Source organism: Opisthocomus hoazin, unplaced genomic scaffold, assembly GCF_030867145.1.
Source record: "Opisthocomus hoazin isolate bOpiHoa1 unplaced genomic scaffold, bOpiHoa1.hap1 HAP1_SCAFFOLD_95, whole genome shotgun sequence".
NCBI classification, from domain to species: domain Eukaryota; kingdom Metazoa; phylum Chordata; class Aves; order Opisthocomiformes; family Opisthocomidae; genus Opisthocomus; species Opisthocomus hoazin.
Window position 1 is genome coordinate 1 of NW_027448720.1, and position 65661 is coordinate 65661.

Sequence of the window (65661 nt, forward strand, 5' to 3'; positions counted from 1 at the left end):
TCCATTCCCTCTCCCATCCTTTCTTTCTCGATCCCCCTGTGCAGCTCGCTGTCCCTTGTTTCCTTTCTCTCTTCCTCGGTATTTTTTTTCTTTCTCCATACCTCTCTCCCGCTGCCGTCACGGTCGCATTTCTCCCCCCAACGCTGTCCTGCTCTGTCCCTTTTCTCTCTCTCTGTCGTTTTGTCCCGCTCCCTGTGTTTGTTTTTTAATTCCTCCCTCAGGGTCCCTCAGCCCGGTGCTGTTTTTTCCCTTCTCCGCCTCTGTCTCCTGCTGCCCAGCTGAGGCTTTTCCCCCTCCGTCTCTGTCCTGCTCCCCGTCTCTTACTTGTGCCTGTCTTTCACTTTGTCCTGCCTCCTTGTCCCTTTTTCTCTCTCAGTATCACCTTGTCCCGCTCCCTGTCCCTGTCTTTCTCTGACAATGTGTCCCGCTCCTTGTCCTTCTCTTTCCTTTGCTGTTATTTCCCCGTCCTTGTTCTGGCCTTTCTTCCTTCTCTTTCTGTCCTGCTGCCCCAGTGCCTCTTTTTCCACCGCTGTCCTGCTCCCTGGCCCTTGTTTCCTCTCGCCGTCCCTCTGTCCTGCTTCCTGTCCCCAGTTTTTCTGTCTCTCTTTCTCGATCCTGCTGCCTGTCCGGTCGTTTCTTGCTGTACCTGCCTGTGCAGCCGGCTCTCCCTTTTTGCCTTTCTCTCCTTCTCTTCCTGCTTCCCGGCCCGTTCTTGTCTTCCTCTCTGTCTGTCCTCTATCCCCTTGCTGGTTTGTGTTGGGGTTCCAACCCTGACCACCCACCCCCTTCTTCGTCTGACCCGTTCTTTGTTTCTTAGTACGTTTCTTCCTGTTGCCTGTCCTTTTTCTCTCTCTGTCAGTGTGTCCTGCACTGCGTGGGACGGTGGTGGGAGGCTGAAAAAGGGTGGGAAGCTGGGGGGGCGGAGTGGAGGCTGGAAAGAGGTAGGAGGTTGCAGAGGGGTGGGAAGCTGAATTAAGTAGAGGCCAGCAAAAAGGGAGTTAGGAGGCTATCGAGGGGTGGGAGGCGGGGGGGGGGGGGGGCGAGGAGGGGGGAGTAGAGGCCAGGAAAAAAAAGGAGGCCGGAAAGGGGTGGGAGGCTGCAGAGGGGTGGGAGGCCGGGGGCGAGAGTAGAGGCCAGAAAAAAAGGGAGGCCGGAAAGGGGTGGGAGGCTGCAGAGGGGTGGGAGGCTGGGGGCGAGAGTAGAGGCCAGAAAAAAAAGGAGGCCGGGGGGTGCGAGTAGAGGCCAGAAAGGCCCGTTTTTGTGGCTTCTTCCCTGTCTTTATCTCTCTTTCCTGCCTTGTTTACTCCTCTGATTCAAGTTCTCTCTCGATCCGTGTGTTCTGCTTCCCACTCATCATATTCTCTCTTTTTCTCTGTCCTGTTCCTGAGGCTTGTTGTCTAGGAAGCCACGTCTCGTATGAGCTCTAAGACAGCCACATGCATTTTCTCTCAGGTGGAGGAGAGCCAAACGATTGGAGTTGCGGAAGAAGAGGGGAAGAGAGAAGGGGAGAGAAACATCTGAAGTGTCAAAGTCTCCCGGCAGCACCGAGAGTGAGAGCTGCGGTGAGTCGTGGGCCCTCGGGGCCCTGTCACCCCTCTTGTGCATCCTGGGCCCTCCCCGGCTCCCTCTCTTTCCCCCACTGCTACGATTATTTTTTTTTTCTGCTCTTGTGTACCTTCTTTCTCCATCTGTCTCTGACTTGTCCCCATCTTTTAGGTCCTCCCTCTTTCTGCCCTGCAGCCCGTGGCATTTTTTTCCTTCTTCCCCTCTTGCTGTTCAGCTCCCGGTTACTAGTTTTGCTTTCCTCCTACTCTGTAGCCTGTCAGTACTTTTGCTGTCTTTGGTGCTCTCTGTCTGCCTCCTCGTCCCTTGATTCGAGGCCTTCCTTCTCGGCTCCGTAGCACGTCACAGATCTACTGCTTTCTCCATGTCTATTCTATTCTATTTCCTCATCTCTCTTTGTCCAGGTCCCTGCCGCTATTCTTTTTTCCTCTGTCATGCTGCAGGGTTTTTTTTTGCATCTCCTTCCTGCTCCCCGTTCTTCACTTTCGGTCTGTGTCCTGCTCCCTCTTCTTCTTTCTGCTGCCGCTCTTGCTCTCTTGCTGCTGCTTCTTTCTCCGTCTCTGTGGGACTGCCTGTCCCCGTCCTTCTCTCGCCGTCCCTTTCCCTGCTTGGTGCTTTCTCGTTCCACCGCCGCTGTCCAGCCACCTGTCACTTTTCTCCTCTCTTGTAGTGGCCTGCACCCTGCTCCTCATTTTTGGCAGCCTCTGCCGAGCAGCGCGTCTCTCCGGGAGGCGACGGACGGACTGTTCGCCGCTGGATCAACGGGCGCAGCTGCGGGAAGGAGTGCCGAGGTGTCGGAGGGGCAGAGGGAGCGTCGGGGGCCCCGAGCCCGGAGCAGAGCGGCTCCCGGGACTGGCTGGGTGCGTGACTGAGTAAAGACCTGCGGTCCCTTTTGCCCTGGCGGCTGCGTTTGTGCTTGGTTTGCACGGGACGAGGGGCTGTGCCAGAGGCCAGGGGAGGAGGGGACGGGCTGTGGGGCTGGGGCGACGGCCCCCTGTTCCTGCCGGGGTCCAGCCGTGGGCCGGGGCCGGGGGAGCCCCAGGTGCGGGCAGCGGGGCTGATGGCGACGGCCGCTCCCTGTGCCGGTGGAGGGCCCGGTGCTGCCGTGGCGCGGGTGGCCGTGGAGGGGCCGGTACGATCGCTGCTGCCACCCGGTGAGCAAAGTTCGGTACTGCGGCTCGGGCGGCGCCAATGCGCGGTGGCGCCGTGTCCAAGAGCTCGCTGCTGCCACCCGGTGAGCAAAGTTCGGTACTGCGGCTCGGGTGGCGCCGTGTCCAAGGGCTCGCTGCTGCCACCCGGTGAGCAAAGTTCGGTACTGCCGCTCGAGTGGCGCAGGTGCTTTGCGCGCTGGGAGGAGCCGTGCCCTGTGTGTCCGGCGCTGCAATAAGGAACGCCTGCCTGCTTGCTGAAGTGCCCAAAGGGCTTCAGAGAGTCTTTGTGTTTGCCCAATGACGGCATGGTGGGCTCCAGCCGTGGGCCGGGGCTGGAAGAGCCCCAGGTGCGGGCAGCGGGGCTGATGGCGACGGCCCCTCCCTCTGCCGGTAGAGGGCCCGGTGCTGCCGTGCCGGGCCCGATGCGAGCCGAAGGAGGAGCGGAGCCATAGCCGGGTTGCGGCTGCAGCGAGGGAGAAGGTGAGCGCGGGGTATGGGGGGGGGGGTTGGATGGAGCGGCGGGTCCCGGGGAAAAGCCCCCGGGAGGGCGGGGTCCGTGTCGGGGGCAAGGAGAGGCGGGGGTGCGGCGCCGTGTCGGAGCCGCGAGTCGGGGTCTGCTCGGAGCCGGAGCCGGCGCTGGGCGCCGCCCCCGCCCCCGCTGGCGCCGCCCCCGCCCCCGCTGGCGCCGCCCCCGCCCCCGCTGGCGCCGCCCCCGCCCCCGCTGGCGCCGCCCCCGCCCCCGCTGGCGCCGCCCCCGCCCCCGCTGGCGCCGCCCCCGCCCCCGCTGGCGCCGCCCCCGCCCCCGCTGGCGCCGCCCCCGCCCCCGCTGGCGCCGCCCCCGCCCCCGCTGGCGCCGCCCCCGCCCCCGCTGGCGCCGCCCCCGCCCCCGCTGGCGCCGCCCCCGCCCCCGCTGGCGCCGCCCCCGCCCCCGCTGGCGCCGCCCCCGCCCCCGCTGGCGCCGCCCCCGCCCCCGCTGGCGCCGCCCCCGCCCCCGCTGGCGCCGCCCCCGCCCCCGCTGGCGCCGCCCCCGCCCCCGCTGGCGCCGCCCCCGCCCCCGCTGGCGCCGCCCCCGCCCCCGCTGGCGCCGCCGGCACCGCCCCCGCCCCCGCTGGCGCCGCCCCCGCCCCCGCTGGCGCCGCCCCCGCTGGCACCGCCCCCGCCCACGCTGGCTCCGCCCCCGGCCCCGCTGGTGCCGCCCCCGGCCCCGCTGGTGCCGCCCCCGGCCCCGCTGGCGCCGCCCCCTGGCCGCAACGCGGTACTGCAGCCCGGCGTTCGGCTCAGAGTGTGGCCCCTCCGGCGCGCCGTCGGCTCGTGGCGCATGCGCGGTGCGGCGGAGCAGCATGGCGGCGGCCTGGTGTCCGGTGCCGGGGCGGCGGGGGAGCAGAGAGGCCAGCGGTGAGGCGCGGGCTCCCCTCTGGCGGGTGCGGGGGTGCGTGGTGGCTGCTCGAGGGTGGTGGGACGGGAAGCTTGGAGCCGGCCGCTGCGGCAGGCTGCAGGAGGCGAGCCGGGTGCGGGCAGCCCCGGGGCCAGAGGCGGGAGGTGACGGAAGGGAATGGGAGAAGGAGGCGGGCACCCCCCCCCCCCCCAAGTCGGCAGTGCTCCCCCGGCCCCGCTCGCCCCGCGCAGCCGCCCCCAGCTGCAGCACGTCCCCTGAAGCCTGTGTCCCGGAGCGCCCGGCCTCCCCCAAGGCCCGTGGTGCGGGCTGCCTCGGCCTCCCTGAACGCGGTCGCCGCTGCTTGTTTATGTGTGGCAGTGGCCGCGCTGAGTTCGCGTTTGTCCGTTCGTGCCCTGGGGATGCCGTTGGCTGCGCCCGCTCCAGGCTTGTGTGGGCTGCGTGTGCCGGGCCTCGCTGTGCTGGCGGCGTGGGGGCGAAAAGGGAGAGGCGGAGCGCTGAGTGGCTGCGGACAGGAGGTGGCGCGGCTGAAGCTGGAGAGTCCCGAGAAGGCTGAAGAAGAAGAAGAAATGGAAGGCCACCTGGCTGGCAGCTGCCTGGCGCTGCGGGTGAGGAAGGCTCCGTCTTGGTAGCCCGCAGCAGGCCAGGCCGCCAGCGTGCCCCGCAGGGTCTGTATGTGTCACCAGCAGCAGCATGGTCCGGTTGTGGAGCGCGCGAGTGCGGCTGCGTGCGTAGGGAGCCTTGTCTCGTAAGAGCTGCGAGACATGGACGTTTTCTCTTAGGTGGGGGACAGCCAAGCGACCGGAGTTACGGAAGAGGAATGGAGGAGAGCAGGACAGAGAAGCGTCTGAAGCGGCAGAGTCTCCCGGGAGCGCGGAGAGCGAGAGCTGCGGTGAGTGGCGGGCCCTCGGGGCCCTGTCGCCCCTCTTCTGCGTCCCGGGCCCTCCCCTGGATCCTTCTCTCTCCCACGCTGCTGTGATTTTTTTTTTTTTTTTTCTTTTTCCTTTTGTTTTCCTTTCCCTGTACCTCCCGTCTTCTGTCTGTGTTTGTGTTCTGCTCCCTCTCCCTCTTTTTCTCCCTTCAGAATTTCTCTAGTCGGCTCCCTGTCTCTATTTGTCTGTCCTGCTGGCTGTCCGGTCGTTTCTTGCTGTACCTCCCTGTCCAGCCGGCTCTCTTTTTGCTCTCCCTTTTTGCCTTTCTCTCCTTCTCTGTCCTGCTTCGTGGCCCTTTCTTCTCTTTCTCTCCCTCTCTGTTCTCTAGCCCCTTGCTGGTTTGTTTTGGGGTTTCCCTGCACACACGCCCCCCGCCCCTTTCTTGGTCTCTTTGTCTAGATCTGACCCTTTCTTTGTTTCTCGGTCCCTTTTTTCCTGTTCACTGTCCTTTTTCTCTCTCTGTCTGTGTCCCCTGCGCTCCGTTGCCATCTTTATCTCTCCTTTCTTCTTCATCTCCTCCCCCTGCCCCCGTCTCTCTCTCCCTCTTTCGCGCTCACCGGCCCTACATTTTCGTGCTCCGTCTCTGCAAGGCTCCTCGTCCCTGTATTTCTTGATTTCTCTACCTCTCTGGCGTTTCCTTTCGACCCTTCTTTCTCTCTGAGCTTCTCGGTCTTCTCCCTTGTCTTATTTTCCTCTTCCTAGTGCTCTGCCCTGCTCCCCATCGCTTATTTTCTCTCTCCGTTTCTCTGCCCTGCTCCCCGTCCCTCTCTCTCTTTCTCCGTCCCCCTCTGCTGCTCCACAGCAGTGTTTTTCCTTTCTCCAGCGCTCTGACCTGCTCCCCACCCCCCTCCCCCCTTTTTCTCTCTGTCATTCTTCCTGCTTCCCTGGACCTCTCTCTCTGCAATCTCGAGTCCTACTCCCTGTTTGTATCCCACTGTCCTGGTCCCCATCCCTCTCTTTGCCTCTCTATCCCTTTGTCCCTGTTTTTTCTTTCTCCGTCTCTCTGCCCTGCTGCCTAGTTCTGTCCGGTTCCCTTTCTGTTTGCTGGGTTGTTTTTTTTTTTCTCTCTTCATTCTTCTGCTTTGCTCTGTGTTCCCTCCCTCTCACTCCTGCAGCGTCCTGCTGTGTGTTACCTGTCCTTCTCCCTCTTGATATTTTTGCTCTTGCTCTGTCCCTCTGTCCTGCTGCCTGGAAGTAATTTTTTCTTCTCTGCATTTCTGTTCTTCTGACCATGGCTGTTTTTTCATTCTCCACCTCTCTCTCTCCTGCTCGCCAGCCTCGCCTTTCTCTCCCTGACGTTCTTTCCTCTTCCCAGTCCCTCTGCTTTTGTGTATCCTTGCACTCCACTCCCTCTGTCACGCTGTCTTGCTCCCCATCCCTCCCTTTCCTTTCTACCCTGCCGATGTCTGTGTCCCCCAAGCCCGCTTTGTACGTGTCCCTGTCAACACCCTTCTGTCACTCTTCTTCCCTTGCTGCTCTTGCTCTTTTTCTCTCTCTTCCTCTGTGCTGCGGCCCATCGCTGTTTTTAACTCCTCCATCCCTTTGTCCCGCTCCCTGTCCTTGTCAGTTTTGCCCTGTGCTCCAGGCTTTCCTTGTTTTCTGCATCTCTGTCCTTTTCCCTGTACCCTTTTTCTCTCTGCTCCTCAGTCCTTCTGCCTCGTCTTGTTTTTCTCTTTCTGCCGTCCCTCTCTTTTGTCTGTGACCCTCTGTGCTCTTCTCCTTCTCCCTCTCAGTTTGCGGTTGTCCTATGTGTCCCCCTCTCTGTCTCTCTCTTCTGCTGTCCTGCTCCCCAGCCCCGTTATTCATTGCTTCACCCCTCGGTCTTGCTCTCAGTCCCTGTTTTCTCTCGTGCTCCGCCTCGCTGCCGTTCTCTCTGTTGCTCTCGTTTGCTGTCTGTCCCAGCGTCCTGCTCCCTGTCGCGCTCTCTGTTTCACAGTCTGGCGTCGTGTCCCTCACCTGTTTTCTCTCTCACTCTGTCCTTCCTCCTGGCTTTTCCTTGTCCCTCTGGCCTCTTACTCGTCGCTACTTTTTGCTTCCTTTCTCTACCTCTCTGCCTCTGCCCTGTCGCTTTCTTCCTCTCTCTCTCTGCAATGTTTCTTTCTCCATCTGTGCCCCCCTCCCTGTCCCTTTTCTCTTGTTCTCTCTGTCCTCCATCCTCCCCGTAACTCTTTGTCTGTGTATCTCCATACTGCTGCCTGTCCCTTTGTTTCTCGCTATATGCCCCTGTCCAGCTTGCTGTCCCGTTGTTCTCCTCTGTGCTGAACCGTGGCCTTTTCTATCATCCTGCAGCCCGTCACCGATTTTACTTTCTCCACCTCTTTGGCCTGATCTGTGTGTCTCCTGCCCCGTCCATCTGGCTTGTTCGCTCTACTTGTGTCTCCCTCCAGTGTTCTTTATTCCTCCGATTCAGTTTCTCTCTTGATCCATCAGTTCTGCTGCCCGCTCGTCGTTCTCTGTCTCTCTCTCTTTCCCTCTGTGCTGTTCCTGCGCGTAGCGCGCGAGCAAGCGAGGCTACGTGCCTGGGGATCCTTGTCTCGTAAGAGCTGCGAGACATGGACGTTTTCTCTTAGGTGGGGGACAGCCAAGCGACCGGAGTTACGGAAGAGGAATGGAGGAGAGCAGGACAGAGAAGCGTCTGAAGCGGCAGAGTCTCCCGGGAGCGCGGAGAGCGAGAGCCGCGGTGAGTGGCGGGCCCTCGGGGCCCTGTCGCCCCTCTTCTGCGTCCCGGGCCCTCCCCTGGATCCTTCTCTCTCCCACGCTGCTGTGATTTTTTTTTTTTTTTTCTTTTTCCTTTTGTTTTCCTTTCCCTGTACCTCCCGTCTTCTGTCTGTGTTTGTGTTCTGCTCCCTCTCCCTCTTTTTCTCCCTTCAGAATTTCTCTAGCCGGCTCCCTGTCTCTATTTGTCTGTCCTGCTGGCTGTCCGGTCGTTTCTTGCTGTACCTCCCTGTCCAGCCGGCTCTCTTTTTGCTCTCCCTTTTTGCCTTTCTCTCCTTCTCTGTCCTGTTTCGTGGCCCTTTCTTCTCTTTCTCTCCCTCTCTGTTCTCTAGCCCCTTGCTGGTTTGTTTTGGGGTTTCCCTGCACACACGCCCCCCGCCCCTTTCTTGGTCTCTTTGTCTAGATCTGACCCTTTCTTTGTTTCTCGGTCCCTTTTTTCCTGTTCACTGTCCTTTTTCTCTCTCTGTCTGTGTCCCCTGCGCTCCGTTGCCATCTTTATCTCTCCTTTCTTCTTCATCTCCTCCCCCTGCCCCCGTCTCTCTCTCCCTCTTTCGCGCTCACCGGCCCTACATTTTCGTGCTCCGTCTCTGCAAGGCTCCTCGTCCCTGTATTTCTTGATTTCTCTACCTCTCTGGCGTTTCCTTTCGACCCTTCTTTCTCTCTGAGCTCCTCGGTCTTGTCCCTTGTCTTATTTTCCTCTTCCTAGTGCTCTGCCCTGCTCCCCATCGCTTATTTTCTCTCTCCGTTTCTCTGCCCTGCTCCCCGTCCCTGTCTGTCTTTCTCCGTCCCCCTCGGCTGCTCCACAGCAGAGTTTTTCCTTTCTCCGCTCTCTGACCCGCTCCCCGCCCACCCAGGTTGACCGTCCCAGGTTTTGTTCTGCGTCTCCATCCTGCCGCTGTCCTCATCTATCCTTTTGTGCCCTTCTCTTTCTGTCTCTTTTCGTGTGTCGCCGCTGCTTTTTTTCCCATCTCTGTCCAGCTCCCTGTCCCTTTCCTTTTTCCTCTTGCTGTCCTTTTGCCCTGCTTCCTCTTGCTGTTTTTTCTGCCTTTCTCTCTCTGCGCCATCCCCTCTCCCATCCTTTCTTTCTCGATCCCCCTGTGCAGCTCGCTGTCCCTTGTTTCCTTTCTCTCTTCCTCGGTATTTTTTTTCTTTCTCCATACCTCTCTCCCGCTGCCCGTCACGGTCGCATTTCTCCCCCCAACGCTGTCCTGCTCTGTCCCTTTTCTCTCTCTCTGTCGTTTTGTCCTGCTCCCTGTGTTTGTTTTTTAATTCCTCCCTCAGGGTCCCTCAGCCCGGTGCTGTTTTTTCCCTTCTCCGCCTCTGTCTCCTGCTGCCCAGCTGAGGCTTTTCCCCCTCCGTCTCTGTCCTGCTCCCCCGTCTCTTACTTGTGCCTGTCTTTCACTTTGTCCTGCCTCCTTGTCCCCTTTTTCTCTCTCAGTATCACCTTGTCCCGCTCCCTGTCCCTGTCTTTCTCTGACAATGTGTCCCGCTCCTTGTCCTTCTCTTTCCCTTTGCTGTTATTCCCCGTCCTTGTTCTGGCCTTTCTTCCTTCTCTTTCTGTCCTGCTGCCCCAGTGCCTCTTTTTCCACCGCTGTCCTGCTCCCTGGCCCTTGTTTCCTCTCGCCGTCCCTCTGTGCTGCTTCCTGTCCCCAGTTTTTCTGTCTCTCTTTCTCGATCCTGCTGCCTGTCCGGTCGTTTCTTGCTGTACCTGCCTGTGCAGCCGGCTCTCCCTTTTTGCCTTTCTCTCCTTCTCTTCCTGCTTCCCAGCCCGTTCTTGTCTTCCTCTCTGTCTGTCCTCTATCCCCTTGCTGGTTTGTGTTGGGGTTCCAACCCTGACCACCCACCCCCTTCTTCGTCTGACCCTTTCTTTGTTTCTTAGTACGTTTCTTCCTGTTGCCTGTCCTTTTTCTCTCTCTGTCAGTGTGTCCTGCACTGCGTGGGACGGTGGTGGGAGGCTGAAAAAGGGTGGGAAGCTGGGGGGGCGGAGTGGAGGCTGGAAAGAGGTAGGAGGTTGCAGAGGGGTGGGAAGCTGAATTAAGTAGAGGCCAGCAAAAAGGGAGTTAGGAGGCTATCGAGGGGTGGGAGGCGGGGGGGGGGGGGGGGGGCGAGGAGGGGGGAGTAGAGGCCAGGAAAAAAAAGGAGGCCGGAACGGGGTGGGAGGCTGCAGAGGGGTGGGAGGCTGGGGGCGAGAGTAGAGGCCAGAAAAAAAAGGAGGCCGGGGGGTGCGAGTAGAGGCCAGAAAGGCCCTTTTTTGTGGCTTCTTCCCTGTCTTTATCTCTCTTTCCTGCCTTGTTTACTCCTCTGATTCAAGTTCTCTCTCGATCCGTGTGTTCTGCTTCCCACTCATCATATTCTCTCTTTTTCTCTGTCCTGTTCCTGAGGCTTCTTGTCTAGGAAGCCACGTCTCGTATGAGCTCTAAGACAGCCACATGCATTTTCTCTCAGGTGCAGGAGAGCCAAACGATTGGAGTTGCGGAAGAAGAGGGGAAGAGAGAAGGGGAGAGAAACATCGGAAGTGTCAAAGTCTCCCGGCAGCACCGAGAGTGAGAGCTGCGGTGAGTCGTGGGCCCTCGGGGCCCTGTCACCCCTCTTGTGCATCCTGGGCCCTCCCCGGCTCCCTCTCTTTCCCCCACTGCTACGATTATTTTTTTTTCCTGCTCTTGTGTACCTTCTTTCTCCATCTGTCTCTGACTTGTCCCCATCTTTTAGGTCCTCCCTCTTTCTGCCCTGCAGCCCGTGGCATTTTTTTCCTTCTTCCCCTCTTGCTGTTCAGCTCCCGGTTACTAGTTTTGCTTTCCTCCTACTCTGTAGCCTGTCAGTACTTTTGCTGTCTTTGGTGCTCTCTGTCTGGCTCCTCGTCCCTTGATTCGAGGCCTTCCTTCTCGGCTCCGTAGCACGTCACAGATCTACTGCTTTCTCCATGTCTATTCTATTCTATTTCCTCATCTCTCTTTGTCCAGGTCCCTGCCGCTATTCTTTTTTCCTCTGTCATGCTGCAGGGTTTTTTTTTGCATCTCCTTCCTGCTCCCCGTTCTTCACTTTCGGTCTGTGTCCTGCTCCCTCTTCTTCTTTCTGCTGCCGCTCTTGCTCTCTTGCTGCTGCTTCTTTCTCCGTCTCTGTGGGACTGCCTGTCCCCGTCCTTCTCTCGCCGTCCCTTTCCCTGCTTGGTGCTTTCTCGTTCCACCGCCGCTGTCCAGCCACCTGTCACTTTTCTCCTCTCTTGTAGTGGCCTGCACCCTGCTCCTCATTTTTGGCAGCCTCTGCCGAGCAGCGCGTCGCTCCGGGAGGCGACGGACGGACTGTTCGCCGCTGGATCAACGGGCGCAGCTGCGGGAAGGAGTGCCGAGGTGTCGGAGGGGCAGAGGGAGCGTCGGGGGCCCCGAGCCCGGAGCAGAGCGGCTCCCGGGACTGGCTGGGTGCGTGACTGAGTAAAGACCTGCGGTCCCTTTTGCCCTGGCGGCTGCGTTTGTGCTTGGTTTGCACGGGACGAGGGGCTGTGCCAGAGGCCAGGGGAGGAGGGGACGGGCTGTGGGGCTGGGGCGACGGCCCCCTGTTCCTGCCGGGGTCCAGCCGTGGGCCGGGGCCGGGGGAGCCCCAGGTGCGGGCAGCGGGGCTGATGGCGACGGCCGCTCCCTGTGCCGGTGGAGGGCCCGGTGCTGCCGTGGCGCGGGTGGCCGTGGAGGGGCCGGTACGATCGCTGCTGCCACCCGGTGAGCAAAGTTCGGTACTGCGGCTCGGGCGGCGCCAATGCGCGGTGGCGCCGTGTCCAAGGGCTCGCTGCTGCCACCCGGTGAGCAAAGTTCGGTACTGAGGCTCGGGTGGCGCCGTGTCCAAGGGCTCGCTGCTGCCACCCGGTGAGCAAAGTTCGGTACTGCCGCTCGAGTGGCGCAGGTGCTTTGCGCGCTGGGAGGAGCCGTGCCCTGTGTGTCCGGCGCTGCAATAAGGAACGCCTGCCTGCTTGCTGAAGTGCCCAAAGGGCTTCAGAGAGTCTTTGTGTTTGCCCAATGACGGCATGGTGGGCTCCAGCCGTGGGCCGGGGCTGGAAGAGCCCCAGGTGCGGGCAGCGGGGCTGATGGCGACGGCCCCTCCCTCTGCCGGTAGAGGGCCCGGTGCTGCCGTGCCGGGCCCGATGCGAGCCGAAGGAGGAGCGGAGCCATAGCCGGGTTGCGGCTGCAGCGAGGGAGAAGGTGAGCGCGGGGTATGGGGGGGGGGTTGGATGGAGCGGCGGGTCCCGGGGAAAAGCCCCCGGGAGGGCGGGGTCCGTGTCGGGGGCAAGGAGAGGCGGGGGTGCGGCGCCGTGTCGGAGCCGCGAGTCGGGGTCTGCTCGGAGCCGGAGCCGGCGCTGGGCGCCGCCCTTGCCCCCGCTGGCGCCGCCCCCGCCCCCGCTGGCGCCGCCCTTGCCCCCGCTGGCGCCGCCCTTGCCCCCGCTGGCGCCGCCCTTGCCCCCGCTGGCGCCGCCCTTGCCCCCGCTGGCGCCGCCCTTGCCCCCGCTGGCGCCGCCCTTGCCCCCGCTGGCGCCGCCCTTGCCCCCGCTGGCGCCGCCCTTGCCCCCGCTGGCGCCGCCCTTGCCCCCGCTGGCGCCGCCCTTGCCCCCGCTGGCGCCGCCCTTGCCCCCGCTGGCGCCGCCCTTGCCCCCGCTGGCGCCGCCCTTGCCCCCGCTGGCGCCGCCCCCGGCCCCGCTGGCGCCGCCCCCGGCCCCGCTGGCGCCGCCCCCTGGCCGCAACGCGGTACTGCAGCCCGGCGTTCGGCTCAGAGTGTGGCCCCTCCGGCGCGCCGTCGGCTCGTGGCGCATGCGCGGTGCGGCGGAGCAGCATGGCGGCGGCCTGGTGTCCGGTGCCGGGGCGGCGGGGGAGCAGAGAGGCCAGCGGTGAGGCGCGGGCTCCCCTCTGGCGGGTGCGGGGGTGCGTGGTGGCTGCTCGAGGGTGGTGGGACGGGAAGCTTGGAGCCGGCCGCTGCGGCAGGCTGCAGGAGGCGAGCCGGGTGCGGGCAGCCCCGGGGCCAGAGGCGGGAGGTGACGGAAGGGAATGGGAGAAGGAGGCGGGCACCCCCCCCCCCCCCAAGTCGGCAGTGCTCCCCCGGCCCCGCTCGCCCCGCGCAGCCGCCCCCAGCTGCAGCACGTCCCCTGAAGCCTGTGTCCCGGAGCGCCCGGCCTCCCCCAAGGCCCGTGGTGCGGGCTGCCTCGGCCTCCCTGAACGCGGTCGCCGCTGCTTGTTTATGTGTGGCAGGGGCCGCGCTGAGTTCGCGTTTGTCCGTTCGTGCCCTGGGGATGCCGTTGGCTGCGCCCGCTCCAGGCTTGTGTGGGCTGCGTGTGCCGGGCCTCGCTGTGCTGGCGGCGTGGGGGCGAAAAGGGAGAGGCGGAGCGCTGAGTGGCTGCGGACAGGAGGTGGCGCGGCTGAAGCTGGAGAGTCCCGAGAAGGCTGAAGAAGAAGAAGAAATGGAAGGCCACCTGGCTGGCAGCTGCCTGGCGCTGCGGGTGAGGAAGGCTCCGTCTTGGTAGCCCGCAGCAGGCCAGGCCGCCAGCGTGCCCCGCAGGGTCTGTATGTGTCACCAGCAGCAGCATGGTCCGGTTGTGGAGCGCGCGAGCGCGGCTGCGTGCGTAGGGAGCCTTGTCTCGTAAGAGCTGCGAGACATGGACGTTTTCTCTTAGGTGGGGGACAGCCAAGCGACCGGAGTTACGGAAGAGGAATGGAGGAGAGCAGGACAGAGAAGCGTCTGAAGCGGCAGAGTCTCCCGGGAGCGCGGAGAGCGAGAGCTGCGGTGAGTGGCGGGCCCTCGGGGCCCTGTCGCCCCTCTTCTGCGTCCCGGGCCCTCCCCTGGATCCTTCTCTCTCCCACGCTGCTGTGATTTTTTTTTTTTTTTTTCTTTTTCCTTTTGTTTTCCTTTCCCTGTACCTCCCGTCTTCTGTCTGTGTTTGTGTTCTGCTCCCTCTCCCTCTTTTTCTCCCTTCAGAATTTCTCTAGTCGGCTCCCTGTCTCTATTTGTCTGTCCTGCTGGCTGTCCGGTCGTTTCTTGCTGTACCTCCCTGTCCAGCCGGCTCTCTTTTTGCTCTCCCTTTTTGCCTTTCTCTCCTTCTCTGTCCTGCTTCGTGGCCCTTTCTTCTCTTTCTCTCCCTCTCTGTTCTCTAGCCCCTTGCTGGTTTGTTTTGGGGTTTCCCTGCACACACGCCCCCCGCCCCTTTCTTGGTCTCTTTGTCTAGATCTGACCCTTTCTTTGTTTCTCGGTCCCTTTTTTCCTGTTCACTGTCCTTTTTCTCTCTCTGTCTGTGTCCCCTGCGCTCCGTTGCCATCTTTATCTCTCCTTTCTTCTTCATCTCCTCCCCCTGCCCCCGTCTCTCTCTCCCTCTTTCGCGCTCACCGGCCCTACATTTTCGTGCTCCGTCTCTGCAAGGCTCCTCGTCCCTGTATTTCTTGATTTCTCTACCTCTCTGGCGTTTCCTTTCGACCCTTCTTTCTCTCTGAGCTCCTCGGTCTTCTCCCTTGTCTTATTTTCCTCTTCCTAGTGCTCTGCCCTGCTCCCCATCGCTTATTTTCTCTCTCCGTTTCTCTGCCCTGCTCCCCGTCCCTGTCTGTCTTTCTCCGTCCCCCTCTGCTGCTCCACAGCAGTGTTTTTCCTTTCTCCAGCGCTCTGACCTGCTCCCCACCCCCCTCCCCCCTTTTTCTCTCTGTCATTCTTCCTGCTTCCCTGGACCTCTCTCTCTGCAATCTCGAGTCCTACTCCCTGTTTGTATCCCACTGTCCTGGTCCCCATCCCTCTCTTTGCCTCTCTATCCCTTTGTCCCTGTTTTTTCTTTCTCCGTCTCTCTGCCCTGCTGCCTAGTTCTGTCCGGTTCCCTTTCTGTTTGCTGGGTTGTTTTTTTTTTTCTCTCTTCATTCTTCTGCTTTGCTCTGTGTTCCCTCCCTCTCACTCCTGCAGCGTCCTGCTGTGTGTTACCTGTCCTTCTCCCTCTTGATATTTTTGCTCTTGCTCTGTCCCTCTGTCCTGCTGCCTGGAAGTAATTTTTTCTTCTCTGCATTTCTGTTCTTCTGACCATGGCTGTTTTTTCATTCTCCACCTCTCTCTCTCCTGCTCGCCAGCCTCGCCTTTCTCTCCCTGACGTTCTTTCCTCTTCCCAGTCCCTCTGCTTTTGTGTATCCTTGCACTCCACTCCCTCTGTCACGCTGTCTTGCTCCCCATCCCTCCCTTTCCTTTCTACCCTTCCGATGTCTGTGTCCCCCAAGCCCGCTTTGTACGTGTCCCTGTCAACACCCTTCTGTCACTCTTCTTCCCTTGCTGCTCTTGCTCTTTTTCTCTCTCTTCCTCTGTGCTGCGGCCCATCGCTGTTTTTAACTCCTCCATCCCTTTGTCCCGCTCCCTGTCCTTGTCAGTTTTGCCCTGTGCTCCAGGCTTTCCTTGTTTTCTGCATCTCTGTCCTTTTCCCTGTACCCTTTTTCTCTCTGCTCCTCAGTCCTTCTGCCTCGTCTTGTTTTTCTCTTTCTGCCGTCCCTCTCTTTTTGTCTGTGACCCTCTGTGCTCTTCTCCTTCTCCCTCTCAGTTTGCGGTTGTCCTATGTGTCCCCCTCTCTGTCTCTCTCTTCTGCTGTCCTGCTCCCCAGCCCCGTTATTTATTGCTTCACCCCTCGGTCTTGCTCTCAGTCCCTGTTTTCTCTCGTGCTCCGCCTCGCTGCCGTTCTCTCTGTTGCTCTCGTTTGCTGTCTGTCCCAGCGTCCTGCTCCCTGTCGCGCTCTCTGTTTCACAGTCTGGCGTCGTGTCCCTCACCTGTTTTCTCTCTCACTCTGTCCTTCCTCCTGGCTTTTCCTTGTCCCTCTGGCCTCTTACTCGTCGCTACTTTTTTCTTCCTTTCTCTACCTCTCTGCCTCTGCCCTGTCGCTTTCTTCCTCTCTCTCTCTGCAATGTTTCTTTCTCCATCTGTGCCCCCCTCCCTGTCCCTTTTCTCTTGTTCTCTCTGTCTTCCATCCTCCCCGTAACTCTTTGTCTGTGTATCTCCATACTGCTGCCTGTCCCTTTGTTTCTCGCTATATGCCCCTGTCCAGCTTGCTGTCCCGTTGTTCTCCTCTGTGCTGAACCGTGGCCTTTTCTATCATCCTGCAGCCCGTCACCGATTTTACTTTCTCCACCTCTTTGGCCTGATCTGTGTGTCTCCTGCCCCCGTCCATCTGGCTTGTTCGCTCTACTCGTGTCTCCCTCCAGTGTTCTTTATTCCTCCGATTCAGTTTCTCTCTTGATCCATCAGTTCTGCTGCCCGCTCGTCGTTCTCTGTCTCTCTCTCTTTCCCTCTGTGCTGTTCCTGCGCGTAGCGCGCGAGCAAGCGAGGCTACGTGCCTGGGGATCCTTGTCTCGTAAGAGCTGCGAGACATGGACGTTTTCTCTTAGGTGGGGGACAGCCAAGCGACCGGAGTTACGGAAGAGGAATGGAGGAGAGCAGGAGAGAGAAGCGTCTGAAGCGGCAGAGTCTCCCGGGAGCGCGGAGAGCGAGAGCTGCGGTGAGTGGCGGGCCCTCGGGGCCCTGTCGCCCCTCTTCTGCGTCCCGGGCCCTCCCCTGGATCCTTCTCTCTCCCACGCTGCTGTGATTTTTTTTTTTTTCTCTTTTTCCTTTTGTTTTCCTTTCCCTTTACCTCCCGTCTTCTGTCTGTGTTTGTGTCCTGCTCCCTCTCCCTCTTTTTCTCCCTTCAGAATTTCTCTAGCCGGCTCCCTGTCTCTATTTGTCTGTCCTGCTGGCTGTCCGGTCGTTTCTTGCTGTACCTCCCTGTCCAGCCGGCTCTCTTTTTGCTCTCCCTTTTTGCCTTTCTCTCCTTCTCTGTCCTGCTTCGTGGCCCTTTCTTCTCTTTCTCTCCCTCTCTGTTCTCTAGCCCCTTGCTGGTTTGTTTTGGGGTTTCCCTGCACACACGCCCCCCGCCCCTTTCTTGGTCTCTTTGTCTAGATCTGACCCTTTCTTTGTTTCTCGGTCCCTTTTTTCCTGTTCACTGTCCTTTTTCTCTCTCTGTCTGTGTCCCCTGCGCTCCGTTGCCATCTTTATCTCTCCTTTCTTCTTCATCTCCTCCCCCTGCCCCCGTCTCTCTCTCCCTCTTTCGCGCTCACCGGCCCTACATTTTCGTGCTCCGTCTCTGCAAGGCTCCTCGTCCCTGTATTTCTTGATTTCTCTACCTCTCTGGCGTTTCCTTTCGACCCTTCTTTCTCTCTGAGCTCCTCGGTCTTGTCCCTTGTCTTATTTTCCTCTTCCTAGTGCTCTGCCCTGCTCCCCATCGCTTATTTTCTCTCTCCGTTTCTCTGCCCTGCTCCCCGTCCCTGTCTGTCTTTCTCCGTCCCCCTCGGCTGCTCCACAGCAGAGTTTTTCCTTTCTCCGGCTCTCTGACCCGCTCCCCGCCCACCCAGGTTGACCGTCCCAGGTTTTGTTCTGCGTCTCCATCCTGCCGCTGTCCTCATCTATCCTTTTGTGCCCTTCTCTTTCTGTCTCTTTTCGTGTGTCCCCGCTGCTTTTTTCCCCATCTCTGTCCAGCTCCCTGTCCCTTTCCTTTTTCCTCTTGCTGTCCTTTTGCCCTGCTTCCTCTTGCTGTTTTTTCTGCCTTTCTCTCTCTGCGCCATCCCCTCTCCCATCCTTTCTTTCTCGATCCCCCTGTGCAGCTCGCTGTCCCTTGTTTCCTTTCTCTCTTCCTCGGTATTTTTTTTCTTTCTCCATACCTCTCTCCCGCTGCCCGTCACGGTCGCATTTCTCCCCCCAACGCTGTCCTGCTCTGTCCCTTTTCTCTCTCTCTGTCGTTTTGTCCTGCTCCCTGTGTTTGTTTTTTAATTCCTCCCTCAGGGTCCCTCAGCCCGGTGCTGTTTTTTCCCTTCTCCGCCTCTGTCTCCTGCTGCCCAGCTGAGGCTTTTCCCCCTCCGTCTCTGTCCTGCTCCCCCGTCTCTTACTTGTGCCTGTCTTTCACTTTGTCCTGCCTCCTTGTCCCCTTTTTCTCTCTCAGTATCACCTTGTCCCGCTCCCTGTCCCTGTCTTTCTCTGACAATGTGTCCCGCTCCTTGTCCTTCTCTTTCCCTTTGCTGTTATTCCCCGTCCTTGTTCTGGCCTTTCTTCCTTCTCTTTCTGTCCTGCTGCCCCAGTGCCTCTTTTTCCACCGCTGTCCTGCTCCCTGGCCCTTGTTTCCTCTCGCCGTCCCTCTGTCCTGCTTCCTGTCCCCAGTTTTTCTGTCTCTCTTTCTCGATCCTGCTGCCTGTCCGGTCGTTTCTTGCTGTACCTGCCTGTGCAGCCGGCTCTCCCTTTTTGCCTTTCTCTCCTTCTCTTCCTGCTTCCCAGCCCGTTCTTGTCTTCCTCTCTGTCCTCTATCCCCTTGCTGGTTTGTGTTGGGGTTCCAACCCTGACCACCCACCCCCTTCTTCGTCTGACCCGTTCTTTGTTTCTTAGTACGTTTCTTCCTGTTGCCTGTCCTTTTTCTCTCTCTGTCAGTGTGTCCTGCACTGCGTGGGACGGTGGTGGGAGGCTGAAAAAGGGTGGGAAGCTGGGGGGGCGGAGTGGAGGCTGGAAAGACGTAGGAGGTTGCAGAGGGGTGGGAAGCTGAATTAAGTAGAGGCCAGCAAAAAGGGAGTTCGGAGGCTATCGAGGGGTGGGAGGCGGGGGGGGGGGGGGCGAGGAGGGGGGAGTAGAGGCCAGGAAAAAAAAGGAGGCCGGAAAGGGGTGGGAGGCTGCAGAGGGGTGGGAGGCCGGGGGCGAGAGTAGAGGCCAGAAAAAAAGGGAGGCCGGAAAGGGGTGGGAGGCTGCAGAGGGGTGGGAGGCTGGGGGCGAGAGTAGAGGCCAGAAAAAAAAGGAGGCCGGGGGGTGCGAGTAGAGGCCAGAAAGGCCCGTTTTTGTGGCTTCTTCCCTGTCTTTATCTCTCTTTCCTGCCTTGTTTACTCCTCTGATTCAAGTTCTCTCTCGATCCGTGTGTTCTGCTTCCCACTCATCATATTCTCTCTTTTTCTCTGTCCTGTTCCTGAGGCTTGTTGTCTAGGAAGCCACGTCTCGTATGAGCTCTAAGACAGCCACATGCATTTTCTCTCAGGTGGAGGAGAGCCAAACGATTGGAGTTGCGGAAGAAGAGGGGAAGAGAGAAGGGGAGAGAAACATCTGAAGTGTCAAAGTCTCCCGGCAGCACCGAGAGTGAGAGCTGCGGTGAGTCGTGGGCCCTCGGGGCCCTGTCACCCCTCTTGTGCATCCTGGGCCCTCCCCGGCTCCCTCTCTTTCCCCCACTGCTACGATTTTTTTTTTTCCTGCTCTTGTGTACCTTCTTTCTCCATCTGTCTCTGACTTGTCCCCATCTTTTAGGTCCTCCCTCTTTCTGCCCTGCAGCCCGTGGCATTTTTTTCCTTCTTCCCCTCTTTCTGTTCAGCTCCCGGTTACTAGTTTTGCTTTCCTCCTACTCTGTAGCCTGTCAGTACTTTTGCTGTCTTTGGTGCTCTCTGTCTGCCTCCTCGTCCCTTGATTCGAGGCCTTCCTTCTCGGCTCCGTAGCACGTCACAGATCTACTGCTTTCTCCATGTCTATTCTATTCTATTTCCTCATCTCTCTTTGTCCAGGTCCCTGCCGCTATTCTTTTTTCCTCTGTCATGCTGCAGAGTTTTTTTTTGCATCTCCTTCCTGCTCCCCGTTCTTCATTTTCGGTCTGTGTCCTGCTCCCTCTTCTTCTTTCTGCTGCCGCTCTTGCTCTCTTGCTGCTGCTTCTTTCTCCATGTCTGTGGGACTGCCTGTCCCCGTCCTTCTCTCGCCGTCCCTTTCCCTGCTTGGTGCTTTCTCGTTCCACCGCCGCTGTCCAGCCACCTGTCACTTTTCTCCTCTCTTGTAGTGGCCTGCACCCTGCTCCTCATTTTTGGCAGCCTCTGCCGAGCAGCGCGTCACTCCGGGAGGCGACGGACGGACTGTTCGCCGCTGGATCAACGGGCGCAGCTGCGGGAAGGAGTGCCGAGGTGTCGGAGGGGCAGAGGGAGCGTCGGGGGCCCCGACCCCGGAGCAGAGCGGCTCCCGGGACTGGCTGGGTGCGTGACTGAGTAAAGACCTGCGGTCCCTTTTGCCCTGGCGGCTGCGTTTGTGCTTGGTTTGCACGGGACGAGGGGCTGCGCCAGAGGCCAGGGGAGGAGGGGACGGGCTGTGGGGCTGGGGCGACGGCCCCCTGTTCCTGCCGGGGTCCAGCCGTGGGCCGGGGCCGGGGGAGCCCCAGGTGCGGGCAGCGGGGCTGATGGCGACGGCCCCTCCCTGTGCCGGTGGAGGGCCCGGTGCTGCCGTGGCGCGGGTGGCCGTGGAGGGGCCGGTGCTGCCGTGGCGCGGGTGGCCGTGGAGGGGCCGGTACGATCGCTGCTGCCACCCGGTGAGCAAAGTTCGGTACTGCCGCTCGAGTGGCGCAGGTGCTTTGCGCGCTGGGAGGAGCCGTGCCCTGTGTGTCCGGCGCTGCAATAAGGAACGCCTGCCTGCTTGCTGAAGTGCCCAAAGGGCTTCAGAGAGTCTTTGTGTTTGCCCAATGACGGCATGGTGGGCTCCAGCCGTGGGCCGGGGCCGGAAGAGCCCCAGGTGCGGGCAGCGGGGCTGATGGCGACGGCCCCTCCCTCTGCCGGTAGAGGGCCCGGTGCTGCCGTGCCGGGCCCGATGCGAGCCGAAGGAGGAGCGGAGCCATAGCCGGGTTGCGGCTGCAGCGAGGGAGAAGGTGAGCGCGGGGTATGGGGGGGGGGATTGGATGGAGCGGCGGGTCCCGGGGAAAAGCCCCCGGGAGGGCGGGGTCCGTGTCGGGGGCAAGGAGCGATAGGGGTGCGGCGCCGTGTCGGAGCCGCGAGTCGGGGTCTGCTCGGAGCCGGAGCCGGCGCTGGGCGCCGCCCCCGCCCCCGCTGGCGCCGCCCCCGCCCCCGCTGGCGCCGCCCTTGCCCCCGCTGGCGCCGCCCCCGCTGGCGCCGCCCCCGCCCCCGCTGGCGCCGCCCCCGCCCCCGCTGGCGCCGCCCTTGCCCCCGCTGGCGCCGCCCTTGCCCCCGCTGGCGCCGCCCTTGCCCCCGCTGGCGCCGCCCTTGCCCCCGCTGGCGCCGCCCTTGCCCCCGCTGGCGCCGCCCTTGCCCCCGCTGGCGCCGCCCTTGCCCCCGCTGGCGCCGCCCTTGCCCCCGCTGGCGCCGCCCTTGCCCCCGCTGGCGCCGCCCTTGCCCCCGCTGGCGCCGCCCTTGCCCCCGCTGGCGCCGCCCCCGCCCCCGCTGGCGCCGCCCCCGCCCCCGCTGGCGACGCCCCCGCCCCCGCTGGCGACGCCCCCGCCCCCGCTGGCGCCGCCCCCGCCCCCGCTGGCGCCGCCCCCGCCCCCGCTGGCGCCGCCCCCGCCCCCGCTGGCGCCGCCCCCGCCCCCGCTGGCGCCGCCCCCGCTGGCACCGCCCCCGCCCACGCTGGCTCCGCCCCCGGCCCCGCTGGCGCCGCCCCCGGCCCCGCTGGCGCCGCCCCCGGCCCCGCTGGCGCCGCCCCCTGGCCGCAACGCGGTACTGCAGCCCGGCGTTCGGCTCAGAGTGTGGCCCCTCCGGCGCGCCGTCGGCTCGTGGCGCATGCGCGGTGCGGCGGAGCTGCATGGCGGCGGGCTGGTGTTCGGTGCCGGGGCGGCGGGGGAGCAGAGAGGCCAGCGGTGAGGCGCGGGCTCTCCTCCAGCGGGTGTGGGGGTGCGTGGTGGCTGCTCGAGGGTGGTGGGACGGGAAGCTTGGAGCCGGCCGCTGCGGCAGGCTGCAGGAGGCGAGCCGGGTGCGGGCAGCCCCGGGGCCAGAGGCGGGAGGTGACGGAAGGGAATGGGAGAAGGAGGCGGGCACCCCCCCCCCCCCCCAAGTCGGCAGTGCTCCCCCGGCCCCGCTCGCCCCGCGCAGCCGCCCCCAGCTGCAGCACGTCCCCTGAAGCCTGTGTCCCGGAGCGCCCGGCCTCCCCCAAGGCCCGTGGTGCGGGCTGCCTCGGCCTCCCTGAACGCGGTCGCCGCTGCTTGTTTATGTGTGGCAGGGGCTGCGCTGAGTTCGCGTTTGTCCGTTCGTGCCCTGGGGATGCCGTTGGCTGCGGCCGCTCCGGGCTTTTGTGGGCTGCGTGTGCCGGGCCTCGCTGTGCTGGCGGCGTGGGGGCGAAAAGGGAGAGGCGGAGCGCTGAGTGGCTGCGGACAGGAGGTGGCGCGGCTGAAGCTGGAGAGTCCCGAGAAGGCTGAAGAAGAAGAAGAAATGGAAGGCCAGCTGGCTGGCAGCTGCCTGGCGCTGCGGGTGAGGAAGGCTCCGTCTTGGTAGCCCGCAGCAGGCCAGGCCGCCAGCGTGCCCCGCAGGGTCTGTATGTGTCGCCAGCAGCAGCATGGTCCGGTTGTGGAGCGCGCGAGCGCGGCTGCGTGTGTAGGGAGCCTTGTCTCGTAAGAGCTGCGAGACATGGACGTTTTCTCTTAGGTGGGGGACAGCCAAGCGACCGGAGTTACGGAAGAGGAATGGAGGAGAGCAGGACGGAGAAGCGTCTGAAGCGGCAGAGTCTCCCGGGAGCGCGGAGAGCGAGAGCTGCGGTGAGTGGCGGGCCCTCGGGGCCCTGTCGCCCCTCTTCTGCGTCCCGGGCCCTCCCCTGGATCCTTCTCTCTCCCACGCTGCTGTGATTTTTTTTTTTTTCTCTTTTTCCTTTTGTTTTCCTTTCCCTTTACCTCCCGTCTTCTGTCTGTGTTTGTGTCCTGCTCCCTCTCCCTCTTTTTCTCCCTTCAGAATTTCTCTAGCCGGCTCCCTGTCTCTATTTCTCTGTCCTGCTGGCTGTCCGGTCGTTTCTTGCTGTACCTCCCTGTCCAGCCGGCTCTCTTTTTGCTCTCCCTTTTTGCCTTTCTCTCCTTCTCTGTCCTGCTTCGTGGCCCTTTCTTCTCTTTCTCTCCCTCTCTGTTCTCTAGCCCCTTGCTGGTTTGTTTTGGGGTTTCCCTGCACACACGCCCCCCGCCCCTTTCTTGGTCTCTTTGTCTAGATCTGACCCTTTCTTTGTTTCTCGGTCCCTTTTTTCCTGTTCACTGTCCTTTTTCTCTCTCTGTCTGTGTCCCCTGCGCTCCGTTGCCATCTTTATCTCTCCTTTCTTCTTCATCTCCTCCCCCTGCCCCCGTCTCTCTCTCCCTCTTTCGCGCTCACCGGCCCTACATTTTCGTGCTCCGTCTCTGCAAGGCTCCTCGTCCCTGTATTTCTTGATTTCTCTACCTCTCTGGCGTTTCCTTTCGACCCTTCTTTCTCTCTGAGCTCCTCGGTCTTCTCCCTTGTCTTATTTTCCTCTTCCTAGTGCTCTGCCCTGCTCCCCATCGCTTATTTTCTCTCTCCGTTTCTCTGCCCTGCTCCCCGTCCCTGTCTGTCTTTCTCCGTCCCCCTCTGCTGCTCCACAGCAGAGTTTTTCCTTTCTCCGGCTCTCTGACCCGCTCCCCGCCCACCCAGGTTGACCGTCCCAGGTTTTGTTCTGCGTCTCCATCCTGCCGCTGTCCTCATCTATCCTTTTGTGCCCTTCTCTTTCTGTCTCTTTTCGTGTGTCCCCGCTGCTTTTTTTCCCATCTCTGTCCAGCTCCCTGTCCCTTTCCTTTTTCCTCTTGCTGTCCTTTTGCCCTGCTTCCTCTTGCTGTTTTTTCTGCCTTTCTCTCTCTGCGCCATTCCCTCTCCCATCCTTTCTTTCTCGATCCCCCTGTGCAGCTCGCTGTCCCTTGTTTCCTTTCTCTCTTCCTCGGTATTTTTTTTCTTTCTCCATACCTCTCTCCCGCTGCCCGTCACGGTCGCATTTCTCCCCCCAACGCTGTCCTGCTCTGTCCCTTTTCTCTCTCTCTGTCGTTTTGTCCTGCTCCCTGTGTTTGTTTTTTAATTCCTCCCTCAGGGTCCCTCAGCCCGGTGCTGTTTTTTCCCTTCTCCGCCTCTGTCTCCTGCTGCCCAGCTGAGGCTTTTCCCCCTCCGTCTCTGTCCTGCTCCCCCGTCTCTTACTTGTGCCTGTCTTTCACTTTGTCCTGCCTCCTTGTCCCCTTTTTCTCTCTCAGTATCACCTTGTCCCGCTCCCTGTCCCTGTCTTTCTCTGACAATCTGTCCCGCTCCTTGTCCTTCTCTTTCCCTTTGCTGTTATTCCCCGTCCTTGTTCTGGCCTTTCTTCCTTCTCTTTCTGTCCTGCTGCCCCAGTGCCTCTTTTTCCACCGCTGTCCTGCTCCCTGGCCCTTGTTTCCTCTCGCCGTCCCTCTGTCCTGCTTCCTGTCCCCAGTTTTTCTGTCTCTCTTTCTCGATCCTGCTGCCTGTCCGGTCGTTTCTTGCTGTACCTGCCTGTGCAGCCGGCTCTCCCTTTTTGCCTTTCTCTCCTTCTCTTCCTGCTTCCCGGCCCGTTCTTGTCTTCCTCTCTGTCTGTCCTCTATCCCCTTGCTGGTTTGTGTTGGGGTTCCAACCCTGACCACCCACCCCCTTCTTCGTCTGACCCGTTCTTTGTTTCTTAGTACGTTTCTTCCTGTTGCCTGTCCTTTTTCTCTCTCTGTCAGTGTGTCCTGCACTGCGTGGGACGGTGGTGGGAGGCTGAAAAAGGGTGGGAAGCTGGGGGGGCGGAGTGGAGGCTGGAAAGAGGTAGGAGGTTGCAGAGGGGTGGGAAGCTGAATTAAGTAGAGGCCAGCAAAAGGGGAGTTCGGAGGCTATCGAGGGGTGGGAGGCGGGGGGGGGGGGGGGCGAGGAGGGGGGAGTAGAGGCCAGGAAAAAAAAGGAGGCCGGAAAGGGGTGGGAGGCTGCAGAGGGGTGGGAGGCCGGGGGCGAGAGTAGAGGCCAGAAAAAAAGGGAGGCCGGAAAGGGGTGGGAGGCTGCAGAGGGGTGGGAGGCTGGGGGCGAGAGTAGAGGCCAGAAAAAAAAGGAGGCCGGGGGGTGCGAGTAGAGGCCAGAAAGGCCCGTTTTTGTGGCTTCTTCCCTGTCTTTATCTCTCTTTCCTGCCTTGTTTACTCCTCTGATTCAAGTTCTCTCTCGATCCGTGTGTTCTGCTTCCCACTCATCATATTCTCTCTTTTTCTCTGTCCTGTTCCTGAGGCTTCTTGTCTAGGAAGCCACGTCTCGTATGAGCTCTAAGACAGCCACATGCATTTTCTCTCAGGTGGAGGAGAGCCAAACGATTGGAGTTGCGGAAGAAGAGGGGAAGAGAGAAGGGGAGAGAAACATCTGAAGTGTCAAAGTCTCCCGGCAGCACCGAGAGTGAGAGCTGCGGTGAGTCGTGGGCCCTCGGGGCCCTGTCACCCCTCTTGTGCATCCTGGGCCCTCCCCGGCTCCCTCTCTTTCCCCCACTGCTACGATTATTTTTTTTTTCTGCTCTTGTGTACCTTCTTTCTCCATCTGTCTCTGACTTGTCCCCATCTTTTAGGTCCTCCCTCTTTCTGCCCTGCAGCCCGTGGCATTTTTTTCCTTCTTCCCCTCTTTCTGTTCAGCTCCCGGTTACTAGTTTTGCTTTCCTCCTACTCTGTAGCCTGTCAGTACTTTTGCTGTCTTTGGTGCTCTCTGTCTGCCTCCTCGTCCCTTGATTCGAGGCCTTCCTTCTCGGCTCCGTAGCACGTCACAGATCTACTGCTTTCTCCATGTCTATTCTATTCTATTTCCTCATCTCTCTTTGTCCAGGTCCCTGCCGCTATTCTTTTTTCCTCTGTCATGCTGCAGGGTTTTTTTTTGCATCTCCTTCCTGCTCCCCGTTCTTCACTTTCGGTCTGTGTCCTGCTCCCTCTTCTTCTTTCTGCTGCCGCTCTTGCTCTCTTGCTGCTGCTTCTTTCTCCGTCTCTGTGGGACTGCCTGTCCCCGTCCTTCTCTCGCCGTCCCTTTCCCTGCTTGGTGCTTTCTCGTTCCACCGCCGCTGTCCAGCCACCTGTCACTTTTCTCCTCTCTTGTAGTGGCCTGCACCCTGCTCCTCATTTTTGGCAGCCTCTGCCGAGCAGCGCGTCTCTCCGGGAGGCGACGGACGGACTGTTCGCCGCTGGATCAACGGGCGCAGCTGCGGGAAGGAGTGCCGAGGTGTCGGAGGGGCAGAGGGAGCGTCGGGGGCCCCGAGCCCGGAGCAGAGCGGCTCCCGGGACTGGCTGGGTGCGTGACTGAGTAAAGACCTGCGGTCCCTTTTGCCCTGGCGGCTGCGTTTGTGCTTGGTTTGCACGGGACGAGGGGCTGTGCCAGAGGCCAGGGGAGGAGGGGACGGGCTGTGGGGCTGGGGCGACGGCCCCCTGTTCCTGCCGGGGTCCAGCCGTGGGCCGGGGCCGGGGGAGCCCCAGGTGCGGGCAGCGGGGCTGATGGCGACGGCCGCTCCCTGTGCCGGTGGAGGGCCCGGTGCTGCCGTGGCGCGGGTGGCCGTGGAGGGGCCGGTACGATCGCTGCTGCCACCCGGTGAGCAAAGTTCGGTACTGCGGCTCGGGCGGCGCCAATGCGCGGTGGCGCCGTGTCCAAGAGCTCGCTGCTGCCACCCGGTGAGCAAAGTTCGGTACTGCGGCTCGGGTGGCGCCGTGTCCAAGGGCTCGCTGCTGCCACCCGGTGAGCAAAGTTCGGTACTGCCGCTCGAGTGGCGCAGGTGCTTTGCGCGCTGGGAGGAGCCGTGCCCTGTGTGTCCGGCGCTGCAATAAGGAACGCCTGCCTGCTTGCTGAAGTGCCCAAAGGGCTTCAGAGAGTCTTTGTGTTTGCCCAATGACGGCATGGTGGGCTCCAGCCGTGGGCCGGGGCTGGAAGAGCCCCAGGTGCGGGCAGCGGGGCTGATGGCGACGGCCCCTCCCTCTGCCGGTAGAGGGCCCGGTGCTGCCGTGCCGGGCCCGATGCGAGCCGAAGGAGGAGCGGAGCCATAGCCGGGTTGCGGCTGCAGCGAGGGAGAAGGTGAGCGCGGGGTATGGGGGGGGGGGTTGGATGGAGCGGCGGGTCCCGGGGAAAAGCCCCCGGGAGGGCGGGGTCCGTGTCGGGGGCAAGGAGAGGCGGGGGTGCGGCGCCGTGTCGGAGCCGCGAGTCGGGGTCTGCTCGGAGCCGGAGCCGGCGCTGGGCGCCGCCCTTGCCCCCGCTGGCGCCGCCCTTGCCCCCGCTGGCGCCGCCCTTGCCCCCGCTGGCGCCGCCCTTGCCCCCGCTGGCGCCGCCCTTGCCCCCGCTGGCGCCGCCCTTGCCCCCGCTGGCGCCGCCCTTGCCCCCGCTGGCGCCGCCCTTGCCCCCGCTGGCGCCGCCCTTGCCCCCGCTGGCGCCGCCCTTGCCCTCGCTGGCGCCGCCCTTGCCCCCGCTGGCGCCGCCCTTGCCCCCGCTGGCGCCGCCCCCGCCCCCGCTGGCGCCGCCCCCGCCCCCGCTGGCGCCGCCCCCGCCCCCGCTGGCGCCGCCCCCGCCCCCGCTGGCGCCGCCCCCGCCCCCGCTGGCGCCGCCCCCGCCCCCGCTGGCGCCGCCCCCGCCCCCGCTGGCGCCGCCCCCGCCCCCGCTGGCGCCGCCCCCGCCCCCGCTGGCGCCGCCCCCGACCCCGCTGGCGCCGCCCCCGCCCCCGCTGGCGCCGCCCCCGCCCCCGCTGGCGCCGCCCCCGCCCCCGCTGGCGCCGCCCCCGCCCCCGCTGGCGCCGCCCCCGCTGGCACCGCCCCCGCCCACGCTGGCTCCGCCCCCGGCCCCGCTGGCGCCGCCCCCGGCCCCGCTGGCGCCGCCCCCGGCCCCGCTGGCGCCGCCCCCTGGCCGCAACGCGGTACTGCAGCCCGGCGTTCGGCTCAGAGTGTGGCCCCTCCGGCGCGCCGTCGGCTCGTGGCGCATGCGCGGTGCGGCGGAGCAGCATGGCGGCGGGCTGGTGTCCGGTGCCGGGGCGGCGGGGGAGCAGAGAGGCCAGCGGTGAGGCGCGGGCTCCCCTCTGGCGGGTGCGGGGGTGCGTGGTGGCTGCTCGAGGGTGGTGGGACGGGAAGCTTGGAGCCGGCCGCTGCGGCAGGCTGCAGGAGGCGAGCCGGGTGCGGGCAGCCCCGGGGCCAGAGGCGGGAGGTGACGGAAGGGAATGGGAGAAGGAGGCGGGCACCCCCCCCCCCCCCAAGTCGGCAGTGCTCCCCCGGCCCCGCTCGCCCCGCGCAGCCGCCCCCAGCTGCAGCACGTCCCCTGAAGCCTGTGTCCCGGAGCGCCCGGCCTCCCCCAAGGCCCGTGGTGCGGGCTGCCTCGGCCTCCCTGAACGCGGTCGCCGCTGCTTGTTTATGTGTGGCAGTGGCCGCGCTGAGTTCGCGTTTGTCCGTTCGTGCCCTGGGGATGCCGTTGGCTGCGCCCGCTCCAGGCTTGTGTGGGCTGCGTGTGCCGGGCCTCGCTGTGCTGGCGGCGTGGGGGCGAAAAGGGAGAGGCGGAGCGCTGAGTGGCTGCGGACAGGAGGTGGCGCGGCTGAAGCTGGAGAGTCCCGAGAAGGCTGAAGAAGAAGAAGAAATGGAAGGCCACCTGGCTGGCAGCTGCCTGGCGCTGCGGGTGAGGAAGGCTCCGTCTTGGTAGCCCGCAGCAGGCCAGGCCGCCAGCGTGCCCCGCAGGGTCTGTATGTGTCACCAGCAGCAGCATGGTCCGGTTGTGGAGCGCGCGAGTGCGGCTGCGTGCGTAGGGAGCCTTGTCTCGTAAGAGCTGCGAGACATGGACGTTTTCTCTTAGGTGGGGGACAGCCAAGCGACCGGAGTTACGGAAGAGGAATGGAGGAGAGCAGGACAGAGAAGCGTCTGAAGCGGCAGAGTCTCCCGGGAGCGCGGAGAGCGAGAGCTGCGGTGAGTGGCGGGCCCTCGGGGCCCTGTCGCCCCTCTTCTGCGTCCCGGGCCCTCCCCTGGATCCTTCTCTCTCCCACGCTGCTGTGATTTTTTTTTTTTTTTTTCTTTTTCCTTTTGTTTTCCTTTCCCTGTACCTCCCGTCTTCTGTCTGTGTTTGTGTTCTGCTCCCTCTCCCTCTTTTTCTCCCTTCAGAATTTCTCTAGTCGGCTCCCTGTCTCTATTTGTCTGTCCTGCTGGCTGTCCGGTCGTTTCTTGCTGTACCTCCCTGTCCAGCCGGCTCTCTTTTTGCTCTCCCTTTTTGCCTTTCTCTCCTTCTCTGTCCTGCTTCGTGGCCCTTTCTTCTCTTTCTCTCCCTCTCTGTTCTCTAGCCCCTTGCTGGTTTGTTTTGGGGTTTCCCTGCACACACGCCCCCCGCCCCTTTCTTGGTCTCTTTGTCTAGATCTGACCCTTTCTTTGTTTCTCGGTCCCTTTTTTCCTGTTCACTGTCCTTTTTCTCTCTCTGTCTGTGTCCCCTGCGCTCCGTTGCCATCTTTATCTCTCCTTTCTTCTTCATCTCCTCCCCCTGCCCCCGTCTCTCTCTCCCTCTTTCGCGCTCACCGGCCCTACATTTTCGTGCTCCGTCTCTGCAAGGCTCCTCGTCCCTGTATTTCTTGATTTCTCTACCTCTCTGGCGTTTCCTTTCGACCCTTCTTTCTCTCTGAGCTTCTCGGTCTTCTCCCTTGTCTTATTTTCCTCTTCCTAGTGCTCTGCCCTGCTCCCCATCGCTTATTTTCTCTCTCCGTTTCTCTGCCCTGCTCCCCGTCCCTGTCTGTCTTTCTCCGTCCCCCTCTGCTGCTCCACAGCAGTGTTTTTCCTTTCTCCAGCGCTCTGACCTGCTCCCCACCCCCCTCCCCCCTTTTTCTCTCTGTCATTCTTCCTGCTTCCCTGGACCTCTCTCTCTGCAATCTCGAGTCCTACTCCCTGTTTGTATCCCACTGTCCTGGTCCCCATCCCTCTCTTTGCCTCTCTATCCCTTTGTCCCTGTTTTTTCTTTCTCCGTCTCTCTGCCCTGCTGCCTAGTTCTGTCCGGTTCCCTTTCTGTTTGCTGGGTTGTTTTTTTTTTTCTCTCTTCATTCTTCTGCTTTGCTCTGTGTTCCCTCCCTCTCACTCCTGCAGCGTCCTGCTGTGTGTTACCTGTCCTTCTCCCTCTTGATATTTTTGCTCTTGCTCTGTCCCTCTGTCCTGCTGCCTGGAAGTAATTTTTTCTTCTCTGCATTTCTGTTCTTCTGACCATGGCTGTTTTTTCATTCTCCACCTCTCTCTCTCCTGCTCGCCAGCCTCGCCTTTCTCTCCCTGACGTTCTTTCCTCTTCCCAGTCCCTCTGCTTTTGTGTATCCTTGCACTCCACTCCCTCTGTCACGCTGTCTTGCTCCCCATCCCTCCCTTTCCTTTCTACCCTTCCGATGTCTGTGTCCCCCAAGCCCGCTTTGTACGTGTCCCTGTCAACACCCTTCTGTCACTCTTCTTCCCTTGCTGCTCTTGCTCTTTTTCTCTCTCTTCCTCTGTGCTGCGGCCCATCGCTGTTTTTAACTCCTCCATCCCTTTGTCCCGCTCCCTGTCCTTGTCAGTTTTGCCCTGTGCTCCAGGCTTTCCTTGTTTTCTGCATCTCTGTCCTTTTCCCTGTACCCTTTTTCTCTCTGCTCCTCAGTCCTTCTGCCTCGTCTTGTTTTTCTCTTGCTGCCGTCCCTCTCTTTTTGTCTGTGACCCTCTGTGCTCTTCTCCTTCTCCCTCTCAGTTTGCGGTTGTCCTATGTGTCCCCCTCTCTGTCTCTCTCTTCTGCTGTCCTGCTCCCCAGCCCCGTTATTCATTGCTTCACCCCTCGGTCTTGCTCTCAGTCCCTGTTTTCTCTCGTGCTCCGCCTCGCTGCCGTTCTCTCTGTTGCTCTCGTTTGCTGTCTGTCCCAGCGTCCTGCTCCCTGTCGCGCTCTCTGTTTCACAGTCTGGCGTCGTGTCCCTCACCTGTTTTCTCTCTCACTCTGTCCTTCCTCCTGGCTTTTCCTTGTCCCTCTGGCCTCTTACTCGTCGCTACTTTTTGCTTCCTTTCTCTACCTCTCTGCCTCTGCCCTGTCGCTTTCTTCCTCTCTCTCTCTGCAATGTTTCTTTCTCCATCTGTGCCCCCCTCCCTGTCCCTTTTCTCTTGTTCTCTCTGTCCTCCATCCTCCCCGTAACTCTTTGTCTGTGTATCTCCATACTGCTGCCTGTCCCTTTGTTTCTCGCTATATGCCCCTGTCCAGCTTGCTGTCCCGTTGTTCTCCTCTGTGCTGAACCGTGGCCTTTTCTATCATCCTGCAGCCCGTCACCGATTTTACTTTCTCCACCTCTTTGGCCTGATCTGTGTGTCTCCTGCCCCCGTCCATCTGGCTTGTTCGCTCTACTTGTGTCTCCCTCCAGTGTTCTTTATTCCTCCGATTCAGTTTCTCTCTTGATCCATCAGTTCTGCTGCCCGCTCGTCGTTCTCTGTCTCTCTCTCTTTCCCTCTGTGCTGTTCCTGCGCGTAGCGCGCGAGCAAGCGAGGCTACGTGCCTGGGGATCCTTGTCTCGTAAGAGCTGCGAGACATGGACGTTTTCTCTTAGGTGGGGGACAGCCAAGCGACCGGAGTTAGGGAAGAGGAATGGAGGAGAGCAGGACAGAGAAGCGTCTGAAGCGGCAGAGTCTCCCGGGAGCGCGGAGAGCGAGAGCTGCGGTGAGTGGCGGGCCCTCGGGGCCCTGTCGCCCCTCTTCTGCGTCCCGGGCCCTCCCCTGGATCCTTCTCTCTCCCACGCTGCTGTGATTTTTTTTTTTTTTTTCTTTTTCCTTTTGTTTTCCTTTCCCTGTACCTCCCGTCTTCTGTCTGTGTTTGTGTTCTGCTCCCTCTCCCTCTTTTTCTCCCTTCAGAATTTCTCTAGCCGGCTCCCTGTCTCTATTTGTCTGTCCTGCTGGCTGTCCGGTCGTTTCTTGCTGTACCTCCCTGTCCAGCCGGCTCTCTTTTTGCTCTCCCTTTTTGCCTTTCTCTCCTTCTCTGTCCTGCTTCGTGGCCCTTTCTTCTCTTTCTCTCCCTCTCTGTTCTCTAGCCCCTTGCTGGTTTGTTTTGGGGTTTCCCTGCACACACGCCCCCCGCCCCTTTCTTGGTCTCTTTGTCTAGATCTGACCCTTTCTTTGTTTCTCGGTCCCTTTTTTCCTGTTCACTGTCCTTTTTCTCTCTCTGTCTGTGTCCCCTGCGCTCCGTTGCCATCTTTATCTCTCCTTTCTTCTTCATCTCCTCCCCCTGCCCCCGTCTCTCTCTCCCTCTTTCGCGCTCACCGGCCCTACATTTTCGTGCTCCGTCTCTGCAAGGCTCCTCGTCCCTGTATTTCTTGATTTCTCTACCTCTCTGGCGTTTCCTTTCGACCCTTCTTTCTCTCTGAGCTCCTCGGTCTTGTCCCTTGTCTTATTTTCCTCTTCCTAGTGCTCTGCCCTGCTCCCCATCGCTTATTTTCTCTCTCCGTTTCTCTGCCCTGCTCCCCGTCCCTCTCTCTCTTTCTCCGTCCCCCTCTGCTGCTCCACAGCAGTGTTTTTCCTTTCTCCAGCGCTCTGACCTGCTCCCCACCCCCCTCCCCCCTTTTTCTCTCTGTCATTCTTCCTGCTTCCCTGGACCTCTCTCTCTGCAATCTCGAGTCCTACTCCCTGTTTGTATCCCACTGTCCTGGTCCCTATCCCTCTCTTTGCCTCTCTATCCCTTTGTCCCTGTTTTTTCTTTCTCCGTCTCTCTGCCCTGCTGCCTAGTTCTGTCCGGTTCCCTTTCTGTTTGCTGGGTTGTTTTTTTTTTTCTCTCTTCATTCTTCTGCTTTGCTCTGTGTTCCCTCCCTCTCACTCCTGCAGCGTCCTGCTGTGTGTTACCTGTCCTTCTCCCTCTTGATATTTTTGCTGTTGCTCTGTCCCTCTGTCCTGCTGCCTGGAAGTAATTTTTTCTTCTCTGCATTTCTGTTCTTCTGACCATGGCTGTTTTTTCATTCTCCACCTCTCTCTCTCCTGCTCGCCAGCCTCGCCTTTCTCTCCCTGACGTTCTTTCCTCTTCCCAGTCCCTCTGCTTTTGTGTATCCTTGCACTCCACTCCCTCTGTCACGCTGTCTTGCTCCCCATCCCTCCCTTTCCTTTCTACCCTTCCGATGTCTGTGTCCCCCAAGCCCGCTTTGTACGTGTCCCTGTCAACACCCTTCTGTCACTCTTCTTCCCTTGCTGCTCTTGCTCTTTTTCTCTCTCTTCCTCTGTGCTGCGGCCCATCGCTGTTTTTAACTCCTCCATCCCTTTGTCCCGCTCCCTGTCCTTGTCAGTTTTGCCCTGTGCTCCAGGCTTTCCTTGTTTTCTGCATCTCTGTCCTTTTCCCTGTACCCTTTTTCTCTCTGCTCCTCAGTCCTTCTGCCTCGTCTTGTTTTTCTCTTTCTGCCGTCCCTCTCTTTTTGTCTGTGACCCTCTGTGCTCTTCTCCTTCTCCCTCTCAGTTTGCGGTTGTCCTATGTGTCCCCCTCTCTGTCTCTCTCTTCTGCTGTCCTGCTCCCCAGCCCCGTTATTTATTGCTTCACCCCTCGGTCTTGCTCTCAGTCCCTGTTTTCTCTCGTGCTCCGCCTCGCTGCCGTTCTCTCTGTTGCTCTCGTTTGCTGTCTGTCCCAGCGTCCTGCTCCCTGTCGCGCTCTCTGTTTCACAGTCTGGCGTCGTGTCCCTCACCTGTTTTCTCTCTCACTCTGTCCTTCCTCCTGGCTTTTCCTTGTCCCTCTGGCCTCTTACTCGTCGCTACTTTTTTCTTCCTTTCTCTACCTCTCTGCCTCTGCCCTGTCGCTTTCTTCCTCTCTCTCTCTGCAATGTTTCTTTCTCCATCTGTGCCCCCCTCCCTGTCCCTTTTCTCTTGTTCTCTCTGTCCTCCATCCTCCCCGTAACTCTTTGTCTGTGTATCTCCATACTGCTGCCTGTCCCTTTGTTTCTCGCTATATGCCCCTGTCCAGCTTGCTGTCCCGTTGTTCTCCTCTGTGCTGAACCGTGGCCTTTTCTATCATCCTGCAGCCCGTCACCGATTTTACTTTCTCCACCTCTTTGGCCTGATCTGTGTGTCTCCTGCCCCCGTCCATCTGGCTTGTTCGCTCTACTTGTGTCTCCCTCCAGTGTTCTTTATTCCTCCGATTCAGTTTCTCTCTTGATCCGTCAGTTCTGCTGCCCGCTCGTCGTTCTCTGTCTCTCTCTCTTTCCCTCTGTGCTGTTCCTGCGCGTAGCGCGCGAGCAAGCGAGGCTACGTGCCTGGGGATCCTTGTCTCGTAAGAGCTGCGAGACATGGACGTTTTCTCTTAGGTGGGGGACAGCCAAGCGACCGGAGTTACGGAAGAGGAATGGAGGAGAGCAGGAGAGAGAAGCATCTGAAGCGGCAGAGTCTCCCGGGAGCGCGGAGAGCGAGAGCTGCGGTGAGTGGCGGGCCCTCGGGGCCCTGTCGCCCCTCTTCTGCGTCCCGGGCCCTCCCCTGGATCCTTCTCTCTCCCACGCTGCTGTGATTTTTTTTTTTTTTTTTTTTTTCTTTTTCCTTTTGTTTTCCTTTCCCTGTACCTCCCGTCTTCTGTCTGTGTTTGTGTTCTGCTCCCTCTCCCTCTTTTTCTCCCTTCAGAATTTCTCTAGCCGGCTCCCTGTCTCTATTTCTCTGTCCTGCTGGCTGTCCGGTCATTTCTTGCTGTACCTCCCTGTCCAGCCGGCTCTCTTTTTGCTCTCCCTTTTTGCCTTTCTCTCCTTCTCTGTCCTGCTTCGTGGCCCTTTCTTCTCTTTCTCTCCCTCTCTGTTCTCTAGCCCCTTGCTGGTTTGTTTTGGGGTTTCCCTGCACACACGCCCCCCGCCCCTTTCTTGGTCTCTTTGTCTAGATCTGACCCTTTCTTTGTTTCTCGGTCCCTTTTTTCCTGTTCACTGTCCTTTTTCTCTCTCTGTCTGTGTCCCCTGCGCTCCGTTGCCATCTTTATCTCTCCTTTCTTCTTCATCTCCTCCCCCTGCCCCCGTCTCTCTCTCCCTCTTTCGCGCTCACCGGCCCTACATTTTCGTGCTCCGTCTCTGCAAGGCTCCTCGTCCCTGTATTTCTTGATTTCTCTACCTCTCTGGCGTTTCCTTTCGACCCTTCTTTCTCTCTGAGCTCCTCGGTCTTGTCCCTTGTCTTATTTTCCTCTTCCTAGTGCTCTGCCCTGCTCCCCATCGCTTATTTTCTCTCTCCGTTTCTCTGCCCTGCTCCCCGTCCCTGTCTGTCTTTCTCCGTCCCCCTCTGCTGCTCCACAGCAGAGTTTTTCCTTTCTCCGGCTCTCTGACCCGCTCCCCGCCCACCCAGGTTGACCGTCCCAGGTTTTGTTCTGCGTCTCCATCCTGCCGCTGTCCTCATCTATCCTTTTGTGCCCTTCTCTTTCTGTCTCTTTTCGTGTGTCCCCGCTGCTTTTTTTCCCATCTCTGTCCAGCTCCCTGTCCCTTTCCTTTTTCCTCTTGCTGTCCTTTTGCCCTGCTTCCTCTTGCTGTTTTTTCTGCCTTTCTCTCTCTGCGCCATTCCCTCTCCCATCCTTTCTTTCTCGATCCCCCTGTGCAGCTCGCTGTCCCTTGTTTCCTTTCTCTCTTCCTCGGTATTTTTTTTCTTTCTCCATACCTCTCTCCCGCTGCCCGTCACGGTCGCATTTCTCCCCCCAACGCTGTCCTGCTCTGTCCCTTTTCTCTCTCTCTGTCGTTTTGTCCTGCTCCCTGTGTTTGTTTTTTAATTCCTCCCTCAGGGTCCCTCAGCCCGGTGCTGTTTTTTCCCTTCTCCGCCTCTGTCTCCTGCTGCCCAGCTGAGGCTTTTCCCCCTCCGTCTCTGTCCTGCTCCCCCGTCTCTTACTTGTGCCTGTCTTTCACTTTGTCCTGCCTCCTTGTCCCCTTTTTCTCTCTCAGTATCACCTTGTCCCGCTCCCTGTCCCTGTCTTTCTCTGACAATGTGTCCCGCTCCTTGTCCTTCTCTTTCCCTTTGCTGTTATTCCCCGTCCTTGTTCTGGCCTTTCTTCCTTCTCTTTCTGTCCTACTGCCCCAGTGCCTCTTTTTCCACCGCTGTCCTGCTCCCTGGCCCTTGTTTCCTCTCGCCGTCCCTCTGTCCTGCTTCCTGTCCCCAGTTTTTCTGTCTCTCTTTCTCGATCCTGCTGCCTGTCCGGTCGTTTCTTGCTGTACCTGCCTGTGCAGCCGGCTCTCCCTTTTTGCCTTTCTCTCCTTCTCTTCCTGCTTCCCAGCCCGTTCTTGTCTTCCTCTCTGTCTGTCCTCTATCCCCTTGCTGGTTTGTGTTGGGGTTCCAACCCTGACCACCCACCCCCTTCTTCGTCTGACCCTTTCTTTGTTTCTTAGTACGTTTCTTCCTGTTGCCTGTCCTTTTTCTCTCTCTGTCAGTGTGTCCTGCACTGCGTGGGACGGTGGTGGGAGGCTGAAAAAGGGTGGGAAGCTGGGGGGGCGGAGTGGAGGCTGGAAAGAGGTAGGAGGTTGCAGAGGGGTGGGAAGCTGAATTAAGTAGAGGCCAGCAAAAAGGGAGTTAGGAGGCTATCGAGGGGTGGGAGGCGGGGGGGGGGGGGGGGGGGGGGCGAGGAGGGGGGAGTAGAGGCCAGGAAAAAAAAGGAGGCCGGAAAGGGGTGGGAGGCTGCAGAGGGGTGGGAGGCTGGGGGCGAGAGTAGAGGCCAGAAAAAAAAGGAGGCCGGGGGGTGCGAGTAGAGGCCAGAAAGGCCCTTTTTTGTGGCTTCTTCCCTGTCTTTATCTCTCTTTCCTGCCTTGTTTACTCCTCTGATTCAAGTTCTCTCTCGATCCGTGTGTTCTGCTTCCCACTCATCATATTCTCTCTTTTTCTCTGTCCTGTTCCTGAGGCTTCTTGTCTAGGAAGCCACGTCTCGTATGAGCTCTAAGACAGCCACATGCATTTTCTCTCAGGTGCAGGAGAGCCAAACGATTGGAGTTGCGGAAGAAGAGGGGAAGAGAGAAGGGGAGAGAAACATCTGAAGTGTCAAAGTCTCCCGGCAGCACCGAGAGTGAGAGCTGCGGTGAGTCGTGGGCCCTCGGGGCCCTGTCACCCCTCTTGTGCATCCTGGGCCCTCCCCGGCTCCCTCTCTTTCCCCCACTGCTACGATTATTTTTTTTTTCTGCTCTTGTGTACCTTCTTTCTCCATCTGTCTCTGACTTGTCCCCATCTTTTAGGTCCTCCCTCTTTCTGCCCTGCAGCCCGTGGCATTTTTTTCCTTCTTCCCCTCTTTCTGTTCAGCTCCCGGTTACTAGTTTTGCTTTCCTCCTACTCTGTAGCCTGTCAGTACTTTTGCTGTCTTTGGTGCTCTCTGTCTGCCTCCTCGTCCCTTGATTCGAGGCCTTCCTTCTCGGCTCCGTAGCACGTCACAGATCTACTGCTTTCTCCATGTCTATTCTATTCTATTTCCTCATCTCTCTTTGTCCAGGTCCCTGCCGCTATTCTTTTTTCCTCTGTCATGCTGCAGGGTTTTTTTTTGCATCTCCTTCCTGCTCCCCGTTCTTCACTTTCGGTCTGTGTCCTGCTCCCTCTTCTTCTTTCTGCTGCCGCTCTTGCTCTCTTGCTGCTGCTTCTTTCTCCGTCTCTGTGGGACTGCCTGTCCCCGTCCTTCTCTCGCCGTCCCTTTCCCTGCTTGGTGCTTTCTCGTTCCACCGCCGCTGTCCAGCCACCTGTCACTTTTCTCCTCTCTTGTAGTGGCCTGCACCCTGCTCCTCATTTTTGGCAGCCTCTGCCGAGCAGCGCGTCGCTCCGGGAGGCGACGGACGGACTGTTCGCCGCTGGATCAACGGGCGCAGCTGCGGGAAGGAGTGCCGAGGTGTCGGAGGGGCAGAGGGAGCGTCGGGGGCCCCGACCCCGGAGCAGAGCGGCTCCCGGGACTGGCTGGGTGCGTGACTGAGTAAAGACCTGCGGTCCCTTTTGCCCTGGCGGCTGCGTTTGTGCTTGGTTTGCACGGGACGAGGGGCTGCGCCAGAGGCCAGGGGAGGAGGGGACGGGCTGTGGGGCTGGGGCGACGGCCCCCTGTTCCTGCCGGGGTCCAGCCGTGGGCCGGGGCCGGGGGAGCCCCAGGTGCGGGCAGCGGGGCTGATGGCGACGGCCGCTCCCTGTGCCGGTGGAGGGCCCGGTGCTGCCGTGGCGCGGGTGGCCGTGGAGGGGCCGGTACGATCGCTGCTGCCACCCGGTGAGCAAAGTTCGGTACTGCGGCTCGGGCGGCGCCAATGCCCGGTGGCGCCGTGTCCAAGGGCTCGCTGCTGCCACCCGGTGAGCAAAGTTCGGTACTGCGGCTCGGGTGGCGCCGTGTCCAAGAGCTCGCTGCTGCCACCCGGTGAGCAAAGTTCGGTACTGCCGCTCGAGTGGCGCAGGTGCTTTGCGCGCTGGGAGGAGCCGTGCCCTGTGTGTCCGGCGCTGCAATAAGGAACGCCTGCCTGCTTGCTGAAGTGCCCAAAGGGCTTCAGAGAGTCTTTGTGTTTGCCCAATGACGGCATCGTGGGCTCCAGCCGTGGGCCGGGGCCGGAAGAGCCCCAGGTGCGGGCAGCGGGGCTGATGGCGACGGCCCCTCCCTCTGCCGGTAGAGGGCCCGGTGCTGCCGTGCCGGGCCCGATGCGAGCCGAAGGAGGAGCGGAGCCATAGCCGGGTTGCGGCTGCAGCGAGGGAGAAGGTGAGCGCGGGGTATGGGGGGGGGGGTTGGATGGAGCGGCGGGTCCCGGGGAAAAGCCCCCGGGAGGGCGGGGTCCGTGTCGGGGGCAAGGAGCGATGGGGGTGCGGCGCCGTGTCGGAGCCGCGAGTCGGGGTCTGCTCGGAGCCGGAGCCGGCGCTGGGCGCCGCCCCCGCCCCCGCAGGCGCCGCCCCCGCCCCCGCTGGCGCCGCCCCCGCCCCCGCTGGCGCCGCCCACGCCCCTGCAGGCGCCGCCCCCGCCCCCGCTGGCGCCGCCCCCGCCCCCGCTGGCGCCGCCCCCGCCCCCGCTGGCGCCGCCCCCGCCCCCGCTGGTGCCGGCTCCGCCCCCGCTGGCGCCGGCTCCGCCCCCGCTGGCGCCGGCTCCGCCCCCGCTGGCGCCGGCTCCGCCCCCGCTGGCGCCGGCTCCGCCCCCGCTGGCGCCGGCACCGCCCCCGCTGGCGCCGCCCCCGGCCCCGCTGGCGCCGCCCCCGGCCCCGCTGGCGCCGCCCCCGGCCCCGCTGGCGCCGCCCCCGCCCCCGCTGGCGCCGCCCCCGCTGGCGCCGCCCCCGCCCCCGCCGCCCCCCTGGCCGCAACGCGGTACTGCAGCCCGGCGTTCGGCTCAGAGTGTGGCCCCTCCGGCGCGCCTTCGGCGCGTGGCGCATGCGCGGTGCGGCGGAGCAGCATGGCGGCGGCCTGGTGTCCGGTGCCGGGGCGGCGGGGGAGCAGAGAGGCCAGCGGTGAGGCGCGGGCTCCCCTCTGGCGGGTGCGGGAGTGCGTGGTGGCTGCTCGAGGGTGGTGGGACGGGAAGCTTGGAGCCGGCCGCTGCGGCAGGCTGCAGGAGGCGAGCCGGGTGCGGGCAGCCCCGGGGCCAGAGGCGGGAGGTGACGGAAGGGAATGGGAGAAGGAGGCGGGCACCCCCCCCCCCCCCCAAGTCGGCAGCGCTCCCCCGGCCCCGCTCGCCCCGCGCAGCCGCCCCCAGCTGCAGCACGTCCCCTGAAGCCTGTGTCCCGGAGCGCCCGGCCTCCCCCAAGGCCCGTGGTGCGGGCTGCCTCGGCCTCCCTGAACGCGGTCGCCGCTGCTTGTTTATGTGTGGCAGGGGCCGCGCTGAGTTCGCGTTTGTCCGTTCGTGCCCTGGGGATGCCGTTGGCTGCGCCCGCTCCGGGCTTTTGTGGGCTGCGTGTGCCGGGCCTCGCTGTGCTGGCGGCGTGGGGGCGAAAAGGGAGAGGCGGAGCGCTGAGTGGCTGCGGACAGGAGGTGGCGCGGCTGAAGCTGGAGAGTCCCGAGAAGGCTGAAGAAGAAGAAGAAATGGAAGGCCACCTGGCTGGCAGCTGCCTGGCGCTGCGGGTGAGGAAGGCTCCGTCTTGGTAGCCCGCAGCAGGCCAGGCCGCCAGCGTGCCCCGCAGGGTCTGTATGTGTCACCAGCAGCAGCATGGTCCGGTTGTGGAGCGCGCGAGTGCGGCTGCGTGCGTAGGGAGCCTTGTCTCGTAAGAGCTGCGAGACATGGACGTTTTCTCTTAGGTGGGGGACAGCCAAGCGACTGGAGTTACGGAAGAGGAATGGAGGAGAGCAGGACAGAGAAGCGTCTGAAGCGGCAGAGTCTCCCGGGAGCGCGGAGAGCGAGAGCCACGGTGAGTGGCGGGCCCTCGGGGCCCTGTCGCCCCTCTTCTGCGTCCCGAGCTGTCCCCTGGATCCTTCTCTCTCCCACGCTGCTGTGATTTTTTTTTTTTTTTTTCTTTTTCCTTTTGTTTTCCTTTCCCTGTACCTCCCGTCTTCTGTCTGTGTTTGTGTTCTGCTCCCTCTCCCTCTTTTTCTCCCTTCAGAATTTCTCTAGCCGGCTCCCTGTCTCTATTTGTCTGTCCTGCTGGCTGTCCGGTCGTTTCTTGCTGTACCTCCCTGTCCAGCCGGCTCTCTTTTTGCTCTCCCTTTTTGCCTTTCTCTCCTTCTCTGTCCTGCTTCGTGGCCCTTTCTTCTCTTTCTCTCCCTCTCTGTTCTCTAGCCCCTTGCTGGTTTGTTTTGGGGTTTCCCTGCACACACGCCCCCCGCCCCTTTCTTGGTCTCTTTGTCTAGATCTGACCCTTTCTTTGTTTCTCGGTCCCTTTTTTCCTGTTCACTGTCCTTTTTCTCTCTCTGTCTGTGTCCCCTGCGCTCCGTTGCTATCTTTATCTCTCCTTTCTTCTTCATCTCCTCCCCCTGCCCCCGTCTCTCTCTCCCTCTTTCGCGCTCACCGGCCCTACATTTTCGTGCTCCGTCTCTGCAAGGCTCCTATTCCCTGTATTTCTTGATTTCTCTACCTCTCTGGCGTTTCCTTTCGACCCTTCTTTCTCTCTGAGCTTCTCGGTCTTGTCCCTTGTCTTATTTTCCTCTTCCTAGTGCTCTGCCCTGCTCCCCATCGCTTATTTTCTCTCTCCGTTTCTCTGCCCTGCTCCCCGTCCCTCTCTCTCTTTCTCCGTCCCCCTCTGCTGCTCCACAGCAGTGTTTTTCCTTTCTCCAGCGCTCTGACCTGCTCCCCACCCCCCTCCCCCCTTTTTCTCTCTGTCATTCTTCCTGCTTCCCTGGACCTCTCTCTCTGCAATCTCGAGTCCTACTCCCTGTTTGTATCCCACTGTCCTGGTCCCCATCCCTCTCTTTGCCTCTCTATCCCTTTGTCCCTGTTTTTTCTTTCTCCGTCTCTCTGCCCTGCTGCCTAGTTCTGTCCGGTTCCCTTTCTGTTTGCTGGGTTGTTTTTTTTTTTCTCTCTTCATTCTTCTGCTTTGCTCTGTGTTCCCTCCCTCTCACTCCTGCAGCGTCCTGCTGTGTGTTACCTGTCCTTCTCCCTCTTGATATTTTTGCTCTTGCTCTGTCCCTCTGTCCTGCTGCCTGGAAGTAATTTTTTCTTCTCTGCATTTCTGTTCTTCTGACCATGGCTGTTTTTTCATTCTCCACCTCTCTCTCTCCTGCTCGCCAGCCTCGCCTTTCTCTCCCTGACGTTCTTTCCTCTTCCCAGTCCCTCTGCTTTTGTGTATCCTTGCACTCCACTCCCTCTGTCACGCTGTCTTGCTCCCCATCCCTCCCTTTCCTTTCTACCCTTCCGATGTCTGTGTCCCCCAAGCCCGCTTTGTACGTGTCCCTGTCAACACCCTTCTGTCACTCTTCTTCCCTTGCTGCTCTTGCTCTTTTTCTCTCTCTTCCTCTGTGCTGCGGCCCATCGCTGTTTTTAACTCCTCCATCCCTTTGTCCCGCTCCCTGTCCTTGTCAGTTTTGCCCTGTGCTCCAGGCTTTCCTTGTTTTCTGCATCTCTGTCCTTTTCCCTGTACCCTTTTTCTCTCTGCTCCTCAGTCCTTCTGCCTCGTCTTGTTTTTCTCTTTCTGCCGTCCCTCTCTTTTTGTCTGTGACCCTCTGTGCTCTTCTCCTTCTCCCTCTCAGTTTGCGGTTGTCCTATGTGTCCCCCTCTCTGTCTCTCTCTTCTGCTGTCCTGCTCCCCAGCCCCGTTATTTATTGCTTCACCCCTCGGTCTTGCTCTCAGTCCCTGTTTTCTCTCGTGCTCCGCCTCGCTGCCGTTCTCTCTGTTGCTCTCGTTTGCTGTCTGTCCCAGCGTCCTGCTCCCTGTCGCGCTCTCTGTTTCACAGTCTGGCGTCGTGTCCCTCACCTGTTTTCTCTCTCACTCTGTCCTTCCTCCTGGCTTTTCCTTGTCCCTCTGGCCTCTTACTCGTCGCTACTTTTTTCTTCCTTTCTCTACCTCTCTGCCTCTGCCCTGTCGCTTTCTTCCTCTCTCTCTCTGCAATGTTTCTTTCTCCATCTGTGCCCCCCTCCCTGTCCCTTTTCTCTTGTTCTCTCTGTCCTCCATCCTCCCCGTAACTCTTTGTCTGTGTATCTCCATACTGCTGCCTGTCCCTTTGTTTCTCGCTATATGCCCCTGTCCAGCTTGCTGTCCCGTTGTTCTCCTCTGTGCTGAACCGTGGCCTTTTCTATCATCCTGCAGCCCGTCACCGATTTTACTTTCTCCACCTCTTTGGCCTGATCTGTGTGTCTCCTGCCCCCGTCCATCTGGCTTGTTCGCTCTACTTGTGTCTCCCTCCAGTGTTCTTTATTCCTCCGATTCAGTTTCTCTCTTGATCCATCAGTTCTGCTGCCCGCTCGTCGTTCTCTGTCTCTCTCTCTTTCCCTCTGTGCTGTTCCTGCGCGTAGCGCGCGAGCGCGGCTGCGTGTGTAGGGATCCTTGTCTCGTAAGAGCTGCGAGACATGGACGTTTTCTCTTAGGTGGGGGACAGCCAAGCGACCGGAGTTACGGAAGAGGAATGGAGGAGAGCAGGACAGAGAAGCGTCTGAAGCGGCAGAGTCTCCCGGGAGCGCGGAGAGCGAGAGCTGCGGTGAGTGGCGGGCCCTCGGGGCCCTGTCGCCCCTCTTCTGCGTCCCGGGCCCTCCCCTGGATCCTTCTCTCTCCCACGCTGCTGTGATTTTTTTTTTTTTTTCTTTTTCCTTTTGTTTTCCTTTCCCTGTACCTCCCGTCTTCTGTCTGTGTTTGTGTTCTGCTCCCTCTCCCTCTTTTTCTCCCTTCAGAATTTCTCTAGCCGGCTCCCTGTCTCTATTTGTCTGTCCTGCTGGCTGTCCGGTCGTTTCTTGCTGTACCTCCCTGTCCAGCCGGCTCTCTTTTTGCTCTCCCTTTTTGCCTTTCTCTCCTTCTCTGTCCTGTTTCGTGGCCCTTTCTTCTCTTTCTCTCCCTCTCTGTTCTCTAGCCCCTTGCTGGTTTGTTTTGGGGTTTCCCTGCACACACGCCCCCCGCCCCTTTCTTGGTCTCTTTGTCTAGATCTGACCCTTTCTTTGTTTCTCGGTCCCTTTTTTCCTGTTCACTGTCCTTTTTCTCTCTCTGTCTGTGTCCCCTGCGCTCCGTTGCCATCTTTATCTCTCCTTTCTTCTTCATCTCCTCCCCCTGCCCCCGTCTCTCTCTCCCTCTTTCGCGCTCACCGGCCCTACATTTTCGTGCTCCGTCTCTGCAAGGCTCCTCGTCCCTGTATTTCTTGATTTCTCTACCTCTCTGGCGTTTCCTTTCGACCCTTCTTTCTCTCTGAGCTCCTCGGTCTTGTCCCTTGTCTTATTTTCCTCTTCCTAGTGCTCTGCCCTGCTCCCCATCGCTTATTTTCTCTCTCCGTTTCTCTGCCCTGCTCCCCGTCCCTGTCTTTCTTTCTCCGTCCCCCTCTGCTGCTCCACAGCAGAGTTTTTCCTTTCTCCGGCTCTCTGACCCGCTCCCCGCCCACCCAGGTTGACCGTCCCAGGTTTTGTTCTGCGTCTCCATCCTGCCGCTGTCCTCATCTATCCTTTTGTGCCCTTCTCTTTCTGTCTCTTTTCGTGTGTCCCCGCTGCTTTTTTTCCCATCTCTGTCCAGCTCCCTGTCCCTTTCCTTTTTCCTCTTGCTGTCCTTTTGCCCTGCTTCCTCTTGCTGTTTTTTCTGCCTTTCTCTCTCTGCGCCATTCCCTCTCCCATCCTTTCTTTCTCTGTCCCCCTGTGCAGCTCGCTGTCCCTTGTTTCCTTTCTCTCTTCCTCGGTATTTTTTTTCTTTCTCCATACCTCTCTCCCACTGCCCGTCACGGTCGCATTTCTCCCCCCAACGCTGTCCTGCTCTGTCCCTTTTCTCTCTCTCTGTCGTTTTGTCCTGCTCCCTGTGTTTGTTTTTTAATTCCTCCCTCAGGGTCCCTCAGCCCGGTGCTGTTTTTTCCCTTCTCCGCCTCTGTCTCCTGCTGCCCAGCTGAGGCTTTTCCCCCTCCGTCTCTGTCCTGCTCCCCCGTCTCTTACTTGTGCCTGTCTTTCACTTTGTCCTGCCTCCTTGTCCCCTTTTTCTCTCTCAGTATCACCTTGTCCCGCTCCCTGTCCCTGTCTTTCTCTGACAATCTGTCCCGCTCCTTGTCCTTCTCTTTCCCTTTGCTGTTATTCCCCGTCCTTGTTCTGGCCTTTCTTCCTTCTCTTTCTGTCCTACTGCCCCAGTGCCTCTTTTTCCACCGCTGTCCTGCTCCCTGGCCCTTGTTTCCTCTCGCCGTCCCTCTGTCCTGCTTCCTGTCCCCAGTTTTTCTGTCTCTCTTTCTCGATCCTGCTGCCTGTCCGGTCGTTTCTTGCTGTACCTGCCTGTGCAGCCGGCTCTCCCTTTTTGCCTTTCTCTCCTTCTCTTCCTGCTTCCCGGCCCGTTCTTGTCTTCCTCTCTGTCTGTCCTCTATCCCCTTGCTGGTTTGTGTTGGGGTTCCAACCCTGACCACCCACCCCCTTCTTCGTCTGACCCTTTCTTTGTTTCTTAGTACGTTTCTTCCTGTTGCCTGTCCTTTTTCTCTCTCTGTCAGTGTGTCCTGCACTGCGTGGGACGGTGGTGGGAGGCTGAAAAAGGGTGGGAAGCTGGGGGGGCGGAGTGGAGGCTGGAAAGAGGTAGGAGGTTGCAGAGGGGTGGGAAGCTGAATTAAGTAGAGGCCAGCAAAAAGGGAGTTAGGAGGCTATCGAGGGGTGGGCGGCGGGGGGGGGGGGGGGCGAGGGGGGGGGAGTAGAGGCCAGGAAAAAAAAGGAGGCCGGAAAGGGGTGGGAGGCCGGGGGCGAGAGTAGAGGCCAGAAAAAAAGGGAGGCCGGAAAGGGGTGGGAGGCTGCAGAGGGGTGGGAGGCTGGGGGCGAGAGTAGAGGCCAGAAAAAAAAGGAGGCCGGGGGGTGCGAGTAGAGGCCAGAAAGGCCCTTTTTTGTGGCTTCTTCCCTGTCTTTATCTCTCTTTCCTGCCTTGTTTACTCCTCTGATTCAAGTTCTCTCTCGATCCGTGTGTTCTGCTTCCCACTCATCATATTCTCTCTTTTTCTCTGTCCTGTTCCTGAGGCTTCTTGTCTAGGAAGCCACGTCTCGTATGAGCTCTAAGACAGCCACATGCATTTTCTCTCAGGTGCAGGAGAGCCAAACGATTGGAGTTGCGGAAGAAGAGGGGAAGAGAGAAGGGGAGAGAAACATCTGAAGTGTCAAAGTCTCCCGGCAGCACCGAGAGTGAGAGCTGCGGTGAGTCGTGGGCCCTCGGGGCCCTGTCACCCCTCTTGTGCATCCTGGGCCCTCCCCGGCTCCCTCTCTTTCCCCCACTGCTACGATTATTTTTTTTTTCTGCTCTTGTGTACCTTCTTTCTCCATCTGTCTCTGACTTGTCCCCATCTTTTAGGTCCTCCCTCTTTCTGCCCTGCAGCCCGTGGCATTTTTTTCCTTCTTCCCCTCTTTCTGTTCAGCTCCCGGTTACTAGTTTTGCTTTCCTCCTACTCTGTAGCCTGTCAGTACTTTTGCTGTCTTTGGTGCTCTCTGTCTGCCTCCTCGTCCCTTGATTCGAGGCCTTCCTTCTCGGCTCCGTAGCACGTCACAGATCTACTGCTTTCTCCATGTCTATTCTATTCTATTTCCTCATCTCTCTTTGTCCAGGTCCCTGCCGCTATTCTTTTTTCCTCTGTCATGCTGCAGGGTTTTTTTTTGCATCTCCTTCCTGCTCCCCGTTCTTCACTTTCGGTCTGTGTCCTGCTCCCTCTTCTTCTTTCTGCTGCCGCTGTTGCTCTCTTGCTGCTGCTTCTTTCTCCGTCTCTGTGGGACTGCCTGTCCCCGTCCTTCTCTCGCCGTCCCTTTCCCTGCTTGGTGCTTTCTCGTTCCACCGCCGCTGTCCAGCCACCTGTCACTTTTCTCCTCTCTTGTAGTGGCCTGCACCCTGCTCCTCATTTTTGGCAGCCTCTGCCGAGCAGCGCGTCGCTCCGGGAGGCGACGGACGGACTGTTCGCCGCTGGATCAACGGGCGCAGCTGCGGGAAGGAGTGCCGAGGTGTCGGAGGGGCAGAGGGAGCGTCGGGGGCCCCGACCCCGGAGCAGAGCGGCTCCCGGGACTGGCTGGGTGCGTGACTGAGTAAAGACCTGCGGTCCCTTTTGCCCTGGCGGCTGCGTTTGTGCTTGGTTTGCACGGGACGAGGGGCTGCGCCAGAGGCCAGGGGAGGAGGGGACGGGCTGTGGGGCTGGGGCGACGGCCCCCTGTTCCTGCCGGGGTCCAGCCGTGGGCCGGGGCCGGGGGAGCCCCAGGTGCGGGCAGCGGGGCTGATGGCGACGGCCGCTCCCTGTGCCGGTGGAGGGCCCGGTGCTGCCGTGGCGCGGGTGGCCGTGGAGGGGCCGGTACGATCGCTGCTGCCACCCGGTGAGCAAAGTTCGGTACTGCGGCTCGGGCGGCGCCAATGCGCGGTGGCGCCGTGTCCAAGGGCTCGCTGCTGCCACCCGGTGAACAAAGTTCGGTACTGCGGCTCGGGCGGCGCCAATGCGCGGTGGCGCCGTGTCCAAGAGCTCGCTGCTGCCACCCGGTGAGCAAAGTTCGGTACTGCGGCTCGAGTGGCGCAGGTGCTTTGCGCGTTGGGAGGAGCCGTGCCCTGTGTGTCCGGCGCTGCAATAAGGAACGCCTGCCTGCTTGCTGAAGTGCCCAAAGGGCTTCAGAGAGTCTTTGTGTTTGCCCAATGACGGCATCGTGGGCTCCAGCCGTGGGCCGGGGCCGGAAGAGCCCCAGGTGCGGGCAGCGGGGCTGATGGCGACGGCCCCTCCCTCTGCCGGTAGAGGGCCCGGTGCTGCCGTGCCGGGCCCGATGCGAGCCGAAGGAGGAGCGGAGCCATAGCCGGGTTGCGGCTGCAGCGAGGGAGAAGGTGAGCGCGGGGTATGGGGGGGGGGGTTGGATGGAGCGGCGGGTCCCGGGGAAAAGCCCCCGGGAGGGCGGGGTCCGTGTCGAGGGCAAGGAGAGGCGGGGGTGCGGCGCCGTGTCGGAGCCGCGAGTCGGGGTCTGCTCGGAGCCGGAGCCGGCGCTGGGCACCGCCCCCGCCCCCGCAGGCACCGCCCTTGCCCCGCAGGCGCCGCCCCCGCCCCCGCTGGCACCGCCCCCGCCCCCGCTGGCACCGCCCCCGCTGGCGCCGCCCCCGCCCCCGCTGGCGCCGCCCCCGCCCCCGCTGGCACCGCCCCCGCCCCCGCTGGCACCGCCCCCGCCCCCGCTGGCGCCGCCCCCGCCCCCGCTGGCGCCGCCCCCGCCCCCGCTGGCGCCGCCCCCGCCCCCGCTGGCGCCGCCCCCGCCCCCGCTGGCGCCGCCCCCGCCCCCGCTGGCGCCGCCCCCGCCCCCGCTGGCGCCGCCCCCGCCCCCGCTGGCGCCGCCCCCGCCCCCGCTGGCGCCGCCCCCGCCCCCCGCTGGCGCCGCCCCCGCCCCCGCTGGCGCCGCCCCCGCCCCCGCTGGCGCCGCCCCCGCCCCCGCCGCCCCCGCCCCCGCCGCCCCCGCCCCCGCTGGCGCCGCCCCCCGCTGGCGCCGCCGGCACCGCCCCCGCCCCCGCTGGCGCCGCCCCCGCCCCCGCTGGCGCCGCCCCCGCCCCCGCTGGAGCCGCCCCCGCCGCCCCTGGCACCGCCCCCCGCCGCCCCCTGGCCGCAACGCGGTACTGCAGCCCGGCGTTCGGCTCAGAGTGTGGCCCCTCCGGCGCGCCGTCGGCGCGTGGCGCATGCGCGGTGCGGCGGAGCAGCATGGCGGCGGCCTGGTGTCCGGTGCCGGGGCGGCGGGGGAGCAGAGAGGCCAGCGGTGAGGCGCGGGCTCCCCTCTGGCGGGTGCGGGGGTGCGTGGTGGCTGCTCGAGGGTGGTGGGACGGGAAGCTTGGAGCCGGCCGCTGCGGCAGGCTGCAGGAGGCGAGCCGGGTGCGGGCAGCCCCGGGGCCAGAGGCGGGAGGTGACGGAAGGGAATGGGAGAAGGAGGCGGGCACCCCCCCCCCCCCCCCAAGTCGGCAGTGCTCCCCCGGCCCCGCTCGCCCCGCGCAGCCGCCCCCAGCTGCAGCACGTCCCCTGAAGCCTGTGTCCCGGAGCGCCCGGCCTCCCCCAAGGCCCGTGGTGCGGGCTGCCTCGGCCTCCCTGAACGCGGTCGCCGCTGCTTGTTTATGTGTGGCAGGGGCCGCGCTGAGTTCGCGTTTGTCCGTTCGTGCCCTGGGGATGCCGTTGGCTGCGCCCGCTCCGGGCTTTTGTGGGCTGCGTGTGCCGGGCCTCGCTGTGCTGGCGGCGTGGGGGCGAAAAGGGAGAGGCGGAGCGCTGAGTGGCTGCGGACAGGAGGTGGCGCGGCTGAAGCTGGAGAGTCCCGAGAAGGCTGAAGAAGAAGAAGAAATGGAAGGCCACCTGGCTGGCAGCTGCCTGGCGCTGCGGGTGAGGAAGGCTCCGTCTTGGTAGCCCGCAGCAGGCCAGGCCGCCAGCGTGCCCCGCAGGGTCTGTATGTGTCACCAGCAGCAGCATGGTCCGGTTGTGGAGCGCGCGAGCGCGGCTGCGTGTGTAGGGAGCCTTGTCTCGTAAGAGCTGCGAGACATGGACGTTTTCTCTTAGGTGGGGGACAGCCAAGCGACCGGAGTTACGGAAGAGGAATGGAGGAGAGCAGGACAGAGAAGCGTCTGAAGCGGCAGAGTCTCCCGGGAGCGCGGAGAGCGAGAGCTGCGGTGAGTGGTGGGCCCTCGGGGCCCTGTCGCCCCTCTTCTGCGTCCCGAGCTGTCCCCTGGATCCTTCTCTCTCCCACGCTGCTGTGATTTTTTTTTTTTTTTTCTTTTTCCTTTTGTTTTCCTTTCCCTGTACCTCCCGTCTTCTGTCTGTGTGTGTGTTCTGCTCCCTCTCCCTCTTTTTCTCCCTTCAGAATTTCTCTAGCCGGCTCCCTGTCTCTATTTCTCTGTCCTGCTGGCTGTCCGGTTCGTTTCTTGCTGTACCTCCCTGTCCAGCCGGCTCTCTTTTTGCTCTCCCTTTTTGCCTTTCTCTCCTTCTCTGTCCTGCTTCGTGGCCCTTTCTTCTCTTTCTCTCCCTCTCTGTTCTCTAGCCCCTTGCTGGTTTGTTTTGGGGTTTCCCTGCACACACGCCCCCCGCCCCTTTCTTGGTCTCTTTGTCTAGATCTGACCCTTTCTTTGTTTCTCGGTCCCTTTTTTCCTGTTCACTGTCCTTTTTCTCTCTCTGTCTGTGTCCCCTGCGCTCCGTTGCTATCTTTATCTCTCCTTTCTTCTTCATCTCCTCCCCCTGCCCCCGTCTCTCTCTCCCTCTTTCGCGCTCACCGGCCCTACATTTTCGTGCTCCGTCTCTGCAAGGCTCCTATTCCCTGTATTTCTTGATTTCTCTACCTCTCTGGCGTTTCCTTTCGACCCTTCTTTCTCTCTGAGCTTCTCGGTCTTGTCCCTTGTCTTATTTTCCTCTTCCTAGTGCTCTGCCCTGCTCCCCATCGCTTATTTTCTCTCTCCGTTTCTCTGCCCTGCTCCCCGTCCCTGTCTGTCTTTCTCCGTCCCCCTCTGCTGCTCCACAGCAGTGTTTTTCCTTTCTCCAGCGCTCTGACCTGCTCCCCACCCCCCTCCCCCCTTTTTCTCTCTGTCATTCTTCCTGCTTCCCTGGACCTCTCTCTCTGCAATCTCGAGTCCTACTCCCTGTTTGTATCCCACTGTCCTGGTCCCCATCCCTCTCTTTGCCTCTCTATCCCTTTGTCCCTGTTTTTTCTTTCTCCGTCTCTCTGCCCTGCTGCCTAGTTCTGTCCGGTTCCCTTTCTGTTTGCTGGGTTGTTTTTTTTTTTCTCTCTTCATTCTTCTGCTTTGCTCTGTGTTCCCTCCCTCTCACTCCTGCAGCGTCCTGCTGTGTGTTACCTGTCCTTCTCCCTCTTGATATTTTTGCTCTTGCTCTGTCCCTCTGTCCTGCTGCCTGGAAGTAATTTTTTCTTCTCTGCATTTCTGTTCTTCTGACCATGGCTGTTTTTTCATTCTCCACCTCTCTCTCTCCTGCTCGCCAGCCTCGCCTTTCTCTCCCTGACGTTCTTTCCTCTTCCCAGTCCCTCTGCTTTTGTGTATCCTTGCACTCCACTCCCTCTGTCACGCTGTCTTGCTCCCCATCCCTCCCTTTCCTTTCTACCCTGCCGATGTCTGTGTCCCCCAAGCCCGCTTTGTACGTGTCCCTGTCAACACCCTTCTGTCACTCTTCTTCCCTTGCTGCTCTTGCTCTTTTTCTCTCTCTTCCTCTGTGCTGCGGCCCATCGCTGTTTTTAACTCCTCCATCCCTTTGTCCCGCTCCCTGTCCTTGTCAGTTTTGCCCTGTGCTCCAGGCTTTCCTTGTTTTCTGCATCTCTGTCCTTTTCCCTGTACCCTTTTTCTCTCTGCTCCTCAGTCCTTCTGCCTCGTCTTGTTTTTCTCTTTCTGCCGTCCCTCTCTTTTTGTCTGTGACCCTCTGTGCTCTTCTCCTTCTCCCTCTCAGTTTGCGGTTGTCCTATGTGTCCCCCTCTCTGTCTCTCTCTTCTGCTGTCCTGCTCCCCAGCCCCGTTATTTATTGCTTCACCCCTCGGTCTTGCTCTCAGTCCCTGTTTTCTCTCGTGCTCCGCCTCGCTGCCGTTCTCTCTGTTGCTCTCGTTTGCTGTCTGTCCCAGCGTCCTGCTCCCTGTCGCGCTCTCTGTTTCACAGTCTGGCGTCGTGTCCCTCACCTGTTTTCTCTCTCACTCTGTCCTTCCTCCTGGCTTTTCCTTGTCCCTCTGGCCTCTTACTCGTCGCTACTTTTTTCTTCCTTTCTCTACCTCTCTGCCTCTGCCCTGTCGCTTTCTTCCTCTCTCTCTCTGCAATGTTTCTTTCTCCATCTGTGCCCCCCTCCCTGTCCCTTTTCTCTTGTTCTCTCTGTCCTCCATCCTCCCCGTAACTCTTTGTCTGTGTATCTCCATACTGCTGCCTGTCCCTTTGTTTCTCGCTATATGCCCCTGTCCAGCTTGCTGTCCCGTTGTTCTCCTCTGTGCTGAACCGTGGCCTTTTCTATCATCCTGCAGCCCGTCACCGATTTTACTTTCTCCACCTCTTTGGCCTGATCTGTGTGTCTCCTGCCCCCGTCCATCTGGCTTGTTCGCTCTACTTGTGTCTCCCTCCAGTGTTCTTTATTCCTCCGATTCAGTTTCTCTCTTGATCCATCAGTTCTGCTGCCCGCTCGTCGTTCTCTGTCTCTCTCTCTTTCCCTCTGTGCTGTTCCCGCGCGTAGCGCGCGAGCAAGCGAGGCTACGTGCCTAGGGATCCTTGTCTCGTAAGAGCTGCGAGACATGGACGTTTTCTCTTAGGTGGGGGACAGCCAAGCGACCGGAGTTACGGAAGAGGAATGGAGGAGAGCAGGACAGAGAAGCGTCTGAAGCGGCAGAGTCTCCCGGGAGCGCGGAGAGCGAGAGCTGCGGTGAGTGGCGGGCCCTCGGGGCCCTGTCGCCCCTCTTCTGCGTCCCGGGCCCTCCCCTGGATCCTTCTCTCTCCCACGCTGCTGTGATTTTTTTTTTTTTTTCTTTTTCCTTTTGTTTTCCTTTCCCTGTACCTCCCGTCTTCTGTCTGTGTTTGTGTTCTGCTCCCTCTCCCTCTTTTTCTCCCTTCAGAATTTCTCTAGCCGGCTCCCTGTCTCTATTTGTCTGTCCTGCTGGCTGTCCGGTCGTTTCTTGCTGTACCTCCCTGTCCAGCCGGCTCTCTTTTTGCTCTCCCTTTTTGCCTTTCTCTCCTTCTCTGTCCTGTTTCGTGGCCCTTTCTTCTCTTTCTCTCCCTCTCTGTTCTCTAGCCCCTTGCTGGTTTGTTTTGGGGTTTCCCTGCACACACGCCCCCCGCCCCTTTCTTGGTCTCTTTGTCTAGATCTGACCCTTTCTTTGTTTCTCGGTCCCTTTTTTCCTGTTCACTGTCCTTTTTCTCTCTCTGTCTGTGTCCCCTGCGCTCCGTTGCCATCTTTATCTCTCCTTTCTTCTTCATCTCCTCCCCCTGCCCCCGTCTCTCTCTCCCTCTTTCGCGCTCACCGGCCCTACATTTTCGTGCTCCGTCTCTGCAAGGCTCCTCGTCCCTGTATTTCTTGATTTCTCTACCTCTCTGGCGTTTCCTTTCGACCCTTCTTTCTCTCTGAGCTCCTCGGTCTTGTCCCTTGTCTTATTTTCCTCTTCCTAGTGCTCTGCCCTGCTCCCCATCGCTTATTTTCTCTCTCCGTTTCTCTGCCCTGCTCCCCGTCCCTGTCTGTCTTTCTCCGTCCCCCTCTGCTGCTCCACAGCAGAGTTTTTCCTTTCTCCGGCTCTCTGACCCGCTCCCCGCCCACCCAGGTTGACCGTCCCAGGTTTTGTTCTGCGTCTCCATCCTGCCGCTGTCCTCATCTATCCTTTTGTGCCCTTCTCTTTCTGTCTCTTTTCGTGTGTCCCCGCTGCTTTTTTTCCCATCTCTGTCCAGCTCCCTGTCCCTTTCCTTTTTCCTCTTGCTGTCCTTTTGCCCTGCTTCCTCTTGCTGTTTTTTCTGCCTTTCTCTCTCTGCGCCATTCCCTCTCCCATCCTTTCTTTCTCGATCCCCCTGTGCAGCTCGCTGTCCCTTGTTTCCTTTCTCTCTTCCTCGGTATTTTTTTTCTTTCTCCATACCTCTCTCCCACTGCCCGTCACGGTCGCATTTCTCCCCCCAACGCTGTCCTGCTCTGTCCCTTTTCTCTCTCTCTGTCGTTTTGTCCTGCTCCCTGTGTTTGTTTTTTAATTCCTCCGTCAGGGTCCCTCAGCCCGGTGCTGTTTTTTCCCTTCTCCGCCTCTGTCTCCTGCTGCCCAGCTGAGGCTTTTCCCCCTCCGTCTCTGTCCTGCTCCCCCGTCTCTTACTTGTGCCTGTCTTTCACTTTGTCCTGCCTCCTTGTCCCCTTTTTCTCTCTCAGTATCACCTTGTCCCGCTCCCTGTCCCTGTCTTTCTCTGACAATCTGTCCCGCTCCTTGTCCTTCTCTTTCCCTTTGCTGTTATTCCCCGTCCTTGTTCTGGCCTTTCTTCCTTCTCTTTCTGTCCTACTGCCCCAGTGCCTCTTTTTCCACCGCTGTCCTGCTCCCTGGCCCTTGTTTCCTCTCGCCGTCCCTCTGTCCTGCTTCCTGTCCCCAGTTTTTCTGTCTCTCTTTCTCGATCCTGCTGCCTGTCCGGTCGTTTCTTGCTGTACCTGCCTGTGCAGCCGGCTCTCCCTTTTTGCCTTTCTCTCCTTCTCTTCCTGCTTCCCGGCCCGTTCTTGTCTTCCTCTCTGTCTGTCCTCTATCCCCTTGCTGGTTTGTGTTGGGGTTCCAACCCTGACCACCCACCCCCTTCTTCGTCTGACCCTTTCTTTGTTTCTTAGTACGTTTCTTCCTGTTGCCTGTCCTTTTTCTCTCTCTGTCAGTGTGTCCTGCACTGCGTGGGACGGTGGTGGGAGGCTGAAAAAGGGTGGGAAGCTGGGGGGGCGGAGTGGAGGCTGGAAAGAGGTAGGAGGTTGCAGAGGGGTGGGAAGCTGAATTAAGTAGAGGCCAGCAAAAAGGGAGTTAGGAGGCTATCGAGGGGTGGGAGGCGGGGGGGGGGGGGGGGCGAGGGGGGGGGAGTAGAGGCCAGGAAAAAAAAGGAGGCCGGAAAGGGGTGGGAGGCCGGGGGCGAGAGTAGAGGCCAGAAAAAAAGGGAGGCCGGAAAGGGGTGGGAGGCTGCAGAGGGGTGGGAGGCTGGGGGCGAGAGTAGAGGCCAGAAAAAAAAGGAGGCCGGGGGGTGCGAGTAGAGGCCAGAAAGGCCCTTTTTTGTGGCTTCTTCCCTGTCTTTATCTCTCTTTCCTGCCTTGTTTACTCCTCTGATTCAAGTTCTCTCTCGATCCGTGTGTTCTGCTTCCCACTCATCATATTCTCTCTTTTTCTCTGTCCTGTTCCTGAGGCTTCTTGTCTAGGAAGCCACGTCTCGTATGAGCTCTAAGACAGCCACATGCATTTTCTCTCAGGTGCAGGAGAGCCAAACGATTGGAGTTGCGGAAGAAGAGGGGAAGAGAGAAGGGGAGAGAAACATCTGAAGTGTCAAAGTCTCCCGGCAGCACCGAGAGTGAGAGCTGCGGTGAGTCGTGGGCCCTCGGGGCCCTGTCACCCTCTTGTGCATCCTGGGCCCTCCCCGGCTCCCTCTCTTTCCCCACTGCTACGATTATTTTTTTTTTCTGCTCTTGTGTACCTTCTTTCTCCATCTGTCTCTGACTTGTCCCCATCTTTTAGGTCCTCCCTCTTTCTGCCCTGCAGCCCGTGGCATTTTTTTCCTTCTTCCCCTCTTTCTGTTCAGCTCCCGGTTACTAGTTTTGCTTTCCTCCTACTCTGTAGCCTGTCAGTACTTTTGCTGTCTTTGGTGCTCTCTGTCTGCCTCCTCGTCCCTTGATTCGAGGCCTTCCTTCTCGGCTCCGTAGCACGTCACAGATCTACTGCTTTCTCCATGTCTATTCTATTCTATTTCCTCATCTCTCTTTGTCCAGGTCCCTGCCGCTATTCTTTTTTCCTCTGTCATGCTGCAGGGTTTTTTTTTGCATCTCCTTCCTGCTCCCCGTTCTTCACTTTCGGTCTGTGTCCTGCTCCCTCTTCTTCTTTCTGCTGCCGCTGTTGCTCTCTTGCTGCTGCTTCTTTCTCCGTCTCTGTGGGACTGCCTGTCCCCGTCCTTCTCTCGCCGTCCCTTTCCCTGCTTGGTGCTTTCTCATTCCACCGCCGCTGTCCAGCCACCTGTCACTTTTCTCCTCTCTTGTAGTGGCCTGCACCCTGCTCCTCATTTTTGGCAGCCTCTGCCGAGCAGCGCGTCGCTCCGGGAGGCGACGGACGGACTGTTCGCCGCTGGATCAACGGGCGCAGCTGCGGGAAGGAGTGCCGAGGTGTCGGAGGGGCAGAGGGAGCGTCGGGGGCCCCGACCCCGGAGCAGAGCGGCTCCCGGGACTGGCTGGGTGCGTGACTGAGTAAAGACCTGCGGTCCCTTTTGCCCTGGCGGCTGCGTTTGTGCTTGGTTTGCACGGGACGAGGGGCTGCGCCAGAGGCCAGGGGAGGAGGGGACGGGCTGTGGGGCTGGGGCGACGGCCCCCTGTTCCTGCCGGGGTCCAGCCGTGGGCCGGGGCCGGGGGAGCCCCAGGTGCGGGCAGCGGGGCTGATGGCGACGGCCGCTCCCTGTGCCGGTGGAGGGCCCGGTGCTGCCGTGGCGCGGGTGGCCGTGGAGGGGCCGGTACGATCGCTGCTGCCACCCGGTGAGCAAAGTTCGGTACTGCGGCTCGGGCGGCGCCAATGCGCGGTGGCGCCGTGTCCAAGGGCTCGCTGCTGCCACCCGGTGAACAAAGTTCGGTACTGCGGCTCGGGCGGCGCCAATGCGCGGTGGCGCCGTGTCCAAGAGCTCGCTGCTGCCACCCGGTGAGCAAAGTTCGGTACTGCGGCTCGAGTGGCGCAGGTGCTTTGCGCGTTGGGAGGAGCCGTGCCCTGTGTGTCCGGCGCTGCAATAAGGAACGCCTGCCTGCTTGCTGAAGTGCCCAAAGGGCTTCAGAGAGTCTTTGTGTTTGCCCAATGACGGCATCGTGGGCTCCAGCCGTGGGCCGGGGCCGGAAGAGCCCCAGGTGCGGGCAGCGGGGCTGATGGCGACGGCCCCTCCCTCTGCCGGTAGAGGGCCCGGTGCTGCCGTGCCGGGCCCGATGCGAGCCGAAGGAGGAGCGGAGCCATAGCCGGGTTGCGGCTGCAGCGAGGGAGAAGGTGAGCGCGGGGTATGGGGGGGGGTTGGATGGAGCGGCGGGTCCCGGGGAAAAGCCCCCGGGAGGGCGGGGTCCGTGTCGAGGGCAAGGAGCGGCGGGGGTGCGGCGCCGTGTCGGAGCCGCGAGTCGGGGTCTGCTCGGAGCCGGAGCCGGCGCTGGGCACCGCTCCCGCCCCCGCAGGCACCGCCCTTGCCCCGCAGGCGCCGCCCCCGCCCCCGCTGGCACCGCCCCCGCCCCCGCTGGCACCGCCCCCGCTGGCGCCGCCCCCGCCCCCGCTGGCGCCGCCCCCGCCCCCGCTGGCGCCGCCCCCGCCCCCGCTGGCGCCGCCCCCGCCCCCGCTGGCGCCGCCCCCGCCCCCGCTAGCGCCGGCTCCGCCCCCGCTGGCGCCGGCTCCGCCCCCGCTGGCGCCGGCTCCGCCCCCGCTGGCGCCGGCTCCGCCCCCGCTGGCGCCGCCCCCGCCCCCGCTGGCGCCGCCCCCGCCCCCGCTGGGCGCCGCCCCCGCCCCCGCTGGCGCCGCCCCCGCCCCCGCTGGCGCCGCCCCCGCCCCCGCTGGCGCCGCCCCCGCTGGCGCCGCCCCCGCTGGCGCCGCCCCCGCCCCCGCTGGCGCCGCCCCCGCCCCCCGCTGGCGCCGCCCCCGCCCCCGCTGGCGCCGCCCCCGCCCCCGCTGGCACCGCCCCCGCCCCCGCTGGCGCCGGCTGGCGCCGCCCCCGCCCCCGCTGGCGCCGCCCCCGCCCCCGCTGGCGCCGCCCCCGCCCCCGCTGGCGCCGCCCCCGCCCCCGCTGGCACCGCCCCCGCCGCCCCCTGGCCGCAACGCGGTACTGCAGCCCGGCGTTCGGCTCAGAGTGTGGCCCCTCCGGCGCGCCGTCGGCGCGTGGCGCATGCGCGGTGCGGCGGAGCAGCATGGCGGCGGCCTGGTGTCCGGTGCCGGGGCGGCGGGGGAGCAGAGAGGCCAGCGGTGAGGCGCGGGCTCCCCTCTGGCGGGTGCGGGGGGTGCGTGGTGGCTGCTCGAGGGTGGTGGGACGGGAAGCTTGGAGCCGGCCGCTGCGGCAGGCTGCAGGAGGCGAGCCGGGTGCGGGCAGCCCCGGGGCCAGAGGCGGGAGGTGACGGAAGGGAATGGGAGAAGGAGGCGGGCACCCCCCCCCCCCCCCCAAGTCGGCAGTGCTCCCCCGGCCCCCGCTCGCCCCGCGCAGCCGCCCCCAGCTGCAGCACGTCCCTTGAAGCCTGTGTCCCGGAGCGCCCGGCCTCCCCCAAGGCCCGTGGTGCGGGCTGCCTCGGCCTCCCTGAACGCGGTCGCCGCTGCTTGTTTATGTGTGGCAGTGGCCGCGCTGAGTTCGCGTTTGTCCGTTCGTGCCCTGGGGATGCCGTTGGCTGCGCCCGCTCCGGGCTTTTGTGGGCTGCGTGTGCCGGGCCTCGCTGTGCTGGCGGCGTGGGGGCGAAAAGGGAGAGGCGGAGCGCTGAGTGGCTGCGGACAGGAGGTGGCGCGGCTGAAGCTGGAGAGTCCCGAGAAGGCTGAAGAAGAAGAAGAAATGGAAGGCCAGCTGGCTGGCAGCTGCCTGGCGCTGCGGGTGAGGAAGGCTCCGTCTTGGTAGCCCGCAGCAGGCCAGGCCGCCAGCGTGCCCCGCAGGGTCTGTATGTGTCACCAGCAGCAGCATGGTCCGGTTGTGGAGCGCGCGAGCGCGGCTGCGTGTGTAGGGAGCCTTGTCTCGTAAGAGCTGCGAGACATGGACGTTTTCTCTTAGGTGGGGGACAGCCAAGCGACCGGAGTTACGGAAGAGGAATGGAGGAGAGCAGGACAGAGAAGCGTCTGAAGCGGCAGAGTCTCCCGGGAGCGCGGAGAGCGAGCGAGAGCTGCGGTGAGTGGCGGGCCCTCGGGGCCCTGTCGCCCCTCTTCTGCGTCCCGAGCTGTCCCCTGGATCCTTCTCTCTCCCACGCTGCTGTGATTTTTTTTTTTTTTTTTCTTTTTCCTTTTGTTTTCCTTTCCCTGTACCTCCCGTCTTCTGTCTGTGTGTGTGTTCTGCTCCCTCTCCCTCTTTTTCTCCCTTCAGAATTTCTCTAGCCGGCTCCCTGTCTCTATTTGTCTGTCCTGCTGGCTGTCCGGTCGTTTCTTGCTGTACCTCCCTGTCCAGCCGGCTCTCTTTTTGCTCTCCCTTTTTGCCTTTCTCTCCTTCTCTGTCCTGCTTCGTGGCCCTTTCTTCTCTTTCTCTCCCTCTCTGTTCTCTAGCCCCTTGCTGGTTTGTTTTGGGGTTTCCCTGCACACACGCCCCCCGCCCCTTTCTTGGTCTCTTTGTCTAGATCTGACCCTTTCTTTGTTTCTCGGTCCCTTTTTTCCTGTTCACTGTCCTTTTTCTCTCTCTGTCTGTGTCCCCTGCGCTCCGTTGCCATCTTTATCTCTCCTTTCTTCTTCATCTCCTCCCCCCTGCCCCCATCTCTCTCTCCCTCTTTCGCGCTCACCGGCCCTACATTTTCGTGCTCCGTCTCTGCAAGGCTCCTCGTCCCTGTATTTCTTGATTTCTCTACCTCTCTGGCGTTTCCTTTCGACCCTTCTTCCTCTCTGAGCTTCTCAGTCTTCTCCCTTGTCTTATTTTCCTCTTCCTAGTGCTCTGCCCTGCTCCCCATCGCTTATTTTCTCTCTCCGTTTCTCTGCCCTGCTCCCCGTCCCTGTCTGTCTTTCTCCGTCCCCCTCTGCTGCTCCACAGCAGTGTTTTTCCTTTCTCCAGCGCTCTGACCTGCTCCCCACCCCCCTCCCCCCCTTTTTCTCTCTGTCATTCTTCCTGCTTCCCTGGACCTCTCTCTCTGCAATCTCGAGTCCTACTCCCTGTTTGTATCCCACTGTCCTGGTCCCCATCCCTCTCTTTGCCTCTCTATCCCTTTGTCCCTGTTTTTTCTTTCTCCGTCTCTCTGCCCTGCTGCCTAGTTCTGTCCGGTTCCCTTTCTGTTTGCTGGGTTGTTTTTTTTTTTCTCTCTTCATTCTTCTGCTTTGCTCTGTGTTCCCTCCCTCTCACTCCTGCAGCGTCCTGCTGTGTGTTACCTGTCCTTCTCCCTCTTGATATTTTTGCTCTTGCTCTGTCCCTCTGTCTTGCTGCCTGGAAGTAATTTTTTCTTCTCTGCATTTCTGTTCTTCTGACCATGGCTGTTTTTTCATTCTCCACCTCTCTCTCTCCTGCTCGCCAGCCTCGCCTTTCTCTCCCTGACGTTCTTTCCTCTTCCCAGTCCCTCTGCTTTTGTGTATCCTTGCACTCCACTCCCTCTGTCACGCTGTCTTGCTCCCCATCCCTCCCTTTCCTTTCTACCCTGCCGATGTCTGTGTCCCCCAAGCCCGCTTTGTACGTGTCCCTGTCAACACCCTTCTGTCACTCTTCTTCCCTTGCTGCTCTTGCTCTTTTTCTCTCTCTTCCTCTGTGCTGCGGCCCATCGCTGTTTTTAACTCCTCCATCCCTTTGTCCCGCTCCCTGTCCTTGTCAGTTTTGCCCTGTGCTCCAGGCTTTCCTTGTTTTCTGCATCTCTGTCCTTTTCCCTGTACCCTTTTTCTCTCTGCTCCTCAGTCCTTCTGCCTCGTCTTGTTTTTCTCTTTCTGCCGTCCCTCTCTTTTTGTCTGTGACCCTCTGTGCTCTTCTCCTTCTCCCTCTCAGTTTGCGGTTGTCCTATGTGTCCCCCTCTCTGTCTCTCTCTTCTGCTGTCCTGCTCCCCAGCCCCGTTATTTATTGCTTCACCCCTCGGTCTTGCTCTCAGTCCCTGTTTTCTCTCGTGCTCCGCCTCGCTGCCGTTCTCTCTGTTGCTCTCGTTTGCTGTCTGTCCCAGCGTCCTGCTCCCTGTCGCGCTCTCTGTTTCACAGTCTGGCGTCGTGTCCCTCACCTGTTTTCTCTCTCACTCTGTCCTTCCTCCTGGCTTTTCCTTGTCCCTCTGGCCTCTTACTCGTCGCTACTTTTTTCTTCCTTTCTCTACCTCTCTGCCTCTGCCCTGTCGCTTTCTTCCTCTCTCTCTCTGCAATGTTTCTTTCTCCATCTGTGCCCCCCTCCCTGTCCCTTTTCTCTTGTTCTCTCTGTCCTCCATCCTCCCCGTAACTCTTTGTCTGTGTATCTCCATACTGCTGCCTGTCCCTTTGTTTCTCGCTATATGCCCCTGTCCAGCTTGCTGTCCCGTTGTTCTCCTCTGTGCTGAACCATGGCCTTTTCTATCATCCTGCAGCCCGTCACCGATTTTACTTTCTCCACCTCTTTGGCCTGATCTGTGTGTCTCCTGCCCCCGTCCATCTGGCTTGTTCGCTCTACTTGTGTCTCCCTCCAGTGTTCTTTATTCCTCCGATTCAGTTTCTCTCTTGATCCATCAGTTCTGCTGCCCGCTCGTCGTTCTCTGTCTCTCTCTCTTTCCCTCTGTGCTGTTCCCGCGCGTAGCGCGCGAGCAAGCGAGGCTACGTGCCTAGGGATCCTTGTCTCGTAAGAGCTGCGAGACATGGACGTTTTCTCTTAGGTGGGGGACAGCCAAGCGACCGGAGTTACGGAAGAGGAATGGAGGAGAGCAGGACAGAGAAGCGTCTGAAGCGGCAGAGTCTCCCGGGAGCGCGGAGAGCGAGAGCTGCGGTGAGTGGCGGGCCCTCGGGGCCCTGTCGCCCCTCTTCTGCGTCCCGAGCTGTCCCCTGGATCCTTCTCTCTCCCACGCTGCTGTGATTTTTTTTTTTTTTTCTTTTTCCTTTTGTTTTCCTTTCCCTGTACCTCCCGTCTTCTGTCTGTGTGTGTGTTCTGCTCCCTCTCCCTCTTTTTCTCCCTTCAGAATTTCTCTAGCCGGCTCCCTGTCTCTATTTGTCTGTCCTGCTGGCTGTCCGGTCGTTTCTTGCTGTACCTCCCTGTCCAGCCGGCTCTCTTTTTGCTCTCCCTTTTTGCCTTTCTCTCCTTCTCTGTCCTGCTTCGTGGCCCTTTCTTCTCTTTCTCTCCCTCTCTGTTCTCTAGCCCCTTGCTGGTTTGTTTTGGGGTTTCCCTGCACACACGCCCCCCGCCCCTTTCTTGGTCTCTTTGTCTAGATCTGACCCTTTCTTTGTTTCTCGGTCCCTTTTTTCCTGTTCACTGTCCTTTTTCTCTCTCTGTCTGTGTCCCCTGCGCTCCGTTGCCATCTTTATCTCTCCTTTCTTCTTCATCTCCTCCCCCTGCCCCCATCTCTCTCTCCCTCTTTCGCGCTCACCGGCCCTACATTTTCGTGCTCCGTCTCTGCAAGGCTCCTCGTCCCTGTATTTCTTGATTTCTCTACCTCTCTGGCGTTTCCTTTCGACCCTTCTTCCTCTCTGAGCTTCTCAGTCTTCTCCCTTGTCTTATTTTCCTCTTCCTAGTGCTCTGCCCTGCTCCCCATCGCTTATTTTCTCTCTCCGTTTCTCTGCCCTGCTCCCCGTCCCTCTCTCTCTTTCTCCGTCCCCCTCTGCTGCTCCACAGCAGTGTTTTTCCTTTCTCCAGCGCTCTGACCTGCTCCCCACCCCCCTCCCCCCTTTTTCTCTCTGTCATTCTTCCTGCTTCCCTGGACCTCTCTCTCTGCAATCTCGAGTCCTACTCCCTGTTTGTATCCCACTGTCCTGGTCCCCATCCCTCTCTTTGCCTCTCTATCCCTTTGTCCCTGTTTTTTCTTTCTCCGTCTCTCTGCCCTGCTGCCTAGTTCTGTCCGGTTCCCTTTCTGTTTGCTGGGTTGTTTTTTTTTTTCTCTCTTCATTCTTCTGCTTTGCTCTGTGTTCCCTCCCTCTCACTCCTGCAGCGTCCTGCTGTGTGTTACCTGTCCTTCTCCCTCTTGATATTTTTGCTCTTGCTCTGTCCCTCTGTCTTGCTGCCTGGAAGTAATTTTTTCTTCTCTGCATTTCTGTTCTTCTGACCATGGCTGTTTTTTCATTCTCCACCTCTCTCTCTCCTGCTCGCCAGCCTCGCCTTTCTCTCCCTGACGTTCTTTCCTCTTCCCAGTCCCTCTGCTTTTGTGTATCCTTGCACTCCACTCCCTCTGTCACGCTGTCTTGCTCCCCATCCCTCCCTTTCCTTTCTACCCTGCCGATGTCAGTGTCCCCCAAGCCCGCTTTGTACGTGTCCCTGTCAACACCCTTCTGTCACTCTTCTTCCCTTGCTGCTCTTGCTCTTTTTCTCTCTCTTCCTCTGTGCTGCGGCCCATCGCTGTTTTTAACTCCTCCATCCCTTTGTCCCGCTCCCTGTCCTTGTCAGTTTTGCCCTGTGCTCCAGGCTTTCCTTGTTTTCTGCATCTCTGTCCTTTTCCCTGTACCCTTTTTCTCTCTGCTCCTCAGTCCTTCTGCCTCGTCTTGTTTTTCTCTTTCTGCCGTCCCTCTCTTTTTGTCTGTGACCCTCTGTGCTCTTCTCCTTCTCCCTCTCAGTTTGCGGTTGTCCTATGTGTCCCCCTCTCTGTCTCTCTCTTCTGCTGTCCTGCTCCCCAGCCCCGTTATTTATTGCTTCACCCCTCGGTCTTGCTCTCAGTCCCTGTTTTCTCTCGTGCTCCGCCTCGCTGCCGTTCTCTCTGTTGCTCTCGTTTGCTGTCTGTCCCAGCGTCCTGCTCCCTGTCGCGCTCTCTGTTTCACAGTCTGGCGTCGTGTCCCTCACCTGTTTTCTCTCTCACTCTGTCCTTCCTCCTGGCTTTTCCTTGTCCCTCTGGCCTCTTACTCGTCGCTACTTTTTTCTTCCTTTCTCTACCTCTCTGCCTCTGCCCTGTCGCTTTCTTCCTCTCTCTCTCTGCAATGTTTCTTTCTCCATCTGTGCCCCCCTCCCTGTCCCTTTTCTCTTGTTCTCTCTGTCCTCCATCCTCCCCGTAACTCTTTGTCTGTGTATCTCCATACTGCTGCCTGTCCCTTTGTTTCTCGCTATATGCCCCTGTCCAGCTTGCTGTCCCGTTGTTCTCCTCTGTGCTGAACCGTGGCCTTTTCTATCATCCTGCAGCCCGTCACCGATTTTACTTTCTCCACCTCTTTGGCCTGATCTGTGTGTCTCCTGCCCCCGTCCATCTGGCTTGTTCGCTCTACTTGTGTCTCCCTCCAGTGTTCTTTATTCCTCCGATTCAGTTTCTCTCTTGATCCATCAGTTCTGCTGCCCGCTCGTCGTTCTCTGTCTCTCTCTCTTTTCCTCTGTGCTGTTCCTGCGCGTAGCGCGCGAGCAAGCGAGGCTACGTGCCTGGGGATCCTTGTCTCGTAAGAGCTGCGAGACATGGACGTTTTCTCTTAGGTGGGGGACAGCCAAGCGACCGGAGTTACGGAAGAGGAATGGAGGAGAGCAGGACAGAGAAGCGTCTGAAGCGGCAGAGTCTCCCGGGAGCGCGGAGAGCGAGAGCCGCGGTGAGTGGCGGGCCCTCGGGGCCCTGTCGCCCCTCTTCTGCGTCCCGGGCCCTCCCCTGGATCCTTCTCTCTCCCACGCTGCTGTGATTTTTTTTTTTTTTTCTTTTTCCTTTTGTTTTCCTTTCCCTGTACCTCCCGTCTTCTGTCTGTGTGTGTGTTCTGCTCCCTCTCCCTCTTTTTCTCCCTTCAGAATTTCTCTAGCCGGCTCCCTGTCTCTATTTGTCTGTCCTGCTGGCTGTCCGGTCGTTTCTTGCTGTACCTCCCTGTCCAGCCGGCTCTCTTTTTGCTCTCCCTTTTTGCCTTTCTCTCCTTCTCTGTCCTGCTTCGTGGCCCTTTCTTCTCTTTCTCTCCCTCTCTGTTCTCTAGCCCCTTGCTGGTTTGTTTTGGGGTTTCCCTGCACACACGCCCCCCGCCCCTTTCTTGGTCTCTTTGTCTAGATCTGACCCTTTCTTTGTTTCTCGGTCCCTTTTTTCCTGTTCACTGTCCTTTTTCTCTCTCTGTCTGTGTCCCCTGCGCTCCGTTGCCATCTTTATCTCTCCTTTCTTCTTCATCTCCTCCCCCTGCCCCCGTCTCTCTCTCCCTCTTTCGCGCTCACCGGCCCTACATTTTCGTGCTCCGTCTCTGCAAGGCTCCTCGTCCCTGTATTTCTTGATTTCTCTACCTCTCTGGCGTTTCCTTTCGACCCTTCTTTCTCTCTGAGCTCCTCGGTCTTGTCCCTTGTCTTATTTTCCTCTTCCTAGTGCTCTGCCCTGCTCCCCATCGCTTATTTTCTCTCTCCGTTTCTCTGCCCTGCTCCCCGTCCCTGTCTTTCTTTCTCCGTCCCCCTCTGCTGCTCCACAGCAGAGTTTTTCCTTTCTCCGGCTCTCTGACCCGCTCCCCGCCCACCCAGGTTGACCGTCCCAGGTTTTGTTCTGCGTCTCCATCCTGCCGCTGTCCTCATCTATCCTTTTGTGCCCTTCTCTTTCTGTCTCTTTTCGTGTGTCCCCGCTGCTTTTTTTCCCATCTCTGTCCAGCTCCCTGTCCCTTTCCTTTTTCCTCTTGCTGTCCTTTTGCCCTGCTTCCTCTTGCTGTTTTTTCTGCCTTTCTCTCTCTGCGCCATTCCCTCTCCCATCCTTTCTTTCTCGATCCCCCTGTGCAGCTCGCTGTCCCTTGTTTCCTTTCTCTCTTCCTCGGTATTTTTTTTCTTTCTCCATACCTCTCTCCCACTGCCCGTCACGGTCGCATTTCTCCCCCCAACGCTGTCCTGCTCTGTCCCTTTTCTCTCTCTCTGTCGTTTTGTCCTGCTCCCTGTGTTTGTTTTTTAATTCCTCCGTCAGGGTCCCTCAGCCCGGTGCTGTTTTTTCCCTTCTCCGCCTCTGTCTCCTGCTGCCCAGCTGAGGCTTTTCCCCCTCCGTCTCTGTCCTGCTCCCCCGTCTCTTACTTGTGCCTGTCTTTCACTTTGTCCTGCCTCCTTGTCCCCTTTTTCTCTCTCAGTATCACCTTGTCCCGCTCCCTGTCCCTGTCTTTCTCTGACAATCTGTCCCGCTCCTTGTCCTTCTCTTTCCCTTTGCTGTTATTCCCCGTCCTTGTTCTGGCCTTTCTTCCTTCTCTTTCTGTCCTACTGCCCCAGTGCCTCTTTTTCCACCGCTGTCCTGCTCCCTGGCCCTTGTTTCCTCTCGCCGTCCCTCTGTCCTGCTTCCTGTCCCCAGTTTTTCTGTCTCTCTTTCTCGATCCTGCTGCCTGTCCGGTCGTTTCTTGCTGTACCTGCCTGTGCAGCCGGCTCTCCCTTTTTGCCTTTCTCTCCTTCTCTTCCTGCTTCCCAGCCCGTTCTTGTCTTCCTCTCTGTCTGTCCTCTATCCCCTTGCTGGTTTGTGTTGGGGTTCCAACCCTGACCACCCACCCCCTTCTTCGTCTGACCCTTTCTTTGTTTCTTAGTACGTTTCTTCCTGTTGCCTGTCCTTTTTCTCTCTCTGTCAGTGTGTCCTGCACTGCGTGGGACGGTGGTGGGAGGCTGAAAAAGGGTGGGAAGCTGGGGGGGCGGAGTGGAGGCTGGAAAGAGGTAGGAGGTTGCAGAGGGGTGGGAAGCTGAATTAAGAAGAGGCCAGCAAAAAGGGAGTTAGGAGGCTATCGAGGGGTGGGAGGCCGGGGGGGGGGGGGGGGGGCGAGGAGGGGGGAGTAGAGGCCAGGAAAAAAAAGGAGGCCGGAAAGGGGTGGGAGGCTGCAGAGGGGTGGGAGGCCGGGGGCGAGAGTAGAGGCCAGAAAAAAAGGGAGGCCGGAAAGGGGTGGGAGGCTGCAGAGGGGTGGGAGGCTGCAGAGGGGTGGGAGGCTGGGGGCGAGAGTAGAGGCCAGAAAAAAAAGGAGGCCGGGGGGTGCGAGTAGAGGCCAGAAAGGCCCGTTTTTGTGGCTTCTTCCCTGTCTTTATCTCTCTTTCCTGCCTTGTTTACTCCTCTGATTCAAGTTCTCTCTCGATCCGTGTGTTCTGCTTCCCACTCATCATATTCTCTCTTTTTCTCTGTCCTGTTCCTGAGGCTTCTTGTCTAGGAAGCCACGTCTCGTATGAGCTCTAAGACAGCCACATGCATTTTCTCTCAGGTGGAGGAGAGCCAAACGATTGGAGTTGCGGAAGAAGAGGGGAAGAGAGAAGGGGAGAGAAACATCTGAAGTGTCAAAGTCTCCCGGCAGCACCGAGAGTGAGAGCTGCGGTGAGTCCTGGGCCCTCGGGGCCCTGTCACCCCTCTTGTGCATCCTGGGCCCTCCCCGGCTCCCTCTCTTTCCCCCACTGCTACGATTATTTTTTTTTTCTGCTCTTGTGTACCTTCTTTCTCCATCTGTCTCTGACTTGTCCCCATCTTTTAGGTCCTCCCTCTTTCTGCCCTG

At 60.3% G+C, this 65661-nt stretch overlaps 2 long non-coding RNA genes across 2 annotated transcripts in view; both read left to right on the forward strand.

The window, feature by feature from the left end:
• Nucleotides 1-16128: 16128 nt before the first annotated feature.
• Nucleotides 16129-19787, forward strand: LOC142359039 (uncharacterized). The gene is made up of 3 exons (XR_012762064.1): nt 16129-16233; nt 18778-18887; nt 19558-19787. It is a non-coding gene; the product is annotated as an uncharacterized LOC142359039 (long non-coding RNA).
• Nucleotides 19788-57346: 37559 nt separating this feature from the next.
• LOC142359038 (uncharacterized) overlaps nt 57347-65661 on the forward strand; it is a 9038-nt gene continuing 723 nt past the window's right edge. The window contains exons 1-2 of the long non-coding RNA XR_012762063.1: nt 57347-57361; nt 65377-65486. This is a non-coding gene — a long non-coding RNA (uncharacterized LOC142359038). The remainder of the gene's footprint in view (nt 57362-65376; nt 65487-65661) is intronic.